At 32.8% G+C, this 72,089-nt stretch overlaps 2 long non-coding RNA genes and 1 pseudogene across 4 annotated transcripts in view; 1 reads left to right on the top strand and 2 right to left on the bottom strand.

The window, feature by feature from the left end:
- The first annotated feature begins 18,456 nt into the window (after positions 1–18,456).
- On the top strand, positions 18,457–19,687 carry LOC112941280 (bZIP transcription factor 17-like; annotated as a pseudogene).
- A 2,888-nt stretch (positions 19,688–22,575) lies between these two features.
- On the bottom strand, positions 22,576–53,342 carry LOC109120136 (uncharacterized). The gene is made up of 4 exons (XR_011220717.1): positions 53,215–53,342; positions 52,992–53,118; positions 52,823–52,895; positions 22,576–24,732 (listed from the first exon to the last, which is right to left on the bottom strand). It is a non-coding gene; the product is annotated as an uncharacterized lncRNA (long non-coding RNA).
- Positions 53,343–69,021: 15,679 nt separating this feature from the next.
- Positions 69,022–72,089, bottom strand: part of LOC138348293 (uncharacterized) — a 6,818-nt gene continuing 3,750 nt past the window's right edge. Inside the window, exon 4 of one of the 3 annotated variants that reach the window (XR_011220720.1) lies at positions 69,022–69,334. This is a non-coding gene — a long non-coding RNA (uncharacterized lncRNA). Of the gene's footprint in view, positions 69,340–71,515 lie in introns of those variants that run through there. The other 2 variants (XR_011220719.1, XR_011220718.1) reach the window with 2 other exon arrangements.

Here is a 72,089-nt window from a genome sequence, read left to right on the forward strand (position 1 = left end):
AAACTATTTTAGCAGTGAAATGTTTCCTCACGATTAAACAACTGTTCTCTAATTAATTAGAGGATAGAGGAATCAACAAAATATAAATAATACAAAAGAAAGAAAGTCCAGAGAAGAGATAAAGAGTTGGAGAGTTGTCTAAGTACTGATCCTTTCCTTTGTTGTTCATTTTCAATACAAAACCAACCAATATATATAGAGAGAGAGTGGCAAGGCGGAGGAAAACAACTACTTGAAGGCAAAGGAAAAAGTCAACTTGGGGAAAAAGTAATATCAACATGGTGCTCAAGTTGATGCACTTGGTAATCCTTGGCATCCAAGTCATTTAATATGACATAAGAGTTGATCTCAATAAAGGGTTTAAAGTTATTTTAAAATACCTGGACTTGATTTATTTTGTATGATCAAAATATTAGAGGTTTGGTGTCTTTCGGACTATGAACCAAACTAAAGTCGATAACTTACAGAATTATTGGTGAAATATAAAACTTGTATGAACAAATTATTCTTATGTAAGTCAGAGATTCTACCAATCACATTTTAATCCTCATATATTGTTGTTCAACGCAGTTTTGCGCCAGTAAGCCATGCGCATGCCTGGTTACATGAGAGCTCTAGAGACTAGGCCAAAATTTCATAGAAGCTTCTTCATGCTACTACTTATATAGGTGAATTCATCAAGTGTATACTGCTTTAAATTGACCATCCAGAAGGACTATGAATTCATTAAGAGTTTTTAACTCACCCCTCATAATTAGTAGTAGTTCAAGCACTCTCTATTAGTGCGCAGTGTCAATATCGACTTGTTATTATCCATATGAACCTATTTCATGGGATCTATAATCACATGGGTTGGGTTACCATCTCTATTGACAATCATATTGGCCTTAACCCCATCACTTTCAAGGATTGAAGAATTAATTTTCTTGCCACATGTTTAGTCAGTGAATCAGTTGAATTCAATTTTGACTTTATATAATCAATGGAAATTATTCCATCTCTCAATAGTTGCTTAACGACATCATATCTCAATTTCATATTTCTACCCTTACAGTTGTAAGGTTTATTCTTCAGAATAGCAATTGCGGCTTGACAATCACAGTGTATAAACACAGGAGGCAATTCATCCTTTATTAAAGGAATTTTTACTAAGAAATTTCATAGTCATTCAACAATAGAACCAGCCAGCTCTAGAGCTACAAACTCTTACTCCATAGTCGATCTAGCAATGATCATCTGTTTAGTTGATTTTCATGATATTGCACCAACACCTAAGGTGAACATATATCCACAAGTGGATTTTGTCTCATATGATACAGAGATCCAGTTTGCATCACAAAATGCCTTCTAATGTTGAAGAAAATCCACTATATATGATACCATAATTCATGGTTCCTCTCAAATATTTCATTAATCTATTTAATGCGGACCAATTCTCTCTAATGGAATTATGAGTATATCTACTCAGTCTATACACAACATAGGCTATATCATGCCTAGTAAAATTCATCAAGTGCATCATACTCCCAATAATCTGAGCATACTTAAACTGAGAAACTGGGTCACCTTTATTCTTTTTCAATTGAGAGTTAGCATCATAAGGAGTGGCCACGCGTATCTCCTCAAAACATTTGAACTTCTTAAAAAGTCTTTCCACATAATGTTCTTGTGACAACATTATACCATCTTCACTCCTTATAACTTTAACTCCAAATATCATATTTACTTCATCCAGATCTTTCATATATAAATTAGTAGACAAAAATGATTTGACATTCTGTACGATATCTCAGCATCATACTATGTAGGTACTGACGGAGGAACCTTCTTTGACCTGTTTCTGTCCGGATCATCTGCATCTGCAAAGTAAGGTTTCAAGAAACTCACATGGAAAGTGGGATGAATTTTCAACTTTTTGGCAACATTAACCTATAAGCAACTTCATCTACTCGTTTCACCACTTCGAATGGACCATCATACTTAGGAATCAAACCCCGATGTCTGGTCTTACATATAATATATTTCCAGATTTGTGGGGTAAGTTTTAATAACACATTGTCGCCCATATTGAACTCAAATTAGCGACGATGTTGATCAACATACTTCTTCATGCGCCGCTGAGACTTGCGCAAGCTATCATGTGCCTCAGATAACATTTGAAGTCTGTCCCTTGCAACCCTGTATGCTGCTAGACACTTTCCCTGATTCTTAGATTTGACAACATCTAGTGGTGTCATAGGATGTTTGCCTAAAACGATTTCAAAAGGGTTCATTTCTGTTGCAGACGACTTGTGCAGATTATAGCAGAACTGCACAGTGTCTAACAATGTTACCCAATTCCGTTGACTTGCTGTCACATAGTGCCTCAAGTATTCTTCCAACAAGTGGTTAATTCTTTCCGTCTGTCCATCTGTTTGTGGATGATTTGCAGTAGAAAATTTTCACTCGGTTCCCATTATATTAAACAAAGCTGTCCAAAATCTACTAGTAAACCTTGTATCTCTATCTCTCACATTGTCAGCCGTAACACCAAAATATTTAACCACATATTTGTAGAACAAATCAGCAGCAAATTCAGATGAACATAGTTCAGGTGCAGCAAAAAAAAACAGAATATTTTGAAAACCTGTCAACTATTACCATGATAGATGCTTTGCCATCTACCTTAGGGAATCTAGAAATGAAATCCATGCTTAATGATAGCCACGACCTTTCAGGAACAGGCAAAGGTTGCAACAAACCTGCTTCCTTCTTACGTTCAGTCTTGTCAACTTGACAAACATGACAAGTCTTGACGTATGCCTCTATATCGTCTTCCATCTTTGGCCAAAAATAAACACGAGATAGTAAGGATAACATCCTTTCAACACATGGATGTCAAGCCGAAGCATAATCATGCGCCTCTTTCATTAAGTCTTTGTGCAATCCGCCCTAATTTGGTACAACGATTCTCCCCCCTTTAAAATAGAGAAGACCGTCCTCGATCCAATACCGTCTCATAGTGCCATCTTGCACTTGACCCATCCATTTAACATATAATGAATCATTTGCAGCACATAACTTGATTCTATCATAGAAATCTGTTTTGAGTTTTGAAATTGAATATACTGCAAGAAATACTTCTTTTCTACTCAGTGCATCAACAACCTGGTTGTGTTTTCCTAGTTTATATTCCCACATGAAATCATATTCTGCCAGGAATTCTTGCCACCGTGCTTGTTTAGGACTCAACTTTTTTTGTGTCTTGAAAAATATATTTGCTACATTATCAGTTCTTACTACAAATCGAGTACCCAGGAGATAAACTCTCCAAACCTGCAAACAATGTACCACCACAACCATCTCTTTTTCATGTGTTGAGTATCGCTGTTTAGCATCATTCAATTTTCTACTTTCAAAGGCCACTGGATGACCTTTCTAAACTAGTACGCCACCAATTACCTTGTCTGACGCATCAATGTGCACTTCAAATGGTAACTCAAAATCAGGTAATTTGAGTATTGGTTCTGATGCAATAGCCTCCTTCAAATTCTAAAATGCTTCATCACATCGTTCAGACTAGACCCACTTTGTATCATTCTTCAACAAATCTGACAAAGCCGCTGCTCTTTTTGAGTAACCAGCAATGAATTTTCTGTAATAGTTAGCCAAGCCAAGAAATGACCTCAAATAATTTACATGACGAGATGCCTGCCAATCAACAATGGCTTGCACTTTCTTAGGATCCATTCGAACATTGTTTTTACTAACAAGATGCCCCAAAAATTTTATCTCTTGTTGAGCAAACTCACACTTTTCCATCTTCACATGAAGTGTGTATTTTCTCAACTGAGACAGAACAAAACTTAAGTGATTAACATGTTCCTCCAATGTTCGACTATAAATGACAATATCATCTAGATGGACAACAACAAAGTCATCAATATAGTCAAATATTCATTAAGTTGCGAAACATTGCCGGAGCATTAGTCAACCCAAATGGCATTACAAGGAATTCATATGAACCATATCTAGGTACACATGTTGTTTTTGGTTCATCACCCTCTTTATCCTAACCTGCCAATAACCCGCCCTGAGATCAAGTTTTGTGAATCAGCATGCCTTACTCAACCTGTCCATCAAATCCTGCACCAATGGAACCGAATACTTGTTCTTTATAGTTTCCTTGTTCAGCGCCCTGTAGTCTACACACATTCGCATCATACCATCATATTTCTTTTGAAATAAAACAGGGGCATCATATGGAGCCTTAGATGGCTGAATCAATCAACCATCCAACAACTCGTTCAATTGTTTGCGCAATTCAACCAATTCCTTAGGAGCCATACGATAAGGAGCCTGTGCAGGAGCAACTGTACAAGGCAGCAACTCAATTTCATGATCAATATCCCTCCTTGGTGGTAATTTCTTTGGTAATTCAGGCGGCATAACATCAGCATACTGTTTAAGCAATTCAGCAACACAATCTGACACTTCCATCTTAACAACAGGTTTCACTTCAACCAAGGCAGCAAGTATAGTGTCATCACCTTTCTTCAGCCCTTTGTCGATTGACATAGCAGACAAGAACATTCCTTTGTCTTTCTTATTTGCAACTTTATTAATGTTTCCAAATGGATGAACTCTTTTAAGAAATTCAGCATTGCTTCCATTCATGACCATCAGTCCATCTAAGTGAGGAAATGGAACAAACTGGAATTTTCTTAGAAAATCAATCTCAAGTATGATCTCAAATTCACCAAGAGGCATCACAATCAAATTATGTTTTTCCACCCAACTACCAATCGACATAGACACGCCATAAGCCATACCCACATTGGCCTGTGCCTTAGCATTGACTGTTTTGACGTAGGAACGGTTTTTAGACATCTTCAGCCCCAATTTTGTAGCAATTCTCACATCTACAAACGTATGAGTGGCCCCTGTATCAACCATTGCCATCACACGTTGTTATTTCACTGTCATTTCTATATGAATTAGGGAAGCATGAGGATTTGAAGTACTAGACTTTTCTCCAATATTATTAATCCCTGTAATATGGTTGAAGGACAATCGCAATGGGTTTGCCATTGCAGCCATGATTTCCTCATCTTCCTCCCTCTGATTCATAATTCCAGCAAGCAAAGCATTTACCTTTTCCCAGTTTGGACAGACTTGGCCAAATGAGGACCACCACAAGTCAAGCAGCCCTTAGAATTACCATCTTTATTCTTTGGTTTGTCTATTCCATCCTTCATTTGTGCCTTTCCTTTGTCATTTGTACCGTCCTTACGACTATCCTTTTTCCATTCCCTTTCTTATCGTTCTTTTTCTTAGTTTTTGAAGTAGAGGGAACATCTGTCAAAGGACGAGTCGTCCGGAAATCAACCAACGCAACAACAATTGCACCAGGCAGATCTTTAACATTGTGTCTCCGAAGTTCGTTTTGAGCCCAGCCTTGCATACCCGAAATAAAGTTGTGTAATTTATCCTCATCAGACATATTCTGTATGTATAAAATCACAGAGGTGAATTCTTTACTGTATTCCCTCACTGAACCCGTCTGCCTTAGCCTTTTCTATTTATCCCTTGCAAGCCAAGATGCGTTGCTACAAAGAAATTGATCACGTACTTCCTTTATGAACTTATCCCATGTATCAATTCTATGACGACCAACACTTACATCATTTGCATTTCGCGTTCTCCACCAAATTTTAGCATCACCCATCAAGTAGATTGTGGTAATGTTTAACTTATCAACGTCAGGCACCCTTGCAACAGTAAAATACTGTTCCATGTCCCAAATAATGTTTTCCAGTTCTTTAGCACATCTTGCACCACTAAAGGGCTTAGGTTCTGGAATTTTAACCTTAGATGATTCAACACGATTAGAACTCAACGTAGACACAGCCCGAAAAAATACAATGAGCTCGACATGAAGGTTCTCATTTTCCTTCTGCAATCCCTCAAGTTAATGCGTAGTTGTGGTAAGAAAATCCAAGATTTCGGTGATATGATTATCAACATTCTGTCGATATACACCAATATCCCCCTGAACTTTCTCAGCGTCAAGTCTCAAATCAATGACTTGTGTAAACAAATCCACAAACATAGAGTCTCCCAAAATATCATCTATAAACCCAACTAATGCTTCAATTTTTCATTCCAGTTCCCATAGTTCTGCGTTTTTCACCATCGTTCAATCGTGCTTTGATACCAATTTAAAGAGGGTCGATTTATTTTTACCGAACACCACTCTAGGCAGTCTTAGAAACACCTGTAACACTTAGCCTATTTTACACCCACGATTTTGACTAAGTATAGAAATACTTTAGCAGCAAAGTAAAACAGCAAACAGACTTTAGAGGAACTTGTCCCAACCTTTATTAAGCTGATAATTAATACAAAGGAAGGCTTCACGAATTTGTCTAAGGCTAGAAAAAAGTCTGTCTCAGCCTTAGACGAATTCCCACCCTTAATAAAATTTCTGCACATGGTAGTTATATGCGGCAGTTACAAATGACAATTGTCCGACACTTGTCATTACAGGGTTCAAACTAAGTTTCCAACAGCTATATTTCTAACAGATAGAATCTAATTCAAATTACATTCTTATCTATACGAAATACTAATATTCTAACACTTAGAATATTTCAAGCTACATTCCAACATTTAGAATATTTCACCCAGCTTCCAACACTTAGAATATTTTAGCTGTCCTCCAACACTTTGTTTTATTTAATCAATTCACATGAACTACCTTTGTTCTTGCCATTGTCATGTCTTCACAACTTTGCCTTGTCAAGCCAACACATTGCCTTGCCAAAGGCTGTAGCCCACACGTAAGCCTTGCACGCTCAAGCTGCCTTGCCGACACTCAAGCACCTCGAATCCTATGTTGCACTGTTTTGCCCTCATCCATGTCAAGACCAATACCCAAGTCCTTGACATGTCTGCACGTAGTTAGATCAAGTAGTTTACGGGTCTAACACCTAGTTAGTATCATACTCTCTTTATTTTGGGTTAAGCCATTGGTGGCTCCCTAAAGTTGGCATCAACTTTTACTTAGACTTCTAAACTACACTTTGTTCATTTTATACACCTCACGTAGGATCCTGATATGTCATTTCACTACAAGAGAAGTGTTAATTACATGAGGATTTTTCCGGAGATAGATATAAAAATTTGCATGAAAATAACTTTCCTAGGGATTTCTATACTTTTCCTAGGGATTTCTATACTAATCCCTGGAAAAACTATTATGTAATTTAGACCTTTTTTTGTAGTGTTATTACACTTCTTTTTACATTCAATAAAAATATAATGGTGAGTGTGTTCCACTCACGACTGATGTGTAAAGTGTCAAATTAAATTAGGACACTTGTCCTTTTGTTCAAAATAATTCTTAAATAATAAACTATGAATTATTTTTTAAAAAGATGGTCAGTGGATTGATGACACGTGACAGTTATTCCCAAATAATAACAAAAATGATTAAATCACCTTAAAAAATATTTAGGAGAAGCATATCCCACCCAACTCATGGTCTTCTCACAACACACCCCTTAATCTTCTTCCATATACCAGAAATTTTTTTAATCTCTTTAACTTAAATATTGTTCAATCCTTTTATAATATAACTTAAGTGAATTTGTGTATCTCAAATTTTTTCAAATAAATACAGCTCCACAAATTTTATTGCTAAAAGAAAATTTAACATATTTTATAACAATTCTAGGGGGCCACCGATGGGTTAGCCCCTTTGTTTTCATCAAGGGTCACTAGTAGAAAACATGCCTATTGCAACACTGGAATAATTATTGCCATAGACTCAATAATTGTAGCAATGGAGCTATGGTAACAGAAACTGGCGTGTTGCATATAAGGTTGTTGCGATATATCTATAGTAACGGTTTCACAACAATAGTAATAAGTCGTTGCCACAGACCGTCTATAGCAACAATTATTCTTTAGTCTAGGACGACACATTGGTACATATGTTGCACTAGTTGATAAATCATTGCAAAAGAGTTTATAACGACGGTGGTAAAGCGTTGCCACACACCATTTACAACAACGCTTATTTTTTAGTTTAGGACGACGATTTTCTTGCGGTTGTTGCAACAGTTTCAAACCGTTGCAAAAGGTTTTATAGCACCAATTGTGAATTTCAGCAACACACTATCTATAGCAACAATTGTTTTTTATTCTAGGACGACACCTTTCAATACTTTCTGCAACAGTTGCAAATCGTTGCAAACGACCTATTACAACAGTTCTTCTTAACTATTGCAACTGTAGCCATTTTGAAATAACCTATTAAATCAATATGTACATCAACTTGTAGCATTCATACATTATAGATAAAATCAAATGATCTTGATTTTCAATTCAAGAGTCAACATACATTGATGTTCACAAAAATTAAGCCTAAACATTAAAATAGTCCTAGAATGTTTAAGAGTTGACATTCATTCAACTTCACAAAATTGGGCAAAAAAGTAAAAATAGTGCTAGAATGTTCAAGAGTTGACATTTATTTAAGTTCACAAAATTAGGCCAACAGTAAAATAGTGCTAGAATGTTTGTAGAAACAAATTCTCTTTAAGTAAGGGCTTCACTGATTTCATTCCCGCTTTGCTCATCATTTTGTTCACCTACAATTTTAAAAGGGTCAAAAATTAGGGAAGAGGAAGTTCAGAAATGAAAAGGTAAAAGAACACACACCAGCAAATAACTACTAGGAAACCAATACTCTAACATAGAGGTAGAAGCTCTAATAGTTCATGAGGAGCCAAACCTATCAGGAACCAACTCAAAAACTATAGCTATAAAAGTGTATCCGGATGAGGACAATTTAGCAGCTAGTAAATAGATACAAGAATTAGCACCAGGTAAACAACTAAGTCAGGAACAAATTAGTTAGCTAACTACATTACAACGTTGCACTTGAACAAGACAACTCAATCCACTACGACAATTTTCAAACTCTCCCCACCAAAGGATGAAAGACATTGAATTCCAATAAATTGCAAATTACAATCCTCATAATCATAACTAGAAAGTTTACACAATCATAAATATGATATTCATTGAGTAAAATATAACAATTAAACAAAATAGACAAAGCAACAGTAATCTTGATACTATCAACAATACCTAAACTATGCAAACTACAATAAGACTAATGTCGATACTATAAACTTTGTTAAAAATAAAAGAATCATTGAAGTTGCACCAACAATAATACAAGAAGATTTCAACTGTAGTAGCACAAGTAATCATCTAGGAAAGTTGATTTGACATTCAACTCAAAGATAGGCCACAAATTTTGTGCCCCCAAGGCAATTACAATTCTAATTGAGTCATGAACTGGAGTAAAACCTTTAGTTAATTCCACACCATGCTCTTGTTTATATCTCTTAGCTACCAATCACACCTTATACTTGTTGATTTCACTATTACCTTTCAGTTTCGTCTTATAAACCCACTTGAGTCCAATGGTTTTGTGCCCTTTTGGAATATATGTTAACTCCCAAGAGTTATTTCCTTTAATAGCATCAATCTTTCCATGAATATCCACTACACCAAAAGAGACTTTTAGTGACAATTAATTTTACTTTTAGCGGCAATTTTTAGTGTTGCAAAAAATTTTGGCAGCAATTAAATTAATGTCAATGCATTCAGTGTCGCTAAAACCTTTATCGGCATTTTATTCAGGGAGCCGATAAAGATCAATATAATTGCCGGTAAAAGTAAATACTTCTTGCGGCATTTATTTAGTGGCAATTGGTAATCACTTTCAGTGGCATTCATTTTGTGACAATCATTATTGCCGGTAAAACTTTCATATTTTGTGACATTTGTTATTATCACTAAAAATACAATAATTGCCGATAAAGAAGACCTACTTTAGTAGCAATTACTACTGAAACTTAAGCTGACCATGAATTCACCTTAATATACTTAACTGGAGAATTAATTCAAAGATATCATATATAAGAACAATCAATACATCCACCGTCTGTGCCTTCTAGCAGTAAGAAAAAATATGAATCATCAAAACAATAAGAATGCAGTCAAGTATTCAAAAATAGTGAGAATTTGTTCAACAATAGACAAACAAAAAGATTGAACCATTATTTGTTTTTCCCCAGTCAAACTATGGCAGCTTGGATCACGACCAATGTCACAGATGATACGTTGATGACATTCCGAATCAATACAATGAGTACTATTCTTTTCCACAATCCATTCAATTTCTCATTTTTCTCTATCATGCCGGCCAAACTACAGTAAAAAACAATAACTGAAATTAGCTATAAACTTGATTGGATCACGACAAGTAAGAATTATACAGAAAGAGATAACCAACAATATTTAACACTAAGAAAGCAGGCCATAGCTAGCTGCATCAATATCTAGGAATTAATTTTTCGGAGTACATGCATAAAACACCCTGCAAAAGATACATATATATATGTGATTGAGTTCCACTTAGATTGGCCAGCTCTTCACATTATCCAAAACATAAACCAGTTTATCCATAATTATCCCCATGGCATTAAAGGATTGATCAACAACATAACTATGAATTTTATGAATGAGACAACCTACTACTCATCACACATTTCCCAAATTTGAATGTACAAAAGTCATCAATTATTTGTACACTCTCTTTATTATTCCTAACACTAACAGAATACTTCCAGAGAATAAGGAAGCAAGATTGACAACAAGTTTATGTCATAAACACAAATTAAAATTCATACTAATAGATAACTAGCAACCTAATCAGACATGAGCTGTTATAAACACAAATTAAAATGTAATAAATTATCATTCTCCATTGTGTCTTCAAACCCAAAGTCTAGGGAGCCCCAAAAAAATCTATTGTTGAGCTGCGTAGCACCTTGCTCATACATGTTTAGTCCGTCGATGTTGAACAAGTAAATTGGAGGGAGTAAATGTTTGTGAATAAATAAAAGAACTTACAGTACCCCAAATAGACTTTCACAGTTCAGTCTTCTGAGAACGACCAGAGTTTACTTTCTTTGCTACTCTTACAATGTACAGATTTTATGGATAACATATAATTGCAAAAAAAATAAAAATAAAGAATCAGACATATGGTAAAAGTGATTACCCAACAAGAAGAAAGAACTTGTGGCCAGTAACGACTTGAGCCGTGCTTATATTGCTTGTTCATTGCCAATATTGGCATCAGAAACCTATGAAAATCAATACATCAGATGGAAAAATTTTCTTCTGAAGCTAAATTTCAAGAACAAAAATTTAAAACTTTAGAATCTAATAACCTGTCTAGTAGTTCTTTCATTGTTTTGAGGCCGACTTAATTCAGTAGGAGAATATTTCCACATAACTTGTCTCATACATGATAATTCTGAAAGTAGCATTTCTTGATTTTTTGTCATCAAAGACAATTCTTCATCCTGTTTTTGTTGAACTTTTTCAACTCATTTATCTCTTGTTCTAGCTTATGTGCATATCGGTCTCATCACACAAATCATCAACAACAACATTTCGTATGAAAGACTTACTGCCCCATAACACAAAAGGGGTTGGACCACGTCCTAAACCACGAACATAACCACTTTTTTCATTTCCCAACACTTTGAGAATACACATCTCCTTCCCAGGCAACATTGTCATGTGATTGTTCCTCAGATGTCTCACCATTACTCAACTTCTCTTTCATCATGTTCTGAGAATAATGAAGACATAATTTATGAAAAGATAATTGATATCAAGTCATGTGCTATTAATTACTCATACTTTAATCCTAAAAGTTAAAAGGGTAAGAAATTTTCCAACTATATTTGAAGACTCCTCATCCAATGGTCTATCATCTTTGCGTTTTGTAAGAGTTAATATGTAGACTTTTGCACGTGTAGGATCAATTCCATCTATAGCCTAATCAAGTACAATTTATTCCAGATGAATAAGTCATGATTGAAATGAGTTGGTAAATATTATAGTAAGTAATGTATGCATGAATACATATCAAGGTTGCTATGCTTTTGGACCCTCCGATGTGAGGCATATTATGCTTAGATCTACTAATTATATTTGTTTAACTATGCCTCTAAAAGGAGAAAATAAAACATCAGTTCTTGTTTAGCATAACTTTTGACCATGAAAGAAGCATATCAAATCATGCTGATTTCCTTATTCGTGTCAATACTGCCACAAGGAAAGGGGGATCATCGGTACCAAAGTAAAATTTTAAGATAGTACAACTATTTATCAGTTCAATCATATTTTGGATATGGAACTACATAGTTAGAGAATTCAATAAAAACATGTCAGTACTAATAAAACAAAACTATCACTAACCTTTGCTTTTTCAGAAAGCCAAAACGAGATGAGAAAACTCCACTGATCTCTTGGTATGTGACTTGGTCTATTTTTCATCAAGGCATCTTTGGTCTTATAATTGGTACACATACATAGCCTTTAAGTCACATTTATAGTCCCTTCATTTTTTTCCTATCGACTTTTTCACAAACTCTTCTCCATGTATTGGAATTGAGATTTTTTTCTGAAAAGATAGACAAAAGTTAAAAAGACAATATCATGAATAAAAAGAAATGATACTTGTTAAGAATAATATTTTCATACCCTCAAAAACTCCACAAATTTTTTCTTTTCTTCTTCGTCAAACACTCACCAATCATTTGCATATAATGGTGTCAAATCTGGGATTCTAGCAATGATGCCTAGAAACCTAGAAAGCTTTTGACCCTCTTTTCCAATTGATTGATTACGACTATTAAATTTCACAACAATTGTCTTTCCCAAGGGTAGATTCCAAAATCTTTTAATAATCCACGAACTTTATTTAAAGATTCAACACTCGCTCTATGACAGTCAACAGAAAATGAATAAAGTACAATTTCTAAGCTTTATATCAACAATGACAAATAATTCAACAAATATATATATATATATATATATATATATATGACCGGAGGAATGAATATAAGCCATCTTTTTCAGAATACCTGAGACATCTCCAAACTTGACAAGATTTATCATCAATAAAACAAGAGAGAACCTGGCTCATTGTTCAGTTCATCAATGGCACCAATAGAATTGTTATCTTCAGATGTTTGGGGTCGAAAGCAACTCTGAGCTTTTAATAATACCTGAATATAAAACTGCACTTCTTCATGAAGACGTTGTTCAATTATCAATCTGCTGCCAAGTCTAGTTTGCATTTTTCGTACTTCAAACTTAACTACTTATCTATTTTTCTTCAAACCTCTAAAAGAAAAATACATTTTACTAACTTTACTGTAATCCATCACGAACCGGAATGTTCCAATTCTTATCTCAAGTTGTGGAAAAGGTCATAGATTTATTGATCCAGACAGTTGCACAAGAGATTGGATATTTCATTTACTATGCAAGCAACATCAGATCATTGGATGATGTATCTAAGAGGCTGTAGAATATTGGAAGCTGGGATAAGTGACAAGAGGAGGCTTCCTGGAGAAATGTCAACAAGATGTCATGTTACTGCACCTAGATATTGCAGAGAACACAAGTTTTCTTATGCCCTGTTGGTTCTCTGGTACAAGTTTATTAGACAAATTTCATGATTTTTCAATGGCATGCTTACGAATTAGTCATATACATACTAATATGTGAAAACTTAAAAACAAACTATTAAAGGAAACAACAATGGAAACACACCTGCAAGAGGATGCTCTTAGTTTTGTTGTGAAATTTTAAATAGTGTTCTAAGCTACAAAGAATTTTAACTCATCTTCTCGAGATAAACTCAAAAGAAAACAATGTCTAATTAATATATACAAATTTTCTAAGCTATGTTCTTCATCAAAGCTATATTAGGCTAATCAAATCAAATTCAAGTTTTAAGAAAGCAAAATCTAAAAGGACTCAAATTAACGAATTATAGATTAGTACAATGCATAGAGCACAAATTAACGAATTAGAGCTTAGTACAATGCATAGAGCACAACTCTCTGGACACTACACATACTAATCCTTATATATCATGATTTTATAGTCATTCACAAAAAAACCATATTAGTAAAAGCATGGTTTGAAAAAGAAAATCATAAAATAGACAATGATTGCATTATGCAAGGTACAAATTGTTGCATTATATACCAAGCAAACTGAAATAGAACAAAGACAAATACAGAGCAAAATTATTTACAGATCGAGCTTATCACAACACGCCATATACAAAGTACAACTCTATCTCAGCAAACTATAACTTCATTGCAAGAGTGCAGTTCTTATATATGGTAATTTCATCGCTCATACAAAAAACATTCATCATCATCTAATCACATTAAATAAAAAAAATGTGGCGTACATCGAAGAGGTGACAAAGGATTGAGAAACTTGATGGCGGATGAAGAAAACGGAGATACAAACGATGAAGTCGAAGACAAAGAAGATGAAGCTTCAGAGAAATTGATGGTGATTCATGCCAATGTGGTGAATCTCGGATTGCGCTTCAGATGAAGAACGTCGATAATTTGGACTTACCTTTTTTTAGAATTTTGGGGGGTTTTGGGAGTGAATGGGTTTAGCTATAACCCTGTACAGAATGTTGGGGGTATTTTGGAATAAAATATATTCTCTTAATGAAATGGTCTATTAGTTATTTCTTTAAGTAAAAAATAACTGTCGTTTATGGGTCAATTATTACCTACTAATGGTCAATTGCCGCTAATAATGGATTGTAAAAGATAATTTAGCGGCATTTATATTATTGCCATTAAGTAATTTCCGCTAAAAGTGATTTTTGAAGTAGTGAGCTTTTCTCCATTTCTCCTCTTTGACAGCATTCTCAAAAGTTGTAGGATCTGCGTCTACAAAAAAAGAAAAGTGGGGAATCTACATTAACAAGAATTGTTGTTACCTTATAATCCATCATCTATGTGAACCTTATGCAATCACAACTAAGAGGCTGATCAGAAGCATTAATTTCTTTCAAAATTTGTGGTGAAATATAGTAACCTGCTTCAGTAGAAATTTCAGCAATTTTGGGTGTGGCAACTACTTCTTTGACTTCATCATTAATTAGGATTGGAGTATACTGATGTATATTCCAATCCAAAGTATAATCCTCATCAAAAACATCTCTTCTAGTCACAACCTTCTTTGTCAAGAATTGAATATCTTGTATGATGAATATGGAGAAAATGGTGTGCTAGCATTTGATGTAAAAAATGAGGTTGCAGCAATTCTACGTGCGCCTATTCCACTTGGGAGATATGGTGTGTTGACTCAGGTAAAGGATGAGCTATCCTATGTAAGTGTTTACAACGATTGGGGGGATGTTTTTATGTTAGATATGTAGGGAGGAATGGACATGAGTCTGAATCGTAGTGTGTGCGTAAATCTTGGAGACAAGAAGTCTCGGCAAACATTGGAGAAACATCCCTTTGTTGACAATGATACTGTGTAGTGTAGTGTATTACCGTTTATAAACAGTGGTGATGACATTGTGGTGATCTACACAACTAAAAGGATATATCTTTATTATCTGAATAGGCAGAAGGTGGAGACTATTATGACTCCAGGACAATTAAATCCTAAGAGAAGATTCATACCGTACACAAAGAGCCTCATTGCGATACATGAGCTGAAGAAGTAGTTGTTCTGTTGTAGTTGTTGTCAAGTAGAATTCTCATGTTTAATTTCATCTTCTTTTGTTTTTATATGACTTGGATTGCAGATTAAGTTCTTTTTGTGATAGACATGTTTTGGATTGCCAAGGTAGTTTGAACATTTTTTCCATCACTCATTTTTAGTTATTTCTTGCTTGATTGTGTGTTTTTACTTGTGAGTTCCGTTCTGATGAAAGTGGAATGTGTTGATCATACCGCGCATTCCATCGTCAAATTTAAACAGTAACAGTAGAAAGGAACTCACAAGTAAAACAATGCAATCAAGCAAGAAATAATTCAAAATTAGTGGAGGAAAAAACGTTCAAACTATATTGGCAATCCTAAACACGTCTATTCGAAAAACAACTTAATCTACAATCCAAGTCATATAAAAACAAAAGAGGATGAAATTAAACATGAGAATTCTACTTGACAGAACAACTACTTCTTCAGCTCATGTATCACAGCGAGGCTGTTTGTGTATGGTATGAATCTTCTCTTAGGATTTAATTGTGCTTGAGTCATAATAGTCTCCACCTTCTTCCCATTCTGGTAATAAATATATATCCTTTCAGTTTTGTAGATCACCACAATGTCATCACTACCGTTTATACACGGTAATACGCTGCACAACACAGTACCATTGCCAACAAAGGGATATTTGTCCAATGTCTGTTGAGACTTCTTGCGTCCATGATTTACTCACACAGTACGATTCTTACTCATGTCCATTCCTCCGTACATATCTAACAAAAAAACATCCCCGCAATCGTTATAAAAAGTTACATAGGATAGTTCATCCTTTACTTGAGTCAACACACCATATATCCCAGGTGGAATAGGCACATGTACAACTGCTGCAACCTCATTTTTACATCAAATGCTAGCACACCATGTTTCACTAAGACCTAGAAAAACACATTTATCATCTCTATCATCAAGCTTCTTTCTGTTTTCTTTTGGAATATGTCCATGACTTACTATTAGGAAACTTAAACGACGTTTTTTTCTAACAACACATTCTTCACAAACTTGAGATGGAACAACAATTTCATAATGCTCCGTCACCATACTCTTCCTTTGATGATTCTTCAAGCCACCAAAATTCAAGTGACCATATCAAAAATGCCACAACCATGAAGGAATTTTCATTTCCGCCAAGTAGCAAGATTGAACATTTTAAATAATCAATGGAAACAATGTGTTTTGACTAATTTTCAAAATATAAATAAATCATCTAGGGGGACTAGAAATTTCACATGTATCATTCCTTAACATGATGAAATACCCTTTCTTGTAACAGCTGACGGGGACAACTCTCAACAGATTTGATATGACTTCCACATACATATTTTTTGTTCTAAAATTGATATTGTACCCTTTCCCATCATATTAACTATTTATAGATCACCAAAACTAAATGTTGACTAAACGTTTTCGCTTAAATTAGTAAAAGAAGATTTACATCCTGTCATATTGTTACAACTGGCGGTATTCACATATATACCAAAATAACTTGCTCCTGGGACTCACTTTAGCATGAACCTCCACTAACAAGGTTTTTCCTTCTTTATCCTCAACAAAATTTGACTTCTCTTCTGTCTCACTAGGCATCCTAGTACGACATTCAGAATGACAGTGACTAAATTTATAGAACGATAACTTTCTACATCGAATTTTTTGAAATCTCTCCCTCTGTCTTTGTCGTAGTCATCATTTCTTTAAAATTACAGAATGCAAACACACATAGAGCTATAAAAGCTTTTAAAAAAAGTTAGTAGAAACCATACCTATTGAACCACTAGTGTATGTTCTTACAAGATATATTCCATAAAACAAGGCGAACTTTTCCTTACAAAGAATTATCAGAAAAAAATTTCATTTTCAAACACTCCTCCTTGATATTTTTCTTGGATACTCTCAACGTATCCCTTAGAACTTCAAAATTTCCCTTAGGAAGAGCCATGATCATTATGTTTGCAATCTACTTATCTAAGCTGCAATGAACAAGTGTAACTTCCCTATCCTTATCTGCTTGCCTAAATAGGATGAAACTACACTTTTTTATGCACCATCATTATTGTTGAGATCTTGTCATTCTTAATGACAATAGGTTCAATAAGATTATTCACCAGATCACTCAGAATCTTTCTTAGTCATTGAACATGATAAGTTGCACCAGCAACGAGAATATGTTGTGCTTTCACAGAAGATTGAACAACCACTTATTTCTTCTTTGCAAAAGCATATAATCAAGCTTCCTTCCCAATCACTACCTGAATAACCTATCAATTTCCCTTGCTCTTCCTTTTTAAATCACATACCATAATCAACAGTTCCTTTGATATATCTCAATGTTCATTTAGCAACACCAAAATGATCTAGCATAAACCTCAATAGAAGACTTGTCGCGAACATTAGATCAGGTCTTGTTTCTATCAAATACAACAAACTACTAATTATACTTCTTGGGCCGGAGTAGGGTTTGGACTCGGGTCAGATGGACCCAAATATCTTTGGTAACCAATAGGGAGTTTTGATGATGCTTTTGGAACTATCAAGTCAACCTCGAGAGATTGTCAAGGGGAAGCTACGTGATCAAACCTGCTTCATATGGACCCTAATTGCTTTAGTCAACCTATGATGAATTAATTAGGAATTATATCGATTATTATAGAAATTTCAAGTTGATGTCGAGGGAAATGAAAATTTTTGCCCCCAATTAGGAAGCGGTAGTTGAGATGGTTAAGTACATGTCATCGCCAGGGCTACTTCGTAGTTGGAGCATTTCAAGAGTTTTTGATGAAGTGTTTGTGTTGTTGCACTAGGTTTTTACTAATGTCTCCGGGTACTTGAACATGCCATCAGCGAATTGTGGTTCCAATCTCTCAAAAATGTTGAATAATCTGTTGATTTCTAATAAATTGTTACATTCTTCCCCGAAGTTAGGATGTAATTCAGCAAAAGGTTGGGTTGTAGAACAGAAACTCAATGCCAATATAAGTAATTGTAGTTATTTGTTGAAAAGGAAATAACATAGTGAAGACTCGAATAATGTAAAAAAAAACCAAAAATTCACTATATTTTACTTAAGTGATAATGTTAATAATGATGAGGAAAAAAAGAAGACGGCTAAAAAAAAGGGGAAAGTGCTCACATGTCAAGGCAATGAAAAAAACAATATGTTGAGGAGTTAGGATACTTCATTCACCAATTCAACATTTGAATGCAAATATATTCTATGAAACAATAGAAAAGGCACAACTTGGAGGTACTGGTGTAGCTCCTCAAGTGTAGCCATCCCCCAGGATGTATTCCCATCCTCCTCCATGGATGTCATATACAACACCTTATATGATGAAGCAACTAGGATAGTGACATTGGTTTCAATTTCAAAGTTGAAACCACAGGCAATAGTTCCCGCATCAACAAGTACAAAGAAAGTGGAGAAAAAGAAGAGTGAGGTGAAAACAACGAAGGTTGCTAGTGTTAGCTTCCTTGGTGTGTTGTTCTTCATGCTTCTGTTTGGTGGGTTAGTTCCTTTATCGAAAGTAGATATGGAGGTATGAGGGAACCATTTATGAGTGGAGATTCTTGTGAGTGGATTTTTTGGTAACATCATGGAAGAGTTTTGACTATTGACGGGTCTATGAATGGGACTGGTTATTCTGGGAAAGACGGTGGAATAGATCATTGTTTACATTGTAGCTAGGAAGATTAGGGTGAAAGCAATAAAAAAAGTACCAATTTTGTTTACGAGGGAAATAGTTTAGGGTTTAGGGTTTAGGGATCCTCTTGCAACCTCTTTGTACATACCAATTAATGATAAACTTGTCAATATTCACTGGAACTCGATAATTCAACTTGTATTTGCAAGTGAGAAAGCCATGACATCTCATGGAAGTGCTAATAAGAAAAATAGTGAGGCAAACCTCAGAGTTCTTGGAGATTTAGCCATCCTTGACTTAATCGAAGTCCTGCAGCGGTACAAAGGACTCTTGGATCCTAACATAGAAGAAAATGGCAAATTATAATCCTATTTTGCTGAACAAAGACAAATCTAAGTATGTAAAACCAAAAAAGAAAAATTGGACAACTTACTTGGGAAAATTATAGCTTGTAACCCCGTGTATTTAGAGTAGAAGGATAGTGGATAAATTATGGAACACAGCACAACAAGGAAATCTACTCATCACAATTTTAAAACAAAGACATCTCAAATATCAACCCTAACCACAAATTAGGAAATAAAATAATTATAACAAAATCGGATTTTTTTTATATAATCTCATATATAGAAAGATAATAGAAGGAGAAAGCTTACCAATCAGATCAACTCACAAATAGAGATTAGAGAGATGTTTGATTTCATGTAGGAACATTTGATTTGTGCTCACAGTAAAAGGACATTTGATTTTGTGCCCCTTTGGAGTCAAAAATTAAGGAATCAAATTTCTGACTTGATATAGGAACAATTTTTGTTTTCCTTTTAAAATCAAATTATACACAATTTGTAAAGAAGAAAATTTTACCAACCATATTTTTTACAATTATGTTAGGGAAAATGGTCAAATATTACCCTTCTATTATTGGAAATATTTTAAATATACACTTCGTTATATGTTAGGTCCAAATATACCCTTTTGATTATACTTTGATACAAATTTACCCTCAATTTTAACGAAAAACACGTGACAAACCCAAAATTAAATAATTCATCTTGAATTTCAAATATTTAATTTTTTTAGAAACTCATTTCCTCCGTTTTGAATTCTTTTCTATGCATCTTCTTTTTAAAAGAAGCTAATAATTTATCGTATTCAAAAACTAATATGATTTTTCTTTCTGTCGAATTGAGGTTTTTCTAAATAAAAAATTATCATGCTTAACCTCTTCTAAAAGTGTCAATATTATTAAAAGAAAATACATTATTGAGATATGTTCTAAGAATTTTCAGCATCCAAAAATCGATGACTCCCTACGTTCATTAATTTTCTTGTACTTTTATAATAGTAAGAACATGTGGTACAATGATCATTTTATAGAAAGGGAAAATGTACTACTACCCCTAGACTATGACCGAAATCACAAATACACACCTTAACTAAACTAAGATCCTATTACCCCCTAAACTTTTTTTCCTTTTTGTAACTTTGTACACCTTTTTGGCTTACATAGTATTCAAATGTCTCTCACGCACCTCAATTGTGTGGAATCATGGAGTGTGTCACGTAAGACATAAGGTTCACAAAATAAAAATAAAACTAAGATCAGGGGGTAATAGGACCTTAGTTTCGTTAAGATATGTCTCTTAAATTTCGGTCATAGTCTAGGGGTATTTGTGAATTTCCCCTTATAGAAATAAATTGAAGATTTTTAATTTGCAATGAGAAAATGCAAAGCAATGATGTTGTGTGATGTGCATATTTTATTATCGAAAAAAGGTCCTAAAATACCTTCGAAGTATTGAAAATAGTACCAACTAACCCTCATCCACCTATTGGATCCAAAATACCCTTCTCATACATCTATTGGCTCACAAATACCCTCTCCATCCACCTTTAGGTCCAATTTTAGTCACTACAATAATGGAGCACCATTTAAAATAATTAAATAATCCTTTTAATTATATGGCACTAAATTATTGGTTGAAATTTAATTATTTAATATAGTTTAAAACCTACCCTTACTTACCCATTTTTAACTAAATCCGCCCAAATACTTATTGAATCCTCCAGACCCAATACAAAAAGAACCCACTCTTATTTCTTAAGCAAATTGAACGTTTAAATTAACTAACGGAGCTTCCCATAGAAAACATATAATGTAATTGGAATCGTGATCTCATAGAAGAAAGACAAGTGACTCGGAGTTCAATGTGCAATCGTAAAGAATGAAACATTATCACCAACTATGCACCAAGAAGTTATTCTTTTGCATAGGTTTAGTAGAAATGACTGATGCTCTAAGGGGAAAGAAAACATAATTCTTGCATTGGACTTCATTGATTCCTTGGTTGCATAGAAGAGTCACGTCCACTGAATTTTCTGCATGCACTCATTACCTCCTCGGTGGTGCAGCTTATTCAATAAAATTATTTCTTGGCAAAAAAGGAAATAAAAACAGAAACTCACTAGTAGTTTTTTCCTTGTAGTAAGAGAAATGATCATTTCTTAGCCTAAGTAATTAAGAATGCCAACACCACTTATTTGCAGTATATTCCAAAATTCCAATGCAAGTCAATTATGTCTCTACTCAATAACATTAAGTGAAACTCATTTATCTCTTGTTCTAGCTTATGTGCATATCGGCCTCATCAAAGAAATCATCATCAACAACATTTCGTAAGAAAGACTTACTGCCCCATAATAGAGAAGGGGTTGGACCAAGTCCTAAACCACGAACATAACAACTTTTTTCATTTACCAACACTTGAGAATACACATCTCTTTTCTAGGGAACATTGCCATGTGATTGCTCCTCAAATGTCTCACCATTACTCAACTTCTATTTCATCATGTTCTGAGAATAATGAAGACTATAATCTAGGACAAGATAAATGATATCAAGTCATGTGCTATTAACCACTCATAGTTTAATCTTAAAAGTTAAAAGGGTAAGAAATCTTACAACTATATTTGAAGACTCCTCATGCAATAGTCTATCACCTTTGCGTTTTGTAAGAGTTAATATGTAGATTTTTGGACGTGTAGGCTCTATTACATCTATAGCCTAATCAAGTACAATTCATTTCAAATGAATAAGTCATGATTGAAATGAGTTGTAAAATATTATAGTAAGTAATGTATGCATGAATACATGTTCATTCATCAAGGTTGCTATGCTTTTGGACCCTCCAGTGTGAGGCATATTTTGCTTAGATCTACTAATTATATTTGATTGACTACGCCACTAAAAGGAGAAAATAAAACTTTTTTAGCATAACTTTTGACTATGAAAGAAGCATATCGAATCTTGCTGATTTCCTTATTCGTGTCAATATTGCCACAAGGAAAGGGGGATCATCGGTAGCTAAGTCACATTTTAAGATAGTATAACTATTTATCAGTTCAAACATATTTTGGATATGGAACAACATAGTTACACAATTCAATAAAACAGGTCAGTACTAATAAAACAAAACTATCACTACCCTTTGATTTTTATCAGAAAGCCAATACGAGATGAGACAACTTCATTGTTCTCTTGGTATGTGACTTGGTCTATTTTTCATATCGGCATCTTTGGTCTTATAATTGTTCACATACATAGCCTCTAAGTCTCATTTATAGTCCAACCATTTTTTTCATATTGACTTTTTCACAAACTCTTCTCCATGTTTTGTAATTGAGAACTTTTTCTGAAAAAGATAGACAAAAGTTAAAAATACAATATCATGAATAAAAAGAAAGGATACTTGTTACTAATAATATTTTCATACCCTCACAAACTCCACCAATTTTTTCTTTTCCTCTTCGTCAAACCCACTCGCCAATCATTTGCATTTGACGGTGTGAAACTTAAGTACTTATCTATTTTTCTTTATACCTCTAAAAGAAAAATACATTTTACTAACTTTACTGTAATCCATAACGAACCGGAATGTTCCAATTCTTATCTCAAGTTGTGGAAAAGGTCATAGATTTATTGATCCAGACAGTTGCACAAGAGATCGGATATTTCATTTACTATGCAAGCAACATCAGATCATTGGATGCTGAATCTAAGAGGCTGTAGAATATTGGATGCTGGGTGAAGTGACAAGAGGAGGCTTCCTGGTGAAATGTCAACAAGATGTCATGTTACTGCACCTAGCAATTGCAGAGAACAGAAGTTTTCTTATGCCCTGTTGGCTCTCTGGTACAAGTTTATTAGACAAATTTCATGATTTTTCAATGGCATGCTTACGAATTAAGCATATACATACTAATATGTGAAAACTTGCAAACAAACTATTAAAGGAAACAACATTGGAAAAACACCTGCAAGAGGCTGCTCTTAGTTTTGTTGTAAAATCTTAAATAGTGTTCTAAGCTACTGAGAATTTTAACTCATCTTCTCGAGCTAAATTCAAAAGAAAACAATATCTAATTTATATATACAGACTTTCTAAGCTATGTTCATCAAAGCTTTATTAGGCTAATAAAATCAAATTCAAGTTTTGAGAAAGCGAAATCTAAAAGTAGTCAAATTAACGAATTAGAGCTTAGTACAATGCATAGAGCACAAATTAACGAATTAGAGCTTAGTACAATGCATAGAACACAACTCTCAGGACACTACATATACTAATCCTTATATATCATGATTTTATAGTAGACAATGATTGCATTAAGCAAGGTACAAATTGTTGCATTATATACCAAGAAAACTGAAATAGAGCAAAGGCAAATACAGAGCAAATTATTTATAGATCGAGCTTAATACAACACGCAATCAACGAAGTACAACTCTATCTCAGCAAACTATAACTTCATTGCAAGAGTGCAGATCTTATATATGGTAATTTCATCGCTTATACAAAAAACATTCATTGTCATCTAATCACATTCAAAAAAAATAAAACAAAATGTGGCGTACCTCGAAGAGGTGACAAAGGATTGAGAAAGTTGATGGAGGATGAAGAAAACGGAGATACAAACGATGAAGTCGAAGACAAAGAAGATGAAGCTTCAAAGAAATTGATGGTGATCCATGCCAATGTGGTGAATCTCGGATTGTGCTTCAGATGAAGACGTCATAATTTGGAATTGCCTTTTTTTAGAATTTTGGAGGGTTTGGGAGTGAAATGGGTTTAGCTATAGCCCTGTACAGAATGTTAGGGGAATTTGGTAATAAAATGCATCTCTTAATGAAATGGTCAATTAGTTATTTCGTTAAGTAAAAAATAATTGTCGTTAATGGGTCAATTATTACCGACTAATGGTCAATTGCTGCTAATAATGGATTGTAAAAGATAATTTAGCGACATTTATATTATTTCCATTAAATAATTGCCGCTAAAAGTAATTTTTGTAGTAGTTAGCTTTTCTCCATTTCTCCACTTTGACAGCATTCTCAAAAGTTGTAGGATCACAATCTACAAACAAAGAAAAGTGGGGAATCTTCATTAACAAGAATTGTTGTTACCTTATAATCCATCATCTATGTGGGCCTTATGCAAGAACAATTAAGAGGCTGATCGGGAGCATTAATTTCTTTCAAAACTTGTGGTGAAATATCATAACCTGCTTCAGTAGAAATTTCAGCAGTTTTGGGTGTGACAACTACTTCTTTGACTTCATTATTAATTAGGATAGGAGTATACTGATGTATATTCCAATCCAAAGTATAATCCTCATCAAAAACATCTCTTCTAGTCACAACCTTCTTTGTCAAGAATTGATCTTGTATGATGAATATGGAGAAAATGGTGTGCTAGCATTTGATGTAAAAATAAGGTTGCAGCAGTTCTACGGGTGCCTATTCCACATGGGAGATATGGTGTGTTGACTCAGGTAAAGGATGATCTATCCTATGTAACTCTTTACAATGATTGTGGGGATGTTTTTATGTTAAATATGTATGGGGGAATGGACATGATTCTGAATCATAGTGTGTGCGTAAATCTTGGAGACAAGAAGTCTCGTCAAACATTGGAGAAAGATCCCTTTGTTGACAATGATACTGTGTTGTGTAGTGTATTACCGTTTATAAACAGCGGTGATGAGATTGTGGTGATCTACAAAACTGAAAGGATATATCTTTATTACCTGAATGGGCAGAAGGTGGAGACTATTATTACTCTAGGACAATTAAATCCTAAGAGAAGATTCATACCGTACACAAACATACTCGCTGCGATACATAAGCTGAAGAAGTAGTTGTTCTGTTGTTGTTGCTATGAAGTAGAATTCTCATGTTTAATTTCATCTTCTTTTGTTTTTATATGACTTGGATTGCAGATTAAGTTCTTTTTGTGATAGACATGTTTTGGATTGCCAAGGTAGTTTGAACGTTTTTTCCATCACTCATTTTTAGTTATTTCTTGCTGATTGTGTGTTTTTACTTGTGAGTTCCGTTCAGATGAAAGTGGAATATGTTGATCATACCGCACATTCCATCGTCAAATTTAAACAGTAATAGTAGAAAGGAACTCACAAGTAAAACAATGCAATCAAGCAAGAAATAATTCAAAATGAGTGGAGGAAAAAACGTTCAAACTATATTGGCAATCCAAAACATGTCTATTCGAAAAACAACATAATTTACAATCCATGTCATATAAAAACAAAAGAGGATGAAATTAAACAAGAGAATTCTACTTGACAGAACAACTACTTCTTCAGCTCATGTATCACAGCGAGGTTGTTTGTGTATGGTTTGAATCTTCTCTTAGGATTTAATTGTGCTGGAGTCATAATAGTCTCCACCTTCTTCCCATTCAGGTAATAAATATATATCCTTTAAGTTATGTAGATCACCACAATGTCATCACCACCGTTTATACACGGTAATACGCTGCACAACACAGTACCGTTGTCAACAAAAGGATATTTATCCAATGTTTGTCGAGACTTCTTGCGTCCAAGATTTACTCACACATTATGATTTATAGTCATGTCCATTCCTCCGTACATATGTAACAAAAAACATCCCCGCAATCGTTGTAAAAAGTTACATAGGGTAGCTCATCCTTTACCTGAGTCAACACACCATATCTCCCAGGTGGAATAGGCACACGTAAAACAGCTTAAACCTCATTTTTTACATCAAATTCTAGCACACCATGTTTCATTAACACGAAGAAAAACACATTTATCATCTCTATCGTCAAGCTTCTTTCTTTTTTCTTTTGGAATATGTGACTAAGCAATGGATCCAAAATTTTTGTAGTGGTCTACTATCGGTTTCCTTCCGCTCCACATTTTATGGGTATTACATCTGGAAGAGAAAAAGTGGAACTTCTGTTCAAGATAAGAATGCTCCATTTTACCGTTCTAGCATAAATTCCTATGGAACTCTTCCCTGAGCCAGCAAGCTAAGAACCATGTTAAGAATGGTTTTATTCTTCCTCTCGGTAACACCATTTTGATGTGGTGTATATGTTGTTCTAAGATCTTTTAAAATGTCACGAGTCTCACAAAATTCATCAAATACTTTATTTAATTATTCTCCTTTAAAATCTATCAGAAGGTTCTTAATGGCTCTTCAAGTCTCAATCTCCACACATACTTTGAAGCTTTTAAATACATTAAAAGCCTTCCATTTTTCGTTCAGAATGTACACCCAAGTCTTCCTCGAATAATCATCAATAAAGGTAGTAAAATACCTTAAACCCCCATTAGAGATTGGTGTTAATGGCCCACATACATCCGAGTGTACTGGCCTAATGCTTCCTTGGATCTGCATGACTTACTATTAGAAAACTGAAACAACATTGTTTTCCAACAACACATTCTTCACAAACTTGAGACGGAACAACAATTTCCTAATGCCCCATCACCATACTTTCCTTTGAAGGATCTTCAAGCCACCAAAATTCAAGTGACCATATCAAAAATGCCACAACCATGAAGGAATTTTCATTACCGCCAGGTACCAAGATTGAACATTTTCAATATTCAAACGAAACAATGTGTTTTGACTCATTTTCACAAAATCAATAAATCATCTAGGGGGACTAGAAATTTCACATGTATCATTCCTCATCATGATGACATACCCTTTTTTGTAACAGCTGACGGGGACAACTCTCAACAGATTTGATATGACTTCCACACACCTATTTTTTGTTCTAAAATTTATGTTGTACCCTTTCCCATCTCATTCGCTATTTATAGATCACCAAAACTAACTATTGACTAAACATTTTCACTTAAATTTGTAAAAGAAGACCTACTTCAAGTCATATTGTTACAACTGGCGGTATTCACATATATACCAAAATAACTTGCTCTCGGAACTCTCTTTAGCATGAACCTCCATTAACAAGGTTTCTCCTTCTTTATCCTCAACAAAATTTGACTTCTCTTCTTTCTCACTAGGCATCCTAGTACGACATTCAGAATGACAGTGACTAAATTTATAGCAACGATAACATTCTACATCTTATTTTTTGAAATCTCTGCCTATGTCTTTGTCGTAATCATCATTGGCTTTAAAATTACAGAATGCAAACACACATAGAGCTATAAAAGCTTTTAAAAAAAGTTAGTAGAAACCATACCTATTGAACCACTAGTGTATGTTTTTACAAGACATATTCCTTAAAACTAGGCGACCTCTCCTTTACAAAGAATTATCAAAAAAATATTTCATTTTCAAACACTCCTCCTTGATATTCTTGTTGGATACTCCCAACGTAGCACTTAGAACTTCAGAATTTCCCTTAGGAAGAGCCATGATCATTATGTTTGCAATCTACTTATCTAAGCTGCAATGAACAAGTGTAAGTTCCCCATCCTTCTCTGCCTTCCTAAATAGAATGAAACTACACATTTTTTTGCACCTTAATTATTGTTGAGATGTTATCATTCTTAATGACAATAGATTCAATAAGATTTTTCTCCAAATCACTCAGAATCTTTCTTAACCATAGAACTTGATAAGTTGCACCAGCAACGGGAATATGTTGTGCTTTTACAGAAGATTGAACAACCACTTCTTTCTTCTTTGCAAAAGCATATAATCAAGCTTCCTTCCCAATCACTACCTGAATAACCTATCAATTTCCCTTGCTCTTCCTTTTTAAATCAAATACCATAATCAATAGTTCCTTTGATATATCTCAATGTTCGTTTAGCAACACCAAAATGATCTAGCATAGACCTCAATAGAAGACTTGTCGCGAACATGAGATCAGGTCTTGTTGCTATCAAATACAACAAACTAGTAATTATACTTCTATAAACTGTTAGATCAGCCCTAACCTCATTCAAACGTTCAAAACTCTTCACTGTGAACTAGTGGGTTGGTAGAGGTTTGAACCTTTTAAGAATATCCCCTGCATATTCTTAAAAGTGTATCATTCCTCGAGACATACAAAAAGTCTGCCAGAGGATCAAACCACAACCCACGTAAACAAACTTATCCACAGCCTTATTGGTACTTTTCTGATTGCTTTCACCCTGACTCCCTTTCCAAAAAGTGAGAATGATCTTTTTCACCGTATTTCCGAGAATTACCACTCCCATTCACGGGCCCATCAATAGTCAACACTCTTCCATGATGCTTTATGAAAAAATCAACTCACAAGAATCTCATCTCCGAATTGGTTCCCTCATACATCCATATCTCACTTTCATTAAAGGAACCAACCCACCAAAGAGAAGCGTGAAGAATAACACACCAAGGAAGCTACAACTTGCAACGTCCTCTATTTTCACCTAACTCTTCTTATTCTCCACTTTCTTGCAACTCTTTGTCACGGGCGCTAATGTTGTGGTTTCAACTTTGGAATGGGAACCAATGGCACTTGTGATCGTTGTGGCTTCATCATAAAAGGTTGTACAATGAAATCCATAAGAAGAGGATGGGGATACATTCTAGGGGTGGCGCCACTTGAGGAGGTACACCATTTTCTCCAAGTTGTGCCTTTAGATTTACATTTTTTGCCATTTCATAGAATATCTTTGCATTCAAATGTTTAATGAAGTATGCCATCTTTATACTATAATTCCTCCACATAATGCACTTTTATTTGCCTTGACAAGTGAACACTCCCTTAGTCCTAATTAATCTAGAGAAAACGAGGAAAGTGAAAGAGAAACAATAGGCCAAAAAGAACAATAAAGCTTGGGTCCCAAAAAATATAATAGCAATAAAATAACTCCTCATACCACTAGTAATTGTACCGCACTCATGATAAAATTTTTCCTATTCTTAAATATAGTGAATTATTAATAATGTCACTCAAGGTAAATATAGTGAAATTTTGGTGTTTGCTTACATTGTTTGAGTGTTCACTACCCTTTTTCCTTTTCAACAAATAGCTAAAGTTACTTATGGGGGATCACAACAGGAAATGCGAAGGTTGCAACAAGCCGGCCGGCCAAAGAGTATTAGCGTGAGTTTATTTTCTACAACTCCACCTTTTACTAAATTACTTCCTAAATTTGGAGAAGGATGTACCAATTTGTTAAAATCTAACAGGTTATTCAGCTCTTTTGTGAGACTGGACCCACGATTTGGAGATGGAACATTCAAGTACCCGGGAACATCCGTAGAAGCATGGTGCAACGATTGAGGCATTTCATCCAAAAATCATGAGCTGCTCCAATTATGAAGTAGACCCGACGATGACATGTCCATAACCATCACACCTCCACTGCCTGATTTCCAACAAAATTCCTCATTTCCTTCAATGTAAACTTAACATTTCTAACACAAACGCTAAAATTTCTAATCAATTCATTCCCAGGTGGACATAAGCAATAAAAGCCCATCTGGAATAGGTTCGATCCTAGAGCTTCCACAGACAATCTCCCGAGGTTCACTCCAAGGTTGACCAAAGCTATTTGGGTCCATCTAATCTGATTTCAAACCTAGCTTTGATCCGAGACAGTAAATAATGTACTTAGATGTTTGGAATGCATCATCATCGATAGAGTTTGGAAAAGTATCATCAAATGATGCATAAAAAATGATGTCATTAATTGAGAAATTTAACTTCTAAAATTTCATTGAAAATTATCGATGTTTTTTTCAAATGTAGCAGTCATGTATAGGACATACAAAATATGTTGTGGTCATGTGTAGGACGTAAAAAGTATGTTGATTTCATGTGTAGGACTTAAAAAATGTTGTGATCATGTAGGACATTTTCTAAAGTTCAACTTTCTTTATTAGTTACCTGGTGTTCTTGATTTAACTAAAAAGATTCATTTTTTTTATAAGATATACTAGTCACGGAACTCTAGATTATGAACTTCCATGTGTGAAATAAGTGGCATAGAGAAAATAAATAGAACTAAATAGTTCTTGGATCACATACTTACACCCCTTACTTCATTGAAAAATAGCAATCTTTCCTCAAAGTTCTATCATTTAAAAGAGGATTCTTGTATCCATACAGGCTCTTAGTGGTAAAATACACATAATAAACTCATGAAACTACCTTATAAATTTATTTTTTGAAACTTTAAGGATATAATTGATATGATATCTACAAAATCTAATATATCAATCTGAACAATCTCAAAAGATAAAGCTATAAAAGAAAAGTAAATGACAGTTTCCTCTCTATTCCTACTCTGTCTCTCGTTAAATCATTGATCAATTGGTAAATACTTTTTACGCCCTACACGTCAACTACAACAGATCAAGAAAATATTGAGGATTTTTAATGAAATTTTGGAACATTAATTTCCTAACTGATGACATCTTTTTTATGCATCGTTCAATGATATTTTCCGAAGCCCTTCTTATAATGATGCATTGCAAATATCTAGATACATGCCTGACTATCTTGGGTCGGAGTAGGGTTTTGACTCGGGTCAGATGGACCCAAATATCTTTGGTAACCGACAGGGAGTTTTGATGATGCTTCTGGAACTATCAAGTCAACCTCAAGAGATTGTAAAGGGGAAGCTATGGGATCAAACCAGCTTCATATGGACCCTATTGCTTTATTAAACCTACGATGAATTAATTAGGAATTATAGCAATTATTATAGAAATTTAAAGTTGACGTCGGGGGAAATGAGAAATTTTACCCCCAATCAGGAAGCGGTAGTTGAGATGGTTAAGTACATGTCATCGCAAGGGCTACTTTGTAGTTGGAGCAGCTCAAGTGTTTTTGATGAAGTTATTGTGTTGTTGCACTAGGTTTTTACCCATGTCTCCGGGTACTTGAACGTGCCATCATCGAATTGTGGTTCCAATCTCTCAAAAGGGTTGAATAATCTGTTGAGTTCTAATAGATTGCTACATTCTTCCCCGAAGATAGGAATTAATTCAGCAAAAGGTGGAGTTGTAGAACGAAAACTCAATGCTAATGTAGTTATTTGTTGAAAAGGAAAAAACATAGTGAAGACTCAAATAATATAAACAAACACCAAAAATCCACTACATTTTTCTTGAGTGATAATGTTAATAATGATGAGGAAAAAAACAAGACGGTTAGATAAAAGGGGAAAGTGCTCACTTGTCAAGGCAATGAAAAAAGCATTATGTTCAGGAGTTAGAATACTTCATTCACCAATTCAACATTTGAATGCAAATATATCCTACGAAACAACAGAAAATGCACAACTTAAAGGTACTGGTGTAGCTCCTCAAGTGCAGCCACCTCCAGGATGTATTCCCATCCTCCTCCATGGATTTCATATGCACCACCTTATATGATGAAGCAACTTGGATAGTGACATTGGTTTCAAACCACAGGCAATAATGCCCGCATCAACATGTAGAAAGAAAGTGAAGAAAAAGAAGAGTGAGGTGAAAACAAAAAAGGTTGCAAGTGTTAGCTTCCTTGGTGTGTTGTTCTTCATGCTTTTGTTTGGTGGGTTAGTTCCTTTATTGAAAGAAGATATGGAGGCATGTGGGAACCATTTATGAGTGGAGATTCTTGTGAGTTGATCTTTTGGTAACAACAAGGAAGAGTTTTGACTATTGAAGGGTTTATGAATGGGACTGGTTATTCACGGAAATACAGTGGAATAGATGGTTGCTTACAGTATAGCTGGGGAATCTGGGTGAAAGCAATAAAAAAAGTACCAATGAAGCTGCAGATAAGCTTGTTTACGTGGGAAATAGTAGTGATCCTCTTGCAACCTCTTTGTACATACCGATTAATGATAAACTTTTCAATATTCACTAAAACTCGATAATTCAGCCTGCATTTGCAAGTGAGAAAGCCATGACATCTCATGGAAGTGCTAATAAGAAAAATAGTGAGGCAAACCTCACAGTTCTTGGAGATTTTGCCATCCTTGCCTTTATCGAAGTTGTGCAGCGAGACAATGGACTCTTGGATCCTATCATAAAAGAAAAAGGCAAATTATAATCATATTTTTCTTAACAAAGACAAATCTAAGTACGTAACACCAAAAAAGAAAAATTGGACAACTTACTTGGGCAAATTAAAGCTTGTAGCCCCGTGAATTTAGTGTAGAAGGATAGTGGATAAAATTTTGAACACAGCTCAACAAGGAAATCTATTCATCATGTTTGAAAACAAAGACATCTCAAATATCAACCCTAACTACAAATGAGGAAATAAAATAATTATAACAAAACCAGAATTTTTTTTATATAATCTCATATATAGAAACACAATAGAAGGAGAAAGCTTACCAATCAGATCCACTAACAAATAGAGATTAGAGAGATGTGTGATTTCATATAGGAACATTTGATTTGTGCTCACAGTACATGGACATTTGATTTGGTGCCCCTTTGGAGTAAAAAATTAAGGATCAAATATCTGACTTGATATAGGAACAATTTTGTTTTCCTTTTAAAATCCAATTATACACAATTTGAAAGAAGGAAATTTTTCCAACCATATTTTTTACAATTATATTAGGGAAAATGGTCAAATATTACCCTTCTACTATTGATCATATTTTAAATATACACTTCGTTATATGATAGGTTCAAATATACCCTTTTGATTATACTTCGACACAAATTTACCCTCAATTTTAACAAAAAATTGACAAACTCAAAATAAAATAACGCATCTCGAATTTCAAATATTTATTTTTTTTAGAAACTCATTTCCTCTGTTTTGAATTCTTTTCTATGCATCTTCTTTTTAAAATAAGCTAATAATTTATCATATTCAAAAACTAATATGATTTTTCTTTCTTTCGAATTGAGGTTTTTCTAAATAAAAAATTATCATGCTTAACCAATTCTAAAAAGTGTCTATATTAATAAAAGAAAATACATTATCGAGATATGTTCTAAGAATTTTCAGCATCCAAAAATCGATGACTCCCTACGTTCATTAATTTTCTTGTACTTTTATAATAATAAGAACATGTGGGTACAATGATTAATTTTATAGAAAGGGAAAATGTACTACTACCTACTAGACTATGACCAAAATCACAAAGACACACCTTAACTAAACTATGATCCTATTACCCCCTAAACTTTGTTTTTTTTTTGTAATTTTGTACACCTTTTTGGCTTACGTGGTATTCAAATGTCTCTCACGCGCCTCAATTGCGTGGAATCATGGAGTGTGTCACGTAAGTCAAAGGGTTCACAAAATAACAATAAAACTAAGATTTTTCGTTAAGATGTGTTTCTCAAAATTTTGGTCATAGTCTAGGATGTACTTGTGAATTTCGACTTATAGAAATTAATTTGAAGATTTTTAATTTGCGAGGGGAAAATGCAGAACAATGATGTTATGTGATGTGGATAGTAATTATCGAAAAAGGTCCTAAAATACCCTCGAAGTATTGAAAAAAGTACACAACTAACCCTCATCCACCTATTGGATCAAAAATACCTCTCTCATTCACCTATTGGCTCACAAATACCCTCTCCATTCACCTTTAGGTCCAATTTTAGTCACTAAAATAATGGAGAACCATTTAAAATAATTAAATAATACTTTTAATTATATGGCGCTAAACCATTGGTTGAAATTTAATTATTTAATATAGTTTTAAACCTACCCATTACTCACCCATTTTAAACTAAATCCGCCCCAATACTTATTGAATCCTCCATACCCAATACAAAAAGAACCCAGTCTCATTTCTTATGCAAATTAAACCTTTGAAAGAACTAACAGAGCTTCCCATAGAAAACATATAATGTAAAAGGAATCTGATCTCATAGAAGAAAGTCCGATGACTCGGAGTTCAATGTGCAATGGTAAAGAATGAAACATTATCACCAGCTATGCACCAAGAAGTTTATCTTTTGCATAGGTTTAGCAGAAATGACTGATGCTCTAAGGGGAAAGAAAACATAATTCTTGCATTGGACTTCATTGATTCCTTGGTTGCATAGAAGAGTCAAGTCCATTGAATTTTTTGCATACACTCATTACCTCCTTGGTGGTGCAACTTATTCGATAAAATTATTTCTTGGCAAAAAAGGAAATAAAAACAGAAACTCACTAGTAGTTTTTTCCTTGTAATAAGAGAAATGATCATTTCTTAGCCTAAGTAACTAAGAATGCCAACACCACTTATTTGCAGTATATTCCCAAATCCCAATGCAAGTCTATTAAGTCTCTACTCAAGAACATGAAGTGAAACACATTTGTCTTTCAAACCGAACTACTCACTAGTTAACACCATCATCTAGCAGGTCCAACCCATGTCTATCATGAAGAGAAAGGGTTCTTTTTGAATTGGGTCTTGCGAGTTCAGTAAGTATTGGGGCAGGTTTAGTTAAAAATGGGTGGGTAATGGATAAGTTTAAAATTATATTAAATAATGAAATGTCAACCAATGGTTGAGCGCCAGGTAATTAAATAGATTATTAAATTAGTTTAAATGGGTCTATATTATTGAAGTGTCTAAAATTGGACCTAAAGATGGATGGGAAAGGTATTTGTGAGTTAATAGGTGATGAGGAGGGTATTTTGGAGTCAATAGGTAGATGAGGGGTAGTTGTATACCATCTTCAATATATGACTGAAATCTCAGAAACACCTAAACTTAACTAAGATCTTATTACCCCCTAAACTAATTTTATTCGTACTTTTGTGCACCTTTTCTACTCATGTGACACCTTCGACCACCCAAGTTAGTTGTGTTTATACACACTCGCCCGTCATGTGTGTAAATAATTTTTTTAATGAAAAATTATTTTTTAAAATAGAATTAAAAAATATTTCTTTATTTTTAAAAAATAATATTATGTAATTTCTTTTAAATAATTTTTCATTTTCTGAAGAAACATATTCTTATTTTTTATCTTGTATTTAAATTAATGTTAAGAATTTTTGACCTTGTATTGAAACTTTTTATTTTACTTGCATTCATTTTTCCTCTTTTATTTTTCTATTGAGTATTTTTTTGTCTTTCGTTTTGATTTGATTTCCAATGTCTTGTATTTAAAATAAGTTTATTTTGAACAAATATCGAAATACGTGAATAAAATCAAATAAAACATAAAAATATTAAAACATTAATATTAAAGGACACATTTAAATTGTTTTTTAAAAAATACACACAATTTATTAAAAATAATTAAAAGTGGAAAGATAATAAATCAAAAAAAATTAAGTGAAGAAAATAAAATAAATATTTTACAAAAAAAAGAAAAAAAATATTTAAATATATATAAGTTTTATTATCAATAAATATGTGTACTACTAATTACAAAGTGACCAATTTAAAAATAACATCTGTCCAATTTGTGCACTCATCACTTGCCTTCAAGACAGTGTGCATTCTCTCTAGGACATATCAGTGTTCGTGGTGCACTCATTTCACTTTAAATTAGTTTAGGTGGGTAATAGGACTCTAGTTATGTTTAGATGTGTCTCTATGATTTCGGTCGGGGATATTTATGCATTTTTCCAATAGAAAATGAATCGGAAAATGAAATTAACAGCTCAAACTGAGTGAATGAGTTGCACAAGTGAGTTCCTAAGCAAATTGAGAGTAAATAATTTTATTTTAAGTTTGTCACATGTTTTTCTGTAAAAATTAAGGGTATATTAACATCAAAGTATAATGAGAGGGATATATTTGGACTTAAAGTATAACATGAGGGGTATATTTGGACCAAAAGTAAAACGAAGAATATACCTAAACTATTTCCTTTAGTATAAGGGTATATTTGACCCTTTGCCCATTACATTATTATAATTTTTCAGGCCGAAAGTTAATAATTTACTTTTTATTTGTTTTGTTTTTTATTCAGTTTGACTGTAACCTTGTATTTTACTAGTTTTGTGAACGCAGGATGCATATTTGTCCCATAATTACTATATACAATTGGTAGCCAGTATGAAATTTTAAATTAAAAGTTATATATTCATCCACATATACATAATGTTTTTCTGATTATATACATATACTTGTTAAAGGAGTAGATATTATGTCCCAATTTCATGAATTTGTAAACAAATGATTGATTACTATTATCAACCCACTTAATGGGTCGTGGTCCCAACGACGAACAATTATTGGTGTTGTGGTTAGCCTCCATTAGATTTTCAGTTAGAGCATTTTAGTATATTTTTTCCTTAAGTGTTGGACATTTAAATTGTGTCGTTTAAATCCTAAACTATGTCGTTTTCCTCAGTATCAGCCTAGTAATTTAGTCGGAACTTACCCTAATCTATTATTGACCAAAATTAGACAAAACTTAGAGAAAAAAGAAGAGGAAAGTCTACCAACCTCTCAAGAACAAAAAAAATGTTTTGTTTAAGTTCCACCCCCGAAATCAAAACATTTCTTTTTATATTTCGTCACCAGGTATGTGGGATTTCACTAGTAGGTTCTTTGCATCCACTAGGTCCCTACAATTCAGTTAGATTCTTGATTATTTATATACTTTTCTTACCTTGGGAATTGTTGTGAATTAGTTGTTATAGTATTCTTAATCGAATTGTCATGTTTTCTTGAAACGTTGCTTGGTTCCTTACATGAAACTCAAAACTCTTGCTGTGAAAAATTTTCTTAGTTCATGAATTACACTTGCTAGGCCAGTTAAACAAATAAACAATCCTCAGATTTAAATATTACATTGTCAATAGAATTAGCAACAAGTTGGACAAGGGTTCAGACTACCCTCGTTGTCCCATAACTACATGCCTCTAAGGATTATAAGTTTCCTCTGTATGACATCAGATTTAGTGATCACTCCAGTCATACCTTTATACTCATAGCAAGGTACATAAGGGTCCTCCTTATAAGGTGTATACATCGGACATTGGGTTTGCCTCACGTGGTTTTATGTCAATTTATAGTAGCTCACTCAGTCAGACTCTAGTGCATTTGACTAGGTTTTCAATTTATACTTCAGTATTCAGTCTCAGCATGTCATGTTCATAACCAATACTTGTTCATTGCATTCAACTCATTTGTCATTTAAAAATTCAGTCTTTTTAGTTCAGTTTTCAGTTTTGCTAGGGTTAGCTGGGGCATGTCCCATTAACTCTAGTCAATCGAGTCTTATTAGACATAGTATTATGTTAAGCCTTAGCTTTGAGTGAATGTGCAATATCTCTGAACCCTTATCAAGTTATATACATTAATATCAATTTTGGGTATTCACCACCTTCAGTTATCACTTAACTTAGCTTCTGCATTAGTTCATGTTTTTCTTAGAGATTCTTAGTATGCTTATAATATGCAAGCTTCAGGGTTAGCTTGGGGTCACTCGTGATCCTAGGTCCCGTGTTACATCAAGGGAGTAGCCTCCGGGCATGACAACTCACAACACTATGTTAATTGACTATACAGTAAAAAAATCACATTCTTTTTTTCAAAGTAATAATCTTTTAGCAATCTTTATGTAAATTACTTGTATTTACAAATAAACATATGCTAAACTATTCAATTATTATTAAACTCATCAGGTATTAAAATAAGTTTTATCATATTAAGTAGAAATTAAAAGAATAATATAACAAAAATAAATTTAAAAAATTCCATAACAATACAAAATAGTACAAAATTACATAAAACTTGCATACTAAATTTAATTTGGACAACCATACCTTATCTCTAAATGGAAAGAAAAACTTAAAATCATAAGCGCGCTACACAAGAAAGAACTAAAGGAAGAAAAAATGGTAGAAAGCCCCCTCAATCTATAGCCAGATTTCCAATCGCACGCACGGTAGCATATGCCAAATCTCTCCACCCTTATCATCCCAAAATTGATGAGACATTACCACTTCTCCACCAAATTCATTATTGTAAAATTCTTAACAACTCCTATATAAGAATTTTGAAAAAAAAATCAAATCCACCATCTCCAATCACTTAAAAATAATTCTAATCAAATTAAACTCATAGTGGTCTTGGTGGTGGTATAAATATTCTCTTTTGCCTTTTTTATTTGAAAGAAATGGCGGAGATTTCTTTGAGTAAGTGGAGGAGCTAATGGTGAAGGCGGATAAATTATAAAGGCATAGGTGGAGATGGTGGCGGCAACAAAATTGTCAGACTATGTCACCGGCGACGACATATCCCTACAGAGAGACAAAAGAGAGCCCAAAATTTAACCAACTTATTTTCTCCAAATCAAAGTTCTCACCAAATAGTTAGGGCTAAAATATGAATGAAGAACAAAGGTTTAAGAAGAAAAGAAGAAAAATGTCTCTTAAAAAAAGATCTAAAGGTGAAATACACATGTAGTCAGAAATAGTGGTACCTCATATTCAACTAAACTTCAAACTCACTTAACGATAATAAATTATACAAAAAAAAAATTAAATGCAAGAAGAAGAAGAGTAGAAGGTTAAGAAAAATTGTGGTTTGAAAATGAGAGGAAGACCCTCTATTTATTATCAACAAAGAGTAGTATGAACAAAAATTTTTTGTGTCTTATTTGAAAAATCATGACCTTCTCGAGAAGTCACAACTTATTCAAAAAGTCATAACTCTTTGGAAAAGTCACAACTTATTGAATGACCACAACTCTTTGAAAAGTCACAACTCATTGAAAAATCACAACGCTTTGAAAAAAATTACAACTTATCAGAAAAGTGACAACTCATAAAAAAAGTCACAACCTAAGTTAGGGATATTATAGTAATTTAATATTATGGTTAGGAGTACATGTTTTTAAGGTAAATATAGATATAGATATAGATTTGGTCTATATAGAACAATTTTCACAACTTTTAAAATTCTCCATAATTTGGCCATTCATGACCAACTGAAATTCATGATTATTACCAATTAATTTATTTTTTTTTAAAAAACAATATCATAAACTTAATAAATAACTGTATTATCTTTCTTTAGATATTTTTTTATTTATTTAACTATGTGTTATTAATGATATTATTGTATTAATTCCACTTTATAGGGGTATTTTGATATTTTGACTTTTAACTTTTTTTCCACTTGTATATATACTAGTATTGACGCACTTGCAATTGTGCGTTGCACGTGAATATCAAACCACGTACCACCGGTATTTTTCCATCATAAAAAATAGAAGATATACTAAATAGAATGTTTTAAGAAGAACAAGAATGAATTTTTTTTAAAAAGGTAGTTTTAAAATTTGAGGAAGCTCCTCTTTAGGCAACAAAGGGTAGAGTATGGAAAACTACTTATTGTGCGTTATCAAAGAGATTTTACAATCCTTTAGAAAACTCACAACCCTTTTGAAAGGTCACAACTCATTAGAAAAGTCATAACTCTTCGGAAATGTCACAACCCATTGGGAAGGTTACAACTCTTCATAAAAGTCGTAACACTAAAGAAGAGTCAAAACCTTTCTTAAAGCTCACAACACATCTAAAAAGCTAAAACTCTTCGAAAATATCATAACCTTCAATGTCAAAATGTGTTTGTATTTAGTATAATATAGTATAATACACATAAATAAAGTAAATACAATATAAAAACAAGAAAATATACTACATTTGGTATTTTAAGTTAGGTAGTATAGACATTTAAAAATATATAGATATAGATTGGTCTGATCTTAATTTGAATTGGAATTTTTACAAAACAAAGAAGATTTTTAATTTAAGGAGTATATGTTGAATATATAAAAAAGTCTTTTCACTTTGTGGTCTTAATGATGTGCCCCACCTAAAGAAAAAATAACAATTTATATTAAACTAAATAAGAGTAAAAGTACACTAAATTTTTTGAAAGAAAGAGTACTTACCAAATATAGTTTGGACTATTCAAATATGTTTTGATCAAATACGTTTTCTCCAACAATTTATTATTTTTTATATTTTGAAAACCAAGTGATAGTTTGTGCTATAGAAAATTATTGATCTTTTTGCCAAGTAGAAGCTGCTACAAAAGTATGTTTGATTGTTCTGAAAATGAGTAAATAAGAATTATCAAGATATTTCTTTCGAAGACATTTCTTCATCCTGTTTTTGTTCAACTCTTTCAACTCATTTATCTCTTGTTCTAGCTTATGTACATATCGGCCTTATCACAATAATCAGCAACAACAATATTTCGTATGAAAGACTTACTGCCCCATAACAGAGAAGGGGTTGGACCAAGTCCTAAACCACGAACATAATAACTTTTTTCATTTCCCAACACTTGAAAATACACATCTCCTTCCCAGGCAACATTGTCATGTGATTGTTCCTCAGATGTCTCACCATTACTCTACTTCTCTTTCATCATGTTCTGAAAATAATGAAGACTATAATTTATGACAAGATAAATGATATCAAGTCATGTGCTATTAACTACTCATACTTTAATCTTAAAAGTTAAAAGAGTAAGAAATCTTACAACTACATTTGAAGACTCTTCATCCAATAGTCTATCAACTTTGCGTTTTGTAAGAGTTAATACGTAGACTTTTGCAAGTGTAGGCTCTATTCCATCTATAGCCTAATCAAGTATAATTCATTCCAAATGAATAAGTAATGATTGAAATGTGTTGTAAAATAATATAGTAAGTAATTTATTCATGAATACATGTTCATTCATCAAGGTTGCTATGCTTTTTGACCCTCATGTGTGAGGCATATTTTGCTTAGATCTTTTAATTATATTTGTTGACTACGCCTCTAAAACGAGAAAATAAAACATCAGTTCTTGCTGATTTCCTTATTCATGTCAAATATTGCCACAAGGAAGGGGGATCATCGGCAGCTAAGTCACATTTTAAGATAGTACAACTATTTATTAGTTCAAACATATTTTGGATATGGAACTACATAGTTACAAAATTCAACAAAACAGGTCAGTACTAATAAAACAAAACTATCACTACCCTTTGCTTTTTCAGAAAGCCAATACGAGATGAGACAACTCCATTGGTCTCTTGGTATGTGACTTGGTCTATTTTTCATCAAGGCATCTTTGGTCTTATAATTGGTCACATACATAGACTTTAAGTCACGTTTATAGTCCCTCCCTTTTTTCCTATTGACTTTTCCACAAACTCTTCCCCATGTTTTGGAATTGAGAACTTTTTCTGAAAAGATAGACAAAAGTTTAAAAGACGATATCATGAATAAAAAGAAATGATACTTGTTAAGAATAATATTTTCATACACTCACAAACTCCACCAATCTTTTCTTTTCTTCTTCGTCAAACAGTCGCCAATCATTTGCATTTAACGGTGTCAAATCTGGGTTTCTAGCAATGATGCCTAGAAATCTAGCAAGCTTTCGACCCTCTTTTCCAATTGATTGATTACGACTATTAAATTGCACAACAATTGTCATTCCCAAGGGTAGATTCCAAAATCTTTTAATAAAGAAGGTCCACAAACTTTATTTAAAGATTCAATACTAACTCTATGGCAGTCAACAGAAAAAGAATTAAGTACAATTTCTAAGCTTGATATCAACATTGACCAATAATTCAACGAATATATATATATATATATATATATATATATATATATATATGATAACAAGAAAAGAAAGATTTTTTTTTTATAACAATGCAAAATAATACATAATTAAATTAAAATATGGATTGAATACCAATCCATTTGGTCAACCATACCTAAACTACAAAGTGAGAAAGAAAAACATAAAATCATAATCTAACATAAAAAAGATCTAAAGAAATGTATAAGTCATATATTATACTTTAAAGTTTAATAGATGAACTATATTCTACAAAAAACTTCTCTTTTAATTTCAAAATGAAACTATTTGTTCTTCTCCCAATAGCTTCTTGATGACTTGTATTCATATCATAATCTAGGAAGAAGAAAAAAGAATAGTAGATAAATTAACTTTAGTTTCAAAATTCGAAAAATCACAAAATTTGAAGAGTTTCGTACATTATTCGTTCATAAAGAAAAATGAATGTGAAGAGAATTTAATATAATACTATAACAACTATTATGAAAACAATAACAACAACAATAAAAAAGTGCAATAACCAAACAACATAAAAACAATTGGTGGTTGAAATCAAAAGAAAGACTATACAGGAATAAGAGTAGTACTACAACAGACACCACTAAGTCTAAACCTTTCAGAAAGCAAGAGAATGCTCCACTGCAACCCTTTTCCTTAATTTATGATCTCCATGCTTAAACATTTTGTATAATTTATGAAATCAATTTCTCTTTTCTTCGTAGCTATGACAGGCGAATTAGCTTATATATATGCCATTAATAATTTTACCTTATGCACATGATATTTATAAGCCAAAAGTTTGTCAAGAATTCTATAGAAAACTCAAAAGTTATGTTGGAGAATGGAGAGACATTTTTAAAATGCGTTTTAAAACACATTTTTATTTTAAGTATTTAATATAATATTATATAATTATTATTTAATACTTAATTACTTATTAAAATATTTTGAATAAAGATAGGGGTAAAATAGTATTACAACTTTTAGTTTTGTGGCTTCCCACTTATATCATATCATATATATATATGTGTGTGTGTGACGGGATGAATGAGTATAAGCCATGTAATAGTAACGTCTTTTTCAGAATACCTGAGACATGTCAAAACATGACAAGATTTATCATCAATAAAACAAGAGAGAACTTGGCTCATTGTTCAGTTCATCAATGATGCCAATAGAATTGTTATCTTCAGATGTTTGGGGTTGAAAGCAACTCTGAGCTTTTAATAATTCCTGAATATAAGACTGCACTTCTTCATCAAGACGTTGTTCAATTATCAATCTCCTACCAAGTCTAGTTTGCATTTTTTGTAATTCAAACTTAACTACTTATCTATTTTTCTTCAAACCTCTAAAATAAAAATACATTTTACTAACTTTACTGTAATCCATCACGAACCGGAATGTTCCAATTCTTATCTCAAGTTATAGAAAAGGTCATAGATTTATTGATCCAGACAGTTGCAAAAGAGATTGGATATTTCATTTACTATTCAAGCAACATCAGATCACTGGATGATAAATCTAACAGGATGTAGAATATTGGAAGCTGGGATAAGTGACAAGAGGAGGCTTCCTGGAGAAATGTCAACAACATGTCATGTTGCTGCACCTAGCAATTGCAGAGAACACAAGTTTTCTTATGCCCTGTTGGTTCTCTGGTACAAGTTTATTAGACAAATTTCATGATTTTTCAATGGCATGCCTACGAATTAGGCATATACATAATAATATGTGAAAATTTGCAAACAAACTATTAAAGGAAACAACAATGGAAACACACCTGCAAGAGGCTGCTCTTAGTTTTGTTGTGAAATTTTAAATAGTGTTCTAAGCTACAGAGAATTTTAACTCATCTTCTCGAGCTAAATTCAAAAGAAAACAAAATCTAATTAATATATACAGATTTTCTAAGCTATGTTTTTCATCAAAGCTATATTAGGCTAATCAAATCAAATTCAAGTTTTGAGAAAGCGAAATCTTAAAGGAGTCGAATTAACGAATTAGAGATTAGTACAATGCATAGAGCACAAATTAACGAATTAGAGCTTAGTACAATGCATAGAGCACAACTCTCTTGACACTACATATACTAATCCTTATATATCATGATTTTATAGTCATACACAAAAAAACCATATTAGTAAAAACATGGTTTGAAAAAGATAATCATAAAATAGACAATGATTGCATTAAGCAAGGTACAAATTGTTGCATTATATACCAAGCAAAGTGAAATAGAGAAAAGGCAAATACAGAGCAAAATTATAACTTCATTGCAACGCCATGAACAAAGTACAACTCTATGAACAATGTACAACTCTATCTCAGCAAACTATAAATTCATTGCAAGACTGCAGTTCTTATATATGGTAATTTCATCGCTCATACAAAAAACATTCATCATCATCTAATCACATTAAAATAAAATGCGGCGTACCTCGAAGAGGTGACAAAGGATTGAGAAAGTTGATGGCGGATGAAGAAAACGGAGATACAAATGATGAAGTCGAAGACAAAGAAGATGAAGCTTCAGAGAAATTTATGGTGATTCATGGCAATGTGGTGAATCTCGGATTGCGCTTCAAATGAAGACGTAGATAATTTGGAATTGCCTTTTTTTTAGAATTTTGGGGGGTTTTAGGAGTGAAATGGGTTTAGCTATAGCCCTGTACAGAATGTTGGGGGCATTTTGGAATAAAATGTGTTCTCTTAATGAAATGGTCTATTAGTTATTTCTTTAGGTAAAAAATAATTGTCGTTTATGGGTCAATTATTACTGACTAATGGTCAATTGCCTCTAATAATGGATTGTATAAGATAATTTAGCGGCATTTATATTATTGATATTAAATAATTGCCGCTAAAAGTGATTTTTGTAGTAGTGAGCTTTTCTCCATTTCTCCTCTTTGACAGCATTCTCAAAAGTTGTAGGATCACAGTCTACAAACAAAGAAAAGTTAGGAATCTTCATTAACAAGAATTGTTGTTACCTTATAATCCATCATCTATGTGGGCCTTTTGCAAGCACAACTAAGAGGCTGATCAGGAGCATTAATTTCTTTCAAAACATGTGGTGAAATATCGTAACCTGCTTCAGTAGAAATTTATGCAATTTTGGGTGTGGCAACTACTTCTTTGACTTCAATATTAATTAGGATTGGAGTATACTGATGTATATTCCAATCCAAAGTATAATCCTCATCAAAAACATCTTTTATAGTCACAACCTTCTTTGTCAAGAATTGAATATCTTGTATGATAAATATGGAGAAAATGGTGTGCTAGCATTTGATGTAAAAATAAGGTTGCAGCAGTTCTACGTGTTCCTATTCCACCTGGGAGATATGGTGTGTTGACTCAGGTAAAGGATGAGCTATCCTATGTAACTGTTTACAATGATTGTGGGAATGTTTTTATGGTATATATGTAGGGAGGAATGGACATGAGTCTGAATCGTAGTGTGTGCGTAAATCTTGGAGACAAGAAGTCTCGGCAAACATTGGAGAAAGATCCTTTTGTTTACAATGATACTGTGTAGTGTAGTGTTACCATTTATAAACAGTAGCGATGACATTGTGGTGATCTACACAACTGAAAGGATATATCTTTATTACCTGAATAGGCAGAAGGTAGAGACTATTATGACTCCAGGACAACTAAATCCTAAGAGAAGATTCATACCGTACACAAACAGCCTCATTGCGATACATGAGCTGAAGAAGTAGTTGTTCTGTTGTTGTTGCTGTCAAGTAGAATTCTCATATTTAATTTCATGTTCTTTTGTTTTTATATGACTTGGATTGCAGATTAAGTTGTTTTTGTGATAGACATGTTTTGGATTGCCAAGGTAGTTTGAACGTTTTTTCCATCACTCATTTTTAGTTATTTCTTGCTTGATTGTGTGTTTTTACTTGTGAGTTCCGTTCTGATGAAAGTGGAATGTGTTGATCATACCGCACATTCCATCGTCAAATTTAAACAGTAATAGGAGAAAGGAACTCACAAGTAAGACAATGCAATCAAGCAAGAAATAATTCAAAATGAGTGGAGGAAAAAAACGTTCAAACTATATTGGCAATCCTAAACATGTCTATTAGAAAAACAACCTAATATACAATCCAAGTCATATAAAAACAAAAGAGGATGAAATTAAACATGAGAATTCTACTTGATAGAACAACTACTTCTTCAGCTCATGTATCACATCGAGGCTGTTTGTGTATGGTATGAATCTTCTCTTAGGATTTTATTGTGCTGGAGTCATAGTAGTCTCCACCTTCTTCCCATTCAGGTAATAAATATATATCCTTTCAGTTTTTTAGATCACCAGAATGTCATCACCACCGTTTATACACGGTAATACTCTGCACAACACAGTACCATTGCCAACAAAGGGATGTTTGTTGAGACTTCTTGTGTCCAATATTTACTCACACAGTACGATTCATACTCATGTCCATTCCTCTGTACATATCTAACAAAAAACATCCCCTCAATCGTTGTAAACAGTTACATAGGATAGCTCATCCTTTACCTAAGTCAACACACCATATCTCCCAGGTGGAATAGGCACACGTACAACTGCTGCAACCTCATTTTTACATCAAATGCTAGCACACCATGTTTCACTAACACCAACAAAAACACATTTATCATCTCTATCATCAAGCTTCTGTCTTTTTTCTTTTGGAATATGTGCATAAGCAATGGATCCAAAACTTTTGTAGTGGTCTACTGCCGGTTTGCTTCCGCTCCACACATTCTCGAGTATTACATCTCGAAGAGAAAAAGTGGAACTTCTGTTCGAGATAAGAATGCTCCATTTTACCGTTCTGGTATAAATTCCTATGGAACTCTTCCCTGAGCCAGCAAGCTAAGAACCATGTTAAGAATAGTTCTATTCTTCCTCTCGGTCACACCATTTTGCTGTGGTGTATATGTGTTCTAAGCTCTTTTAAAATGTCACGAGTCTCACAAAATTCATCAAATACCTTAGAGAAATATTCTCCTTCGTGATCTATCAGAAGGCTGTTAATGGCCCTTCTAGTCTCAATCTCCACACACACTTTGAAGCTTTTAGATACATTAAAATCCTTTGATTTTTCTTTCAGAATGTACACCCAAGTCTTCCTCGAATAATCATCAATAAAGGTAATAAAATACCTTTTGCCCCCATTAGAGATTGGTGTTAATGGCCCACAGCCATCCGAGTGTACTAACCTAATACCTCATTGGATCTCTATGACTTACTATTAGGAAACTGATACGACGTTGTTTTCCAACAACACATTCTTCACAAACTTGAGAAGGAACAACAGTTTCATAATGCCCTATCACCATACTCTTCCTTTGAAGGATCTTCAAGCCACCAAAATTCAAGTGACCATATAAAAAATGCCACAACCATGAAAGATCATTTCCGCCAAGTAGCAAGATTGAACATTTTCAATATTCAAAGGAAACAATGTGTTTTGACTCATTTTCACAAAATCAATAAATCGTCTAGGGGGACTAGAAATTTCACATGTATCATTCCTTAACATGATGACATACCCTTTTTTGTAACAGCTGACGAGAACAACTCTCAACAGATTTGATATGACTTCCACACACCTATTTTTTGTTCTAAAATTGATATTTTACCCAAAACTAACTGTTGACTAAACGTTTTCGCTTAAATTAGTAAAAGAAGACTTACTTCCAGTCATATTGTTACAACTGGCGGTATTCACATATATACCAAAATAACTTGCTCTCGAGACTCACCTTAGCATGAACCTCCATTAATAAGGTTTCTCCTTCTTTATCCTCAACAAAATTTGACTTCTCTTCTTTCTCACTAGGCATCCTAGTACGACATTCAGAATGACAGTGACTAAATTTATAGCAACGATAACATTCTACATCGGATTTTTTGAAATCTCTCCCTCTGTCTTTGTCGTAGTCATCATTGGCTTTAAAATTACAAAATGCAAACACACTTAAAGCTATAAAAGCTTTTAAAGAAAGTTAGTAGAAACCATACCTATTGAACCACTAGTGTATGTTCTTACAAGATATATTCCATAAAACAAGGTGACCTTTCCTTTACAAAGAATTATCAAAAAAATATTTCATTTTCAAACACTCCTCCTTGATATTTTTCTTGGATACTCCAAACGTAGCCCTTAGAACTTTAAAATTTCCCTTATGAAGAGCCAAGATCATTATGTTTGCAATTTACTTATCTAAGCTGCAATGAACAAGTGTAACTTCCCCATCCTTCTCTGCATGCCTAAATAGGATGAAACTACACTTTTTTATGCACCATAATTATTGTTGAGATGTTGTCATTCTTAATGACAATAGGTTCAATAAGATTTTTCTCCAGATCACATAGAATCTTTCTTAACCATAGAACTTGATAAGTTGCACCAGCAACGAGAATATGTTGTGCTTTCCCAGAAGATTGAACAACCACTTCTTTCTTCTTTGCAAAAGCATATAATCAAGCTTCCTTCCCAATCACTACCTGAATAACCCATCAATTTCCCTTGCTCTTCCTTTTTAAATCAAATACCATAATCAATAGTTCCTTTGATATATATCAATGTTCGTTTAGCAATACAAAAATGATCTATCATAAACCTCAACAGAAGACTTGTCGTGAACATGAGATCAGGTCTTGTTGCTATCAAATACAACATACTACTAATTATACTTCTCTAAATTGTTAGATCAGCCCTAGCCTCGTTCAAAATTTGAAACCTTTTCACTGTGAATTAGTGGGTTGGTACAGGCTTTAACCTTTTAAGAATATCCCCTGCATATTCTTAAAAGTGTATCATTCCCCAGGACATACAAAAAGTCTGCCAGAGGATCAAACAACAACCCACGTAAATAAACTCATCCATAGCCTTATTGGTACTTGTCTGATTGCTTTCACCCTGAATCCCTGTCCAAAAAGTGAGAATGATCTTTTTCACTGTATTTCCGAGAATTACCAGTCCCATTCACGGGACAATCAATAGTCAAAACTCTTCCATGATGCTTTATGAAAAAATCAACTCACAAGAATCTCCACTCATAATTGGTTCCCTCATACATCCATATATCACCTTCAATAAATGAACCAACCCACCAAAGAGAAGCGTGAAGAATAACACACCAAGGAAGCTACAACTAGCAACGTTCTCTATTTTCACCTAACTCTAGTTATTCTCCACTTTCTTGCTACTTTTTGTCACGGGCGCTACTGTTTGTGGTTTCAACTTTGGAATGGGAACCAATGACACTTGTGTCATTGTGGCTTCATCAAACAAGGTTGTACAATGAAATCCATAAGAAGAGGATGGGGATACATTCCAGGGGGTGGCGCCACTTGAGGAGGTACACCATTTTCTCAAAGTTGTGCCTTTAGATTTACATTTTCCGCCATTTCATAAAATATCTTTGCATTCAAATGTTGAATGAAGTATGCTATCTTTGTACTATAATTCCTCCACATAATGCATTTTTATTTGACTTGACAAGTGAACACTCCCTTATTCCTAATTAATCTAGAGAAAACGAGAAATGCGAAAGAGAAACAAAAGGCAAAAAGAACAATAAAGCTTGGGTCCCAAAAAATATAATAGCAATAAAATAACTCCTCATACAACTAGTAACTGTACCTCACTCATGATAAAAATTTTCCTATTCTTAAATATAGTGAATTATTAATAATGTCACTCAAGGAAAATATTGTGAAATTTTGGTGTTTGCTTACATTGTTTGAGTGTTTACTACCCTTCTTCCTTTTCAACAAATAGCTACATTTCCTTATATTAGAGATGAATTTATTTTCTACTGCTCAACCTTTTACTAAATTACTTCCTAAATTTGGAGAAGGTGTACCAATTTATTCAAATCTAACAGATTATTCAGCTCTTTTGTGAGATTGGACCATGATTTGGAGATGGAACATTCAAGTACCCGGGAACATCCGTAGAAACATGGTGCAACGATTGAGGCACTTCATCCAAAAATCATGAGCTGCTCCAACTATGAAGTAGCCCCGGCGATGACATGTCCATAACCACCAGACCTCCACTGCCTGATTTCAAGAAAAATTCCTCATTTCCTTCAATGTCAACTTAACATTTCTAACAGAAACGCTAAAATTTCCAATCAATTCATTTCCAGCTGGACATAAGCAATAAAAGGCCACTCGGAATGGGTTCGATGCTAGAGCTTCCCGAGACAATCTCTCAAGGTTGACTTAAATGTTCAAGATGCATCGTCAAAATTTCCCATCAGTTGACTCCAAGGTTGACCAAAGCTATTTGGGTCCATCTAATCTGATTTCAAACCTAGCTTTGACTTGAGACAATTAAGAATGTACTTAGACGTTTGGAATGCATCATCATCGATAGGGTTTGAAAAAGTATCATCAAATGATGCATAAAAAATAATGTCATTAATTGAGAAATTTAACTTCTAAAATTTCATTGAAAATTATCGATGTTTTTTTCAAATGTAGCGGTCATATGTAGGACATATAAAATATGTTGTGGTCATGCGTAGGACGTAAAAAGTATGTTGATTTCATGTGTAGGACTTAAAAAAATGTTGCGGTCATGTGTAGGACGTTTTCTAATATTCAACTTTCTTTCTTAGTTGTTCTTGATTTAACTAGAAAGATTCATTTTTTATAAGATATACTAGTCACTGAACTATAGATTATGAACTTCCATGTCTCAAATAAGAGGCATAGAGTAAATAAATAGAACTAAATAGTTCTTTGATCACATACTTACACCCCTTACTTCATTGAAAAATAGCAATCTTTCCTCAAGGTTCTATCATTGAAAATAGGATTCTTGTATCCATACATGCTCTTAGTGGTAAAATACACATAATCAACTGACGAAACTACCTTACAAATTCATTTTTTGAAACTTTAAGGATCTTAATTTTTGTTTCTAAGATATAATATCTACAAAATCTAATATATCAATGTGAACAATCTCAAAAGATAAAGCTATAAAAGAAAAGTAAATGACAATTTCCTCTCTATTCCTACTCTGCCTCTCGTTAAATCTTTGATCAATTGCTAAATACTTTTTACGCCCTACACGTCAACTACAACATATCAAGAAAATATTGATGATTTTTTAATAAAATTATGGAACATTAATTTCCTAACTGATGACATCTTTTTTTATGCATCGTTCAATGATATTTTTCGAAACCCTACTAATAATGATGCATTGTAAACACCTAGATACATACCTGACTATCTTGGGACAGAGTCGGGTTTGGACTCCGGTCAGATGGACCCAAATATCTTTGGTAACCAATAGGGAGTTTTGATGATGCTTTTGGAACTGTCAAGTCAACCTCGAGAGATTGCCAAGGGGAAGCTACGGGATCAAACTTGCTTCGTATGGGCCCTAATTGCTTTAGTCAACCTACGATGAATTAATTAGGAATTATAGCGATTATTATAGAAATTTCAAGTTGACGTTGGGGGAATTGAGAAATTTTACCCCCAATCAGGAAGTGGTAGTTGAGAAGGTTAAGTACATGTCATCGCCTGGGCTACTGCGTAGTTGGAGCAGCTCAAGAGTTTTGGATGAAGTGTTTGTGTTGTTGCACTAGGTTTTTACCAATGTCTCCGGGTACTTGAACGTGCCATCAATGAATTGTGGTACCAATCTCTCAAAAGGGTTGAATAATTTGTTGAGTTCTAATAGATTGCTAAATTCTTCCCTGAAGATAGGAAGTAATTCAGCAAAAGGTGGAGTTGTAGAACGAAAACTCAATGCTAATGTAATTATTTTTTGAAAAGGAAAAAACATAGTGAATACTCAAATAATGTAAACAATCTTGAGTGATAATGTCAATAATGATGAGGGAAAAAAAAGACGGCTAGATAAAAGGGGAAAGTGCTCACTTGTCAAGGTAATGAAAAACACATAATGTTGAGGAGTTAGAATACTTCATTCACCAATTCAACATTTGAATGCAAATATATCCTACGAAACAACAGAAAATGCACAACTTGGAGGTACTGGTGTAGCTCCTCAAGTGCAGCCACCCCCAGGATGTATTCCCATCCTCCTCCATGGATGTCATATACACCACCTTATATGTTGAAGCAACTAGGATAGTGACATTGGTTTCAATTCCAAAGTTGAAACCACAGGCAATAGTGCCCGCATCAACTAGTAGAAAGAAAGTGGAGAAAAAGAAGAGTGAGGTGAAAACAAAGAAGGTTGCTAGTGTTAGCTTCCTTGGTGTGTTGTTCTTCATGCTTCTGTTTGGTGGCTTAGTTCCTTTATCGAAAGTAGATATGGAGGTATGAGGGAACCATTTATGAGTGGAGATTCTTGTGAGTGGATTTTTTGGTAAGATCATGGAAGAGTTTTGATTATTGACGGGTCTATGAATGGGACTGGTTATTTTGGGAAATACGGTGGAATAGATCATTGCTTATATTGTAGCTAGGGAGATCAGGGTTAAAGCAATAAAAAAGTACCAATTTTGTTTACGTGGGAAATAGTTTAGGGTTTAGGGTTTAGGGTTTAGGATTTAGGATTTACGGATCCTCTTGCAACCTCTTTGTACATATTAATTAATGATAAACTTGTCAATATTCACTGGAACTCGGTAATTCAGCCTATATTTGCAAGTGAGAAATCCATGACATCTCATGGAAGATCTAATAAGAAAAATAGTGAGGCAAACCTCACAGTTCTTGGAGATTTAGCCATCCTTGCCTTTATCAAAGTCCTGCAGCGGAACAAAGGACTCTTGGATCCTAACATAGAAGAAAAAGACAAATTACAATCCTATTTTGCTGAACAAAGACAAATCAAAGTATGTAAAACCAAAAAAGAAAAATTGGACAACTTACTTGGACAAATTATAGCTTGTAACCCTGTGAATTTAGCGTAGAAGGATAATGGATAAAATTTGGAACACAGCAGAACAAGGAAATCTACTCATTACATTTGAAAACAAAGACATCTCAAATATCAACCCTAACCACAAATCAGGAAATAAAATATTTATAACAAAACCGGATTTTTTTTATATATAATCTCATATATAGAAAGACAATAGAAGGAGAAGCTTACCAATCAGATCCACTAACAAATAGAGATTGGAGAGATGTCTGATTTCTTGTAGGAACATTTGATTTGTGCTCACAAACGAAGGACATTTGATTTTGTGGCCCTTTGGAGTCAAAAATTAAGGAATCAAATTTCTGACTTGATATAGGAACAGTTTTTGTTTTCCTTTTAAAATCCAATTATACACAATTTGGAAAGAAGAAAATTTTACCAACCATATTTTTTACAATTATATTAGGGAAAATGGTCAAATATTACCCTTCTATTATTGGAAATATTTTAAATATACAGTTAGTTTTATGTTAGGTCCAAATATACCCTTTTGATTATACTTTGACACAAATTTACCCTCAATTTTAACGAAAAACACGTGACAAACTCAAAATCAAATAATTCATCTCGAATTTCAAATATTTAATTTTTTTAGGAACTCATTTCCTCCTTTTTGAATTCCTTTCTAAGTAGCTTCTTTTTAAAAGAATCTAATAATTTATCGTATTCAAAAACTAATATGATTTTTCTTTCTGTCGAATTGAGGTTTTTCTAAATAAAAAATTATCATTCTTAACCTCTTCTAAAATTGTCAATATTAATCAAAGAAAAACCATTATTGAGATATGTTCTAAGAATTTTCAGAATCCAAAAATCGATGACTCCCTACGTTCATTAATTTTCTTGTACTTTTATAATAGTAAGAACATGTGGTACAATGATTAATTTTATACAAAGGGAAAATGTACTACTACCCCTAGACTATGACCGAAATCACAAATACACACCTTAACTAAACTAAGATCCTATTGCCCCCTAAAGTTTTTTTTCTTTTTGTAATTTTGTACACCTTTTTGGCTTACGTGGTATTCAAATGTCTCTCACGTGCGTCAATTGCGTGGAATCATGGAGTGTGTCACATAAGACATAAGGTTCACAAAATAACAATAAAACTAAGATCAGGGGGTAATAGGACCTTAGTTTCGTTAAGATGTGTCTCTTAAATTTTGGTCATATTCTAGGGTGTACTTGTGAATTTCCCCTTGTAGAAATAAATTGAAGATTTTTAATTTGCAAGGGGAAAATGCAGAACAATGATGTTGTGTGATGTGCATATTTTATTATCGAAAAAGTTCCTAAAATACCCTCGAAGTATTGAAAATAGTACCAACTAACCCTCATCCACCTATTGGACCCAAAATACCCTTCTCGTCAACCTATTGGCTCACAAATATCCTCTCCATCCACCTTTAGGTCCAATTTTAGTCAGTACAATAATGGAGCACCATTTAAAATAATTAAATAATCCTTTTAATTATATGGCGCTAAACCATTGGTTGAACTTTAATTATTTAATATAGTTTTAAACCTACCCTTACTCACCCATTTTGAACTAAATCCACCCAATACTTATTGAATACTCCAGACCCAATACAAAAAGAACCCACTCTTATTTCTTAACCAAATTGAACCTTTAAAAGAACTAACAGAGCTTCCCATAAAAAACATATAATGTAAATGGAATCGTGATCTCATAGAAGAAAGACAAGTGACTCAGAGTTCAATGTGCAATGGTAAAGAATAAAGCATTATCACCAGCTATGCACCAAGAAGTTTATCTTTTGCATGGGTTTAGCGGAAATGACTGATGCTCTAAGGGGAAAGAAAACATAATTCTTGCATTGGACTTCATTGATTCCTTGGTTGCATAGAAGAGTCAAGTCTAGTGAATTTTCTACATACACTCATTACCTCCTCGGTGGTGCAGCTTATTCGATAAAATTATTTCTTGGCAAAAAAGGAAATAAAAATAGAAACTCACTAGTAGTTTTTTCCTTGTAATAGGAGAAATGATCATTTCTTAGCCTAAGTAATTAAGAATGCCGACACCACTTATTTGCAATATATTCCCAAATACCAATGCAAGTCAATTAAGTTTCTACTCAATAACATAAAGTGAAACCCATTTGTCTTTCAAACCGAACTACTCACTAGTTAACACCATCATCTAGAAGGTCCAACCCAGGTCTATCATGAAGATAATGGGTTCTTTTTGTATTGGGTCTGGCGAGTTCATTATGTATTGGGGCAGGTTTAGTGAAAAATTGGTGGGTAATGGATAAGTTTAAAATTATATTAAATAATTAAATGTCAACCAATGGTTGAGCGCCACATAATTAAATAGATTATTTAATTAGTTTAAATGGGTCTATATTATTGAAGTGTCTAAAATTGGACCAAAAGATGGATGAAAAAGGTATTTGTGAGTGAATAGGTAGATGAGGAGGGTATTTTGAAGTCAATCGATAGATGAGGGGTAGTTGTATACCATTTTCAACACTTCAAGGGTATTTTAGGCCCCTTTCTATTTTATTATTTCTAGTACAAAAGTTTAAAACTAGAGAAGGGATAATGTATAAGTATCCCTTAGACTATGAGTGAAATCTCAGAGACACCTAAACTTAACTAAGATCTTATTACCTCCTAAACTAATTTTATTCGTATTTTTGTGCACCTTGTGTACTAATGTGACACCTTCGACCACCCAAATTGGTTGTGTTTGTACACACTCGCCCGTCATGTGTGTAAATAATTATTTTAATGAAAAATAATTTTTTTAAAATAAAATAAAAAAATTCTTTATTTTTAAAAAATAATATAATGTAATTTCTTTAAAAAATAATTTTTAATTAATAGAAGAAACATTTTCTTATTTTTTATCTTGTATTTGAATTAAGTTAACAATTTTTTACCTTGTATTGAAACTTTTTATTTTACTTGCATTCATTTTTCCTCTTTTATTTTTCTATTGAGTTTTTTTTTGTCTTTCGTTTTAATTTGATTTCAAATGTCTTGTATTTAAAATAAGTTAATTTTGAACAGATATCGAAATACGTGAATAAAATCAAACAAAACATAAAAATATTAAAACAGTGTGCATTCTCTCTAGGACATGTCAGTGTTCGTGGTGCACTCATTTCACTTTAAATTAGTTTAGGTGGGTAATAGGACTCTATTTATGTTTAGATGTGTCTCTATGATTTCGGTCGGGGATATTTATGCAATTTTCCAATAGAAAATGAATAGGAAAATGAAAATAACAGCTCAAACGGAGGGAATGAGTTGCACAAGTTAGTTCCTAAGCAAATTGAGAGTAAATAATTTTATTTTAAGTTTGTCACATGTTTTTCTGTAAAAATTAAGGGTATATTTACATCAAAGTATAATGAGAGGGATATATTTGGACTCAAAGTATAACATGAGGGGTATATTTGGACCAAAAGTAAAACGAAGAATATACATAAACTATTTCCTTTAGTATAAGGATATATTTGACCCTTTGCCCATTACATTATTATAATTTTTCAGGCCGAAAGTTAATAATTTACTTTTTATTTGTTTTGTTTTTTATTTAGTTTGACTGTAACCTTGTATCTTACTAGTTTTGGGAACGCGGGATGCACGTTTGTCCCATATTACTATATACAATTTGTAGCCTGTATAAAATTGTAAATTAAAAATTATATATTCATCCACATATACATAATGTTTTTGTGATTATATACATATACTTGTTAAAGGAGTACATATGTCCCAATTTCATGAATTGTAAACAAATGATTCACTACTATGATCAACCCACTTAATGGGTCGTGGTCCCAACGACGGACAGTTATTGGTGTCCTGGTTTGCATCCGTTAGATTTTCGGTCAGGGCTTTTTAGTATTTTTTCCTTAAGTGTTGGACATTTAAACTATGTCGTTTTACTCAGTCTCAACCTAGTAATTAAGTCAGAACTTACCCTAATTGATTATTGACCAAAATTAGACAAAACTTAGAGCAAAAAGAAGAGGAAAGTCTACAAACCTCTCAAGAACAAGAAAAAGGTTTTCTTCAAGTTCCACCCCCAAAGTCAAAGGATTTCATTTTAGATTTCGTCACCAGGTATGTGGGATTTCACTAGTGGGTTCCTTGCATCCACTAGGTCCCTACAATTCAGTTAGATTCTTGATTATTTATATAGTTTTCTAACCTTGGGAATTGTTGTGAATTATTAGTTATAGTATTCTTAATCGAATTATTATGTTTTCTGGAAACGTTTCTTGGTTCCTTGCATGAAACTCAAAACTCATGTTGTGAAAAATTTTCTTAGTTCATGAATTACACTTGCTAGGCTAGTTAAACAAATAAACAATCCTCAGATTTTGAATAATACATTGTCAGTAGAATTAGCACCAAGTTGGACTAGGGTTAAGACTGCCCTCATAGTCCCATAACTACGTGCCTCTAAGGATTATAAGTCCCCTCTTATGACATCAGATTTAGTGATCACGCCAGTCATACCTTTATACTCATAGCAAGGTTTATTTGGCCCTCTTTATAAGGTGTATACCTCGGACTTTGGGTTTGGCTCACGTGGTTTTATGTCGATTTATTGTAGCTCCCACAGTAAGACTCTAGTGCATTTGACTAGGTTTTCAATTTATACTTCAGTATTCAGTCTCAGCATGTCATGTTCATAACCAATACTTGTTCATTTCATTCAACTCATTTGTCAGTTAAAAATTCAGTATTTACATTATGTTTAGATTATGTCATTGCTTTACTATGCTTTGTCTAACCTATATATTTGTACATATATTATTTGTATCCTGCATGCAGTACATTCCAAGTACATGTTTTATGCTACATCCTTTCATGATGAAGGTTCAAGTATTCCGTATCCCAGATCACACATAGATTTATATCCAGTATTTTCATTGACGAGTCATCATACTTTTAGGACAATAAAAATTTTCTTTTCATATTCAGTCTTTTCGTTCAGTTTTCAGTTTTGCTAGGGTTAGCTAGGGCATGTCCCATTAACTCTAGTCAATCGAGTCTTATTAGACATAGTATTATGATAAGATTTAGCTTTGAGTTAATGTGCAGTATCTCTGAACCCTTAGCAAGTTATATACATTCATATCAATTTTGGGTATTCTCCACCTTCAGTTATCACTTAACTTAGATTCCGCACTAGTTCATGTTTTTCTTAGAGATTCTTAGTATTCTTATAATATGCAAGCTTCAGGGTTAGCTTGGGGTCACTCGTGATCCTAGGTCTCGTGTTACATCAAGGGAATAGCCTCCGGGCATGACAATTCACAACACTATGTTAATTGACTATACAGTAACACAATCAAATTCTTTTTTTCAAAGTAATAATCTTTTAGCAGTCTTTATGCAAATTACTTGTATTTAAAAATAAACATATTTCTAAACTATTCAATCATTATTAAACTCATCAGGTATTAAAATAAGTTTTATCATATTAAGTAGAAATTAAAATAATAATAACACAAAAATAAATTAAAAAAATTCCATAGCAATACAAAATAGTACAAAATTACATAAAACTTGCATACCAAATTTATTTTAGACAACCATACCTTAACTCCAAAATGGAAAGAAACACTTAAAATCATAAGCGCCCTACATAAGAAAGAACTAAAGGAAGAAAAAATGGTAGAAAGCCCCCTCAATCTATAGCCAGATTTCCAATCGCACGCACGGTAGCATATGCCAAATCTCTCCACCCTTATCATCCCAAAATTGATAAGCCATTACCACTTCTCCACCAAATTCATTATTGTAAATTTTTTAACAACTCCCATACAAGAATTTTGAAAAAATAATCAAATCCACCATCTCGAATCACCAAAAAATAATTCTAATCAAATTAAACTCATAGTGGTCTTGGTGGTGGTAGAAATATTCACTTTTTGGGCTTTTTTTATTTGAAAGAAACGGCGGAGATTTCTTTGAGTAAGTGGAGGAGGTAATGGTGAAGGCGGATAAATTATAAAGGCATAGGTAGAGATGGTGGCGGCAACAAAATTGTCAAACTATGTCGCCAGCGACGACATATCCCTACAGAGAGACAAAAGAAAGCCCCGAATTTAACCCCCTTATTTTCTCCAAATCAAAGTTCTCACCAAATAGTTAGGGCTAAAATATGAATGAAGAACAAAGGTTTAGGAAGAAAAGAATAAAAATGTCTCTTAAAAAAAGATCTCAAGGTGAAATACACATGTCATAAGAAATAGTGGTACCTCATATTCCACTAAAATTCAAACTCACGTAACGATAATAAATTATACAAAAAAAAGTAAATGCAAGAAGAAGAAGAGTAGAAGATTGGGAAAATTGTGGTTTGAAAATTAGAGGAGGACCCTCTATTTATAATCAACAAAGAGTAGTACGAACAAATATTTTTTGTGTCTTATTTAAAAAATCATGACCTTCTCAAGAAGTCACAACTTATTCAAAAAGTCATAACTCTTTGGAAAAGACACAACTTATTGAAAAAGACACAACTGTTTGAAAAGTCACAACTCATTGAAAAATAACAACGCTTTGAAAAAAATTACAACTTATCAGAAAAGTGAAAACTCATAAAAAAAGTCACAACCTAAGTTAGGCATAATATGGTAATTTAATATTCAGGTTAGGAGTACATGTCTTTAAGGTAAATATAGATATAGATATAGATTTGGTCTATATAGAACAATTTTCACAACTTTTAAAATTCTCCATAATTTGGTCATTCATGACCAACTAAAATTAATTATTATTACCAATTAATTTAATTTTTAAAAAATAAAAAATATCATAAACTTAATAAATAACTGTAATATGTTTCTTTAGATATTTTCTTATTTATTTAATTATGTGTTTTTAATGGTATTATTGTAGTAATTCAACTTTATAGGGGTATTTTGATATTTTGACTTTTAACTTCTTTTGCCACTTATATATATACTAGTTTTTGAACACGTGCTTTGCACGTGTATTCCATATCATTCAATACAATATTGTTCAAATAAAATGAATAAGAGTTTAATCTATTTATATTATATACTAATAGAATGTAGTGATAAGAAAAGGCAGCAAAAATTATAATACCTTATAAAAATATGTAATCACTAAAATATAAACGCATGCTCATATATAGCAAGTAAATATAGTGTGAAGCAATAACATTACATGAAAATATACAAAAGTTAAAAAATACGAAAAAGTTACCGAATGAACTTATATGATGTCAAAAGGAACAACAAAATTATTTATATACATCATAAATCAATTGAAAAGAAGAAGAAGAAGAAGCAATAGGCATACCAACAAAAGAAAGAATTTTGACCATTTTTGTTTCTTTATTGAATTCCCAAAAATTGTGATACATTCTTTGCAAACATTTTATATGAATTTATATAAACATATCGCTACAATGCAATTAAATTGAAAGCACAAATGGTAGAACAATTTTTAAGAATATCAAATACATTAAGTAGTATTTTAATAAGAGTAACAAAAATATTTAGCTACATTATTATAATGTGTTACTCTATAAAGTATTCTTTATTACGCCATTGAATCAATAAAATTTTGGTATGACCATATTGATGTACTCCTAAAAAATTAATGACTTTTGTACTCCTAATTCTCCTTTTAACTTAATGATTTTTTTACTCACCCTTTAATGTAACATAACTCCTATAACATATTAGATATTTAATTAAAAATTAATTGAATGAAATCAAAAAAATCATTACAAATTCATGTTATTCAAAATATAGTATTTAATATTTAAATAATTATATGTTTTATAATATTCTAATTTATGATGGTTAAAAATCATAATTCGACTTTAAATTTAAAAGATTCTATATATATTAGAGAGAGCGCTCATCATGGGATGGGAATATGTTCTTAATTCATTGGTTAAAAGAAAAAAAATGTTATGGCAACTTAATGATACTGAGAAAAGGAATACCCATTAATGTTCTTCAAATTTATTACTGTATCATTTTTTGTGGTAAGGGAAAATTATTTTGTTAACACTTTGGACATTATTATTAATTATTACATTTATTTAGTTCACAAATGGTATATATTATTTATTTTTATGATAATTAATTAAATATATATTCAATCACGTTCTGTTTACATGTTTGTCATACTAATTATATCAGTATAAAGACTTAGTAGATGTATAGAAATTAAAGTGGAAAAATACAAGCTTATATATTGGTACCAAAAAAATCTCAAAAACAATATTCGATAGACTTCAACATATAACATTTACACTAAATTTGATGAAGGAAAAATGTTTGTACAAAGTATTTCATGATAACTATAAAGAAATTACAAAAAAAAAAACCTCTAACCTGATAACGATCTGCAAATTTGACAAAAACAAATATTACGCGTGCATATATATATATATATATATATATATATATATATATATATATATATATATATATATATATCTAACCTGATAACAATCTGTAAATTTGACAAAAATAAATATTATGCGCGCGCGTTTCTTAATAAGTACATGAAAAAATACCAAAAAAGAAAATCCAAATACAAGACTTACATGATAACAAAGAATTACAATGAAAAAAATATTAATTGCCTAGGCTCGCATATTTATTTTTTTCACACACATAATATATATATTTTTCAATAAGAATGTTTGTTTTTTCAAATTCACATGCATATTGGACAAATTAGTAGAAATTAAAGAGGTATTATTGAATACATCAATTTAAGTAGAATGACCACTAACATCACTAACATACCGTTACTTGCAATTTAAGTAGAATGACCATTAACATACCCAATAAATAATTGTATTAAAATTATAGAAAATTTATTATTTATTAAATTATATATTTTATTAATAATATTATTGTAGTAACTTTACTTTATAGGGTTATTTTGATAGTTCAACTTTTTACTTTTTTGGATTCCTACTTATAATAATATATTATTAAATAACAATATTTGGTAAAATTTGCATTGGTAAATGTAGAGCACAATAATAGCAGAAATTTGAATAGACGTTTGAATTATTTTTAATTATTTTATGTTTTTTACAATTTGATTAAGAGAATTGTTTAATTATTAAATAATAAATGTTGTTCAATATTTTGATACTTAGGGGTAAATTGGTCTTTTAACTTTTATCTTTGAGGCTTCATGCTTATAATAAATTATGAGTAGTATTGACGCACTTACAACCGTGTGTTGCACGTGAAAATCAAACCACGTAGCACCAGTATTTTTCCATCATAAGAAATAGAAGATATACTAAATAGAATGTTTTAAGAAGAACAGGAATGATTTTTTTTTAAAAAATGTAGGTTTAAAATTTGAGGAAGCCCCTCTTATTATAGGCAACAAAGGGTATTGTATGGAAAACTACTTATTGTACGTTATCAAAGAGATTTCACAATCCTTTAGAAAACTCACAACCCTTCGAAAAGGTCAGAACACATTAGAAAATTCGTAACTCTTCGAAAATGTCACAATCCATTGGAAAGGTTACAACTCTTCTGAAAAGTTGTAACACTATAGAAGAGTCACAACCCTTCTTCAAGCTCACGACATATCTGAAAAGCTAAAACTCTGCGAACATAACCTTCAATGTCAAAATGTGTTTGTCTTTAGTATAATAAAGTATAATACACATCAATAAAATAAATACAATATAAAAATAACAAAATATACTACATTTGGTGTCTTAAGTTAGGTAGTATAGATAGATAAAAATATACAGATATAGATTGGTCTGATCTTAATTTGATATGGAAATTTTACAAAACAAAGAAGATTTTTAATTTAAGGAGTATATGTTGAATATATAAAAATGTCTTTTCACTTTGTGGTCTTAATGATGTGCCCCACCTAAAGAAAAAATAACATTTTATATTAAACTAAATAAAAGTAAAAGTACACTAAAAAATCTGAAACGAAAGAGTATTTACTAAATGTAGTTTGGACTATTCAAATATGTTTTGATCAAATACTTTTTCTCCAACAGTTTGATACTTTTCAGATTTTGAAAACCAAGTGATAGTTTGTGTTATAGAAAATCATTGATCTTCTTGTCAAGTAGAAGCTGCTACAAAAGTATATTTGATTGTTGTGAAAATGAGTAAATAAGAATTATCAAGATATTTCTTTCAAAGACATTTCTTCATCCTGTTTTTGTTCAACTCTTTCAACTCGTTTATCTCTTGTTCTAGCTTATGTTCATATTGGCCTCATCACACAAATAATCATCAACAAGATTTCGTATGAAAGACTTACTGCCCCATAACAGAGAAGGGGTTGGACCATGTCCTAAACCACGAACATAGTCACTTTTTTCATTTCCCAACACTTGAAAATACACATCTCCTTTCCAGGCAACATTGTCATGTGATTGTTCCTCAGATGTCTCACCATTACTCAACTTCTCGTTCATCATGTTCTGAGAATAATGAAGACTATAATTTATGACAAGATAAATGATATCAAGTCATGTGCTATTAACTACTCATACTTTAATATTAAAAGTTAAAAGGGTAAGAAATCTTACAACCACATTTGAAGACTCCTCATCCAGTGGTCTATCATCTTTGCATTTTGTAAGAGTTAATATGTAGACTTCTGCACGTGTAGGCTCGATTCCATCATAGCCTAATCAAGTACAATTCATTCCAAATGAATAAATTATGATTGAAATGAGTTGTAAAATATTATAGTAGGTAATCTATGCATGAATACAGGTTCATTCATCAAGGTTGCTATGCTTTTGCACCCTCCGGTGTGAGGCACATTGTGCTTAGATCTACTAATATTTGTTTGACTACCCCTCTAAAAGGAGAAAATAAAACATCAGTTCTTATTTAGCATAACATTTGACCACGAAAGAAGCATATCGAATCTTGCTGATTTCCTTATTCGTGTCAATATTACCACAAAGAAAGGGGGATCATCGGTAGCTAATCCACATTTTAAGATAGTACAACTATTTATCCGTTCAAACATATTTTGGATATGGAACTACAAAGTTACAGAATTCAATAAAAACAGGTCAGTACTAATAAAACAAAACTATCACTACCCTTAGATTTTTTAGAAAGCCAATACGAGATGAGACAACTCCATTGATCTCTTGGTATGTGACTTGGTCTATTTTTAATCAAGGCATCTTTGGTCTTATAATTGGTCACATACATAGCCTTTAAGTCACATTTATAGTCCCTCCATTTTTTTTCCTATTGACTTTTCCCCAAACTCTTCTCCACGTGTTGGAATTGAGAACTTTTTCTTAAATATAGACAAAAGTTAAAAAGATGATATCATGAATAAAAACAAATGATACTTGTTAAGAATAATATTTTCATAGCCTCACAAACTCCACCAATTTTTTCTTTTCTTCTTCGTCAAACCCACTCGCCAATCATTTGCATTTAACGGTGTCAAATCTGGTTTTCTAGCAATGATGCCTAGAACGCTAGCAAGCTTTCGACCCTCTTTTCCAATTGATGGATTACGACTATTAAATTGCACAACAATTGTCTTTCCCAAGGGTAGATTCCAAAATCTTTTGATAAAGTAGGTCCAAGAACTTTATTTAAAGATTCAACACTCACTTTATGGCAGTAAACTGAAAAAGAATTAAGTACAGTTTCTAAGCTTTATATCAACAATGACCAATAATTCAAAAAATATATATATATATGTGTGTGTGTGCGCGTGTGTGTGTGTGAAAACTTGCAAACAAACTATTAAAGGAAAAAACAATGGAAACACACCTGCAAGAGGCTTCTCTTAGTTTTGTTGTGAAATCTTAAATAGTGCTCTAAGCTACAGAGAATTTTAACTCATCTTCTCGAGCTAAATTCAAAAGAAAACAATATCTAATTAATATATACAGATTTTCTAAGCTGTGTTCGTCAAAGCTATATTAGGCTAATAAAATCAAATTCAAGTTTTGAGAAAGCGAAATCTAAAAGGAGTCAATTTAACGAGTTAGAGCTTAGTACAATGCATAGAGCACAAATTAACGAATTAGATGTTAGTACAATGCATAGAGCACAACTCTCTGGAAACTACATATACTAATCCTTATATATCATGATTTTATAGTCATAAACAAAAAAACCATATTAGTAAAAGCATGGTTTGAAAAAGAAATCCTAAAATAGACAATGATTGCATTAAGAAAGGTACAAATTGTTGCATTATATACCAAGCAAACTAAAATAGAGCAAAGGCAAATACAGAGCAAAATTATTTATAGATCAAGCTTATCACAACACGCCATGAACAAATTACAACTCTATCTCAGCAAACTATAACTTCATTGCAATAGTGCAGTTCTTATATATGGTAATTTCATCGCTCATAAAAAAACATTCATCATCATCTTATCACATTCAAAAAAAATAAAACAAAATGCGGCGTACCTCGAAGAGGTGACAAAGGATTGATAAAGTTGATGCCGGATGAAGAAAACGGAGATACAAATGATGAAGTCGAAGACAAAGAAGATGAAGCGTCAGAGACATTGATATTGCTTCATGCCAATATGGTGAATCTTGGATTGCGCTTCAGATGAAGACGTCGTAATTTGGAATTGCCTTTTTTTAGAATTTGGGGGGGGGGGTTTGGAGTGTAATGGGTTTAGCTATAGCCATGTACAGAATGTTGGGGGTATTTTTGAATAAAAGGTATTCTTTTAATGAAATGGTCTATTAGTTATTTCATTAAGTTAAAAATAATTGTTGTTAATGGGTCAATTATTATCGACTAATGGTCAATTGCCGCTAATAATGGATTGTAAAAGATAATTTAGCGGCATTTATATTATTGCTATTAAATAGTTGTCGTTAAAAGTGATTTCTAGTGAGCTTTTCTCCATTTCTCCTCTTTGACAACATTCTCAAAAGTTGTAGGATCACAGTCTACAAACATAGCAAAGTGGGGAACATCTTCATTAACATGAATTGTTTCCTTATAATCCATCATCTATGTGGGCCTTATGCAAGCACAACTAAGAGGCTGATCAGGAGTATTAATTTCTTCCAAAACTTGTGGTGAAATATCATAACTTGCTTCAGTAGAAATTTCAGCAATTTTGAGTGTGGCAACTACTTCTTCACTTCATTATTGATTAGGATTGGAGTATACTGATGTATATTCCAATCCCAAGTATTATCCTCATAAAAAACATCTCTTCTAGTCACAACCTTCTTTGTCAAGAATTGAATATCTTGTATGATAAATATGGAGAAAATGTTGTGCTAGCATTTGATGTAAAAAATGAGGTTGCAGCAGTTCTACCTGTGCCTATTCCACCTGGGAGATATGGTGTGTTGACTCAGGTAAAGAATGAGCTATCCTATGTAACTGTTTACCATGATTGTGGGGATGTTTTTATGTTAGATATGTAGGGAGGAATGGACATGAGTCTAAATCGTAGTGTGTGCGTAAATCTTGGAGATAAGAAGTTTCGACAAACATTAGAGTAAGATCCCTTTGTTGACAATGATACTTTGTTGTGCAGTGTATTACCGTTTATAAACAGTGGTGATGACATTGTGGTGATCTACACAACTGAAAGGACATATCTTTATTACCTGAATGGGCAGAAGTTGGAGACTTTTATCACTCCAGGACAATTAAATCCTAAGAGAAGATTCATACCGGACACAAACAGACTCGTTGCGATACATGAGTTAAAGAAGTAGTTGTTCTGTTGTTGGTGCTGTCAAGTAGTATTCTCATGTTTATTTTCATCTTCGTTTGTTTTTATATGACTTGGATTGCAGATTAAGTTCTTTTTGTGATAGACATGTTTTGGATTGCCAAGGTACTTTGAACGTTTTTTTCCATCACTAATTTTTAGTTATTTCTTGCTTGATTGTGTGTTTTTACTTGTGAGTTCCGTTCTGATGAAAGTGGAATGTGTTGATCATACCGCACATTCCATCACCAAATTTTAACAGTAACACTAGAAAGAAACTCACAAGTAAAACAATGCAATCAAGCAAGAAATAATTCAAAATGAGTGGAGGAAAAAAACGTTCAAACTATATTGGCAATCCTAAACATGTCTATTCAAAAAACAACTTAATCTACAACCCAAGTCAAATAAAAATAAAAGAGGATGAAATTAAACATGAGAATTCTACTTCACAGAATAACTACTTCTTTTGCTCATGTATCACGGCGAGGCTGTTTGTGTATGGTATGAATCTTCTCTTAGGATTTAATTGTGCTGGAGTCATAATAGTCTCCACCTTCTTCCCATTCAGGTAATAAATATATATCCTTTCATTTCTGTAGATCACCACAATGTCATCACCAATGTTTATACACAGTAATACGCTGCACAACACAGTACCATTGTCAACAAAGGGATATTTCTCCAATGTTTGTCGAGACTTTTTGCGTCCAAGATTTACTCACACAGTACGATTCGTACTCATGTCCATTCCTCTGTACATATCTAACAAAAAAACATCCCCGCAATCGTTGTAAATAGTTATATAGGATAGCTCATCCTTTACCTGAGTCAACACATCATATCTCACAGGCGGAATAGGCACACGTACAACTGCTGCAACCTCATATTTACATCAAATGCTAGCACACCATGTTTCACTAACACCAAGAAAACACATTTATCATCTTTATCATCAAGATTCTTTCTTTTTTTCTTTTGGAATATGTTTATAAGCAATGGATCCAAATTTTTTATAGTGGTCTACAGTCGGTTTCCTTCCGCTCCACTCTTTCTCGGGTATTACATCTCAAAGAGAAAAAGTGGAACTTTTGTTCAAGATAAGAAAACTCCATTTCACTGTTCTTGCTTAAATGCTTATGGAACTCTTCACTGAGCTAGCAAGCTAAGAACCATGTTAAGAATGGTTCTATTCTTCCTCTCGGTCACACCATTTTGTTGTGGTGTATATTTTGTTCTAAGCTCTTTCAAAATGTCACGACTCTCACAAAATTCATCAAATACCTTAGATAATTATTCTCCTTCGGATCTATCAGAAGGTTCTTAATGTCCCTTCCAGTGTCAATCTCCACACATAGTTTGATGCTTTTAAATACACTAGATTTAGGAACGTGCGTTGCACGTTTATCCCAAAATACTTTATATAAATTTTGTTTCGTAAAATTTATCATTGTTTTGGTAAAAACTACATATATCTTCCTAGTAAAAATATTATATCTTTAATTATAAAATTGACTAAAAGTGCATAAAGTAAAAATAACTATCACATAAATTTAATATTCCAATGAAGATATTAAAATACAACATGATAGGTTAGTGTATACAAAGCAACATGCCATAGTAAATTATCAATAACAATAACACAACAATAGAAAGTACGTTGTTTAATAACATCAAGAAACATAAATGTTAAACTAAATAAATAAATAGAGACGAGAAAAGAGAGCATAGAGATTTTTTCATTTTTTTCAATTGGTATAAGTTTATATATTATTGTGTCAAATGTCACTATTTATTATTGGATAACATTGAGAAGTACAAAGGGTTGTCATAAATAAATATTAATCCATTTGAGATTATCGATGAGAAATGAGAGTAATGAACATAATGAATATAATTAGTGAGAGTCACATACATTTACAAGTTGATGGTAAGTTATGTATACTAATATGATGATTTACTATTTACTATTTAATATTAATATTTAATTTATTAAACAATTTATAAAATTTAAATGTACTGTGTAAACAAATCTGTAATCTAAGAATAAAATATATAAAAGAATTCAAATATACTAAATCTGTAATGGAAAATCATTATGACTATGTATTAAAAAATTTATACGAAAATACACCATTCAATCAAATACATTCTTAAAATAAAATTACAAATACAAAAAAAAAAATCAAATATGGGAGCAAGTTTAGCATAAGGCTACCAATAAAAATGAAAATTGATAATGTAAATTGAAGACATTCCTTTCCCTGTTTTTTATTGATAATGCAAATTGAAAAAAAGCTATAGTAATAAACATTCAACCTTTGACCATAAAAAAAAAGTTAAAAGTTTTGGAAGAGAAGTTAACGAAAACGACATTCAACTACATAAATGGAGGGGTCTTATCATAGTTCTAATCTCGGCAAATTACAAAAACAAATACATCAAACTCCGATATTCTAGTAATTGAAGTGTTATTCATCCCTATAATCACATTACGCCTTGTAATCTTGACAGAATTCCTCTTTGCCTTGAAATTTTCTTCACTCGATTAAAGCTTCTCTAGTCTTCCACAACAAAAATTGTATCACGTATAAATTTTTCTATGAAATACTATTAAAAAAAATTTCATAGAAAGATTTCTATTTATAGGGAAAAAATATAGTTTTGGAATATGAAGATTCACTTACAAAGTTGAAAGGTCTAGTATTATTAAAAATTAAAGACAAATATTAATAAAAAATATAAATTAATTTGGAAGATGAAACACATACATGTATCGATTCAAAGGGATAACTCTTATTTTTAATTTTTGTTCTATTTAATTTACTCACATGTGTATACCAATTAAATCAAAATGATATAGAAATTCTACTATTTACTATTTAATTAATTATTATTTAATAACATTTGAATTTAGCATAAGGGTAAAATTGTAATTCAACTTTTCTACTTTGGAGCTTCCCGCTTATAATAATATATGATTAAATACCTCTGATTTTTCTTTCAGAATGTACACCCAAGTCTTCCTTGAATAATCATCAATAAAGGTGATAACATACCTTTTACCCCCATTAGAGATTGGTGTTAATGGCCCACAAACATCCGAGTGTACTGGCCTAATACCTCCTTGGATCTTCATGACTTACTATTAGGAAACTGAAACGACGTTGTTTTCCAACAACACATTCTTCACAAACTTGAGACGGAACAATTTCATAATTCCTCGTCACCATACTCTTCCTTTGAAGGATCCTCAAGACACCAAAATTCAAGTGACCATATAAAAAATGCCACAACCATGAAGGAATTTTCATTTCCGCCAAGTAGCAAGATTGAACATTTTCAATATTCAAAGGAAACAATGTGTTTTGACTAAATTTCACAAAATCAACAAATCATCTAGGGGGACTAGAAATTTCACATGTATCTTTCTTTAACATAATGACATACCTTTTTTTGTAACAGCTGACGGTGACAACTCTCAACAAATTTAATATGACTTCCACACACCTATTTTTTGTTCTAAAATTGATATTGTACCCTTTGCCATCACATTCACTATTGAGAGATCACCAAAACTAACTGTTGACTAAACGTTTTCACTTAAATTAGTAAAAGAAGACTTACTTCTAGTCATATTGTTACAACTGGCGGTATTCACATATATACCAAAATAACTTGCTCTCCGGGCTCACTTTGGCATGAACCTCCACTAACAATGTTTCTCCTTCTTTATCCTCAACAAAATTTGACTTCTCTTCTTTTTCACTAGGCATCCTTGTACGACATTCAGAATGACAGTGACTAAATTTCTAGCAACGATAACATTCTACATAGGATTTTTTGAAATCTCTCCTTTTGTTTTTGTCGTAGTCATCATTGGCTTTAAATTACAAAATGCAAACACAGATAGAGCTTTAAAGCTTTTAACAAAAGTTAGTAGAAACCATACCCATTGAACCACTAGTGTATGTTCTTACAAGACATATTCCATAAAACAAGGCGACCTTTCCTTTACAAAGAATTATCAAAAAAATATTTCATTTTCAAAGACTCCTCCTTGATATTTTTCTTGGATACTCCCAAATAAGCCCTTAGAACTTCAAAATTTACCTTAGGAAGAGCTATGATCATTATGTTTGCAATCTACTTATCTAAGCTGCAATGAACAAGTGTAACTTCCCCATCCTTCTCTGCTTGCCTGAATAGAATGAAACTGCACTTTTACATGCACCATAATTTGAGTTTAGATGTTGTCATTCTTAATGACTATAGATTCAATAAGATTTTTCTCCAGATCACTCGGAATCTTAACCATAGAACTTGATTAGTTGCACCAGCAACGGGAATATGTTTTGCTTTCACATAAGATTGAACAACCACTTCTTTCTTCTTTGCAAAAGCATATAATCAAGATTCATTCCCAATCACTTCCTGAATAACCCATCAATTTCCCTTGCTTTTCCTTTTTAAATCAAATACCATAATCAACAGTTCCTTTGATATATCTCAATGTTCATTTAGCAACACCAAAATGATCTATCATAATCCTCAATAGAAGACTTGTCGCGAATATGAGATCAAATCTTGTTGTTATCAAATACAACAAACTACTAATTTTACTTCTATAAATTGTTAGATCAGCCCTTACCTCATTTAAACTTTGAAAACTTTTCATTGCGAACTAGTGGATTGGTATAGGCTTGAACCTTTTACGAATATTCCCTGCATATTCTTAAAGTGTATCATTCTTTGGGACATATAAAAAGTCTTCTAGAGGATCAAACCACAACCCCCATAAACAAACTCATCCACAACCTTGTTGGTAGTTTTCTGATTGGTTTCACCCTGACTCCCTGTCAAAAAAGTGAGAATTATCTTTTTCACCGTATTTCCGAGAATTACCAGTCCCATTCACGGGCCCATCAATGTTCAACACTCATCCATAAAGGAACCAACCCACCAAAGAGAAGCGTGAAGAACAACACACCAAGAAAACAACAAATAGCAACGTTCTCTATTTTCACCTAACTCTTCTTTTTCTACACTTTCTTGCTACTTTTTGGCACGAGCGCTACTGTTGTGGTTTCAACTTTGGAATGGAAACCAATGGCACTTGTGATCGTTGTGGCTTCATCATACAAGGTTGTACAATGACATCCATAAAAAGAGGATGGGGATACATTTCGGGGGTGGCGCCACTTGAGGAGGTACACTTTTTTCTCCAAGTTGTTCCTTTAGATTTACATTTTCCGCGATTTCATAGAATATCTCTGCATTCAAATGTTCACTGAAGTATGCTAACTTTATACTA

Source organism: Solanum lycopersicum, chromosome 4 (assembly GCF_036512215.1).
Source record: "Solanum lycopersicum chromosome 4, SLM_r2.1".
In the NCBI taxonomy this organism is placed as follows: Eukaryota; Viridiplantae; Streptophyta; class Magnoliopsida; order Solanales; family Solanaceae; genus Solanum; species Solanum lycopersicum.